Source organism: Nicotiana sylvestris, chromosome 6, assembly GCF_000393655.2.
Source record: "Nicotiana sylvestris chromosome 6, ASM39365v2, whole genome shotgun sequence".
NCBI classification, from domain to species: domain Eukaryota; kingdom Viridiplantae; phylum Streptophyta; class Magnoliopsida; order Solanales; family Solanaceae; genus Nicotiana; species Nicotiana sylvestris.
Genome location: NC_091062.1, coordinates 165,883,802 through 165,955,890, shown reverse-complemented (window position 1 = coordinate 165,955,890; position 72,089 = coordinate 165,883,802). Strand labels below are relative to the sequence as shown.

General features: G+C 41.0%; 2 protein-coding genes across 2 annotated transcripts; both read left to right on the top strand.

Moving 5' to 3' along the window:
- The first annotated feature begins 12,230 nt into the window (after positions 1-12,230).
- LOC104211090 (cytochrome P450 CYP72A616-like) lies at positions 12,231-25,213 on the top strand. The gene is made up of 5 exons (XM_009760088.2): positions 12,231-12,627; positions 23,341-23,558; positions 23,795-24,039; positions 24,140-24,518; positions 24,618-25,213. The coding sequence occupies exons 1-5, from the start codon at positions 12,453-12,455 to the stop codon at positions 25,002-25,004; spliced, it is 1,404 nt and encodes a 467-aa protein (XP_009758390.2). The 5' UTR covers positions 12,231-12,452; the 3' UTR covers positions 25,005-25,213.
- A 28,773-nt stretch (positions 25,214-53,986) lies between these two features.
- On the top strand, positions 53,987-54,625 carry LOC138871620 (uncharacterized). The gene has a single exon (XM_070149507.1). The coding sequence runs from the start codon at positions 53,987-53,989 to the stop codon at positions 54,623-54,625; it is 639 nt and encodes a 212-aa protein (XP_070005608.1).
- The last annotated feature ends 17,464 nt before the right edge of the window (positions 54,626-72,089 follow it).

The following is a 72,089-nucleotide window of genomic DNA, read 5'->3' as shown; positions in this document are numbered from 1 at the left end:
GTCAGGTTATGCAACGCGAACGCGTGGGCCAGGCCGCATTCGCGAAGAAGAAATAAAGCGGCAGAGGAAAGTTGGCATTACCCTTCGCGTATGCGTGGGGCCAATCGCGATCGCGTAAGTCAGAGGAACCACTGCATTGCGTTTGCGTGGGGAGTAACGTGGTCGCGTAAATTTAAATGTTGAGGCAGCTAAGTTGTTCTGCATGATCGCATGAGTGTTTCCGTGATCGCGATTAAGGAAACACTAGGGCACAATGTTTAAGTTCAAAAACGAGGGTTTTGGTCCATAATTTCAAAATTCATTAGAGAGCTCGGAAAAAGGCGATTTTGGAGGGGATTTTCAGAGGAGTGATTGGGGTAAGTGTTCTTCACTCAAATTTGGTTAAATTCCACGATTATGTCTTGATTTTTATCATTTACTTTGGGAATTTAGGGGTGAAAATTGGGAAAAATGGAAGAAATTTGGAGAGTTGATTTTGGGGATTTAGATGGCCATTTGATGTCGGATTTTGGTGAATTTGATATGAGTAGACTCGTAAGAGAATGGGTTTTCTAGTCTTGTGATTTTTATCGAATTCCGAGATGTGGGCCCGGGGGTCAGGTTTGGCCAATTTCGGGATTTTTGAGCTAATTTGATAATTTTTGCATGGGCTTTGTTCCTTTGACACGTATTGATGATATGATTCTGATTTTGAATAGATTCGGGATGATTTGAGGCCGAGTCGAGAGGTAAGGGCATCGCGGAGTAGATTTTTGCCCGGTTTGAGGTAAATAACTATTGTAAATCTAGACCTGAGGGTATGAAACCCCGGAATTTTACACTGTTTTGATAAATGAGGTGACACACATGCTAGGTGACGGCGTATGGGCGTACATACGTAGGGATTGTGACTTGGTCCGTCCCGTAGCAATCGTAGAGTTGCCTATTTTGATAAACTCTATTTGATATCTATGTGTTTTAGAAATGATTTTGGCAACTTGGGCTGAATGCCATATTTTGGGGCCTTGTGCCGTACTGTTGGACCCTCAGGGACATTTTACTGTTATCTTCACATTGTTTTTGATAGAAAGCATTATCCTCAGTAATGGTTTATTCATGTTTATTGTTAAATCTTGTTCCTCACTCTATTTTAATATTTATAAAAGTGTTTTGGGCTGAGTTCCCTGAGTTTGCACTGAGATGCCAAAGTGGCTTACTAAGTTGATGAGTGAGTGAGGCCGAGGGCCAGATTGTGAGGATAGTTATGGATCGGGCTGCACTATATATATATATATATATATATATATATATATATATATATATCGGGATCGGGATGCATGCCGCAGGGATATAGCGCTTGGGCTGTAGGAGCCCCTTCGGAGTCTGCACAATCCAAGTGAGCGCAGTCGTCTATATATATTTACGGATCGGGCTGCATGCTGCAACAATTGTTACTAGGAGATATCTATTGAGCGGGAGTGCTGAGTGCGAGCGATGATTGATGAGAGTTGAGTCCCGAGTGACTAAGAGGCTTGCCTGGAGGGTTATATATATGAGTGATACTTTGCCCAAGGGGCCTGTTTTATGAAATTGCTATTTTCACTATTCTCTTTTATACTAAGCCTTTATTGAAAAATATTGAACAAATGTTTTAAATAACTTTCATTGAAACAAGAGTTTTACGAGATGTTCGAAAATTGAATTACTGATTTGCCTTTATTATTTCCATTGAGATTCTATGCTAGACTATGTATGTCACTGCACTCAGCCATTATTTATAATTGTTACTTACTGAGTTGGCGTACTCACGTTACTCCCTGCACCTTGTGTGCAGATCCAGGCGCCAGGGCATCCGAGTGAGAGCTGATCTTTGCCTTCAGAGTATTTTTCCAGAGATAGCAAAGTAGTTGCACGGTGTTCGCAGCCCTGCCTTTCTCCTTCCTATCCTTAGTATTATATATTCCAGTTTTATCTTGTATTGAGTAGACAATATTGGACTGTATTTTAGTGGCTCATGACTAGTGACTCCAGGATCGGGCAGTGTTGATATATTTGCGTATTTGTTTTTCTGCGTATTTTGATATATTAAAATGAAAGATTTGTGATCATATTTGATTAGGAAATGAATTTACAAAAGACCTTTATGTTATTAGTATTGAATTGGCTGGCCTAGTACTCTGATAGGCACCATCACAACCGGGATGGTTTGGGATCGTGACGAGTTGGTAATAGAGCCTAGGTTACATAAATCTCACCAATCATGAGACGGTTTAGTAGAGTCTTGTGGATCAGTAAGAAGAAGTCTGTACTTATCTTCGAGAGGCTGCAGAACCTTTAGGAAAAACTTCACAATCTTGAATTCCTGTCGTGCGAATCTATTGATTCTGGTAACTAAACTTCTGTTATTCTATTCTCTCACAGATGGTGAGGACACGTGCTACCGGTTAAGACGGACGACCACCAGTACCACCAGTTGGGGCCACTAGAGGCCGAGGTCGTGGTCGAGGCCGTAGTAGGGGCAAAGGTGTAGCATGGAAAACATCTAGGGCAGCACATGCAGGTCCACCAGCCGCCTCAGTTCACGATCAGGTCCCAGTTGCGGACGCTCCAACTAGACCAACTCAGGCACCGGTTGTGCCAATTGTTATTCCAGGTCTTCAGGAGGCCCTAGCCCAGATTCTATCAGTGTGCACTAGCCTAGCTCAGGCGGTCTCAGTTACTACGGCCGCAGCTACTTCTCAAGCCAGAGGAGGCACTCAAACTCCCACTGCTAGCACACCTGAGTAGGTTGTGCAGGGACTTCAGACACCAGGGGCACCTCCAGCCCAGTCGGTTGCACCTACTTAGGATTATATGGTACCAGTTATGCTTGATGACGAGCAGCGTCGATTGGAGAGGTCTAGTAGACTTCAGCCTTCGACCTTTAGTGGTGCAGAGGGCGAGGATGCCTAGGGTTACTTGGACAAGTGTCAGAGAATGCTTCGGACCGTAGGTATTTTGGAGACCAGTGGGGTATCGTTCACTAACTTTCAGTTTTCTAAAGTTGCCTACACTTGGTGGGAAGTTGATGAGAGGCGTAGGCTTGTTGATGCATCGCCCCTTACCTGGTAGTAGTTCTTCCCTATCTATTTGGAGAAGTATGTGCCACAGTCACACAGGGAGGAGCTGTGCAGGCAGTTCGAGCAGTTACGTCAAGATGATATGACTGTGACGTAGTATGAGATGATATTTTAAAGCTAGCTCGTCATGCTCTTTGGTTGCTTCCTACAGACAGAGAGAGGATCAAGAGGTTCGTGAATGGCCTCACATATCAGCTTCGGATTCTCAGAACCGGAGAGAGGGTGTCAGCTGCTACTTTTAAGTAGGTGGTTGATATTGCCTGAGAGATTGAGTCAGTTCGTTGCCAAGAGCGAGATGAGAGGGAGGCCAAGAGGTCTCGGGGATCTAGTAGTTTTGGTGGTGCTCCTTCGAGAGGCCAGTTTCAGCACGGCAGAGGCCGTCCATTCAGACATGCTCAGTCAGCTTTCCCAATTCATCATGGGAATCATCGGGCCATGGTTCTCACAGTTCTCATCAGGGACATTCATTACTTAGTGCCCTTCTAGCCCAATGTTCGTCCCGTGCTCAATTAGTTCAAGGCTCTTCCATACCAGGTTCTTTTACTGGTCATCCTGGTGCTAGGGATTCCCTTCAGTCCCCTGCACCAGGGAGTTGTTGTGAGTGTGGAGAGTTTGGGAATATAAGGAGACAGTGTCCTCATCTTCTTGGGGGTCCATCTCATCAGAGGAGTTAGCCCTCGACTTAAGCTCCAATTACTTCACCACCTGCCCAGGCAGCTAGGGGTGGAGGTTATTCAGCCAAGGGTTACCCCAGAGGGGGAGGTTGATCAGGTGGTGGTCGGGCCCGTTTCTATGAACTCCCAGCCAGATCAGATAATATTGCTTTAGATACTATGATTATAGGTATTGTCTCAGTTTGCCACAGAGAAGTCTCTGTGTTATTTGATCCTAGTTCCACTTTTTCATAGGTGTCATCATATTTTGCTCGTTATTTGAATACGCCCTGCGAGTCTCTTATTTCATCTGTTCATGTATCTACTCCGGTGGGCGATACTATTATTATGGACCGCATATATCAGTCATGTATGGTGACTATTGGGGGTTTGGAGACCCGAGTAGACCTTTTGTTGCTTTGTATGGTGGATTTTGATGTGATATTTGGTATGGATTGGCTATCTCCGTGTCGTGATATTTTGGACTATCATGCTAAGACAGTGACGTTGGCTATGCTGGGTGTGCCACAAATTGAGTAGCGACGTTCGACTGATTTTATTCCCAATAGGGTGATTTCATTTCTGAAAGCCCAGCGGATGGTTGGGAAGGGTTGCCTTTCTTACTTAGCCTTTATGAGGAAGGATTTTATTCCCAGTAGTGAGGGACTTTTCCGGATGTGTTTCCTTCAAACCTGTCGGGCATACCACCGGACAGGGATATTGACTTTGGTATTGATTTGGTGCTGGGCACTCAGCCCATTTCTATTCCACCATAACGTATGGCACCGGCGGAGTTGAAGGAGCAGCTTTAAGAACTTTTTGATAAGGGGTTTATTCAGCCTAGTGTGTCACCTTGGGGTGCGCCTGTTCTATTTGTGAAAAGAATGATGGCACGATGAGGATGTGCATTGATTACAGGCAGTTGAACAAACTTACGATCAAGAACAAGTATCATTTGCCTCGTATTGATGATTTATTTGACCAGCTTCAGGGAGAGAGAGTGTTCTCCAAGATTGATCTCCGGTCGAGGTATCACCAGTTGAAGATCAGGGACTCAGATATTCTTAAGATGGCTTTTAGGACCCAATATGTTCATTATGAGTTCCTTATGATGTCTTTTGGGCTGACCAATGCTCCAACAACATTCATGCATTTGATGAACAGCGTGTTTCGGCCCTATCTCAATTCTTTCATTATTGTATTCATTGATGATATTTTGGTGTACCCGCGTAGTCAGGAGCAGCATGCAGAGCATTTGACAGTTGTATTGTAGCGGTTGAGGGAGGAGAAGCTTTATGAAAAGTTCTCCAAGTGTGAGTTTTGGCTAAATTCAGTGGCTTTCTTGGGGCACGTGGTGCCCAGTGAGGGTATTCAGGTTGATCCGAAGAAGATAGAGGCGGTTCAGAGTTGGCCCAGGCCGTCCTCAGCCACAAAGATTCGCAGCTTTCTTGGTTTGGTATGTTATTACTATCGGTTCGTTCAGGGATTTTCATCTATTGCATCACCCTTGACCAAATTGACTCAAAAGGGTGCTCTATTCAGGTGGTTGGATGAGTGTGAGGTGAGATTTCAGAAGCTCAAGACTACCTTGACCACAGCTCCAATGTTAGTGTTGTCATCAGCTTCAGGTTCATATACAGTATATTGTGATGCTTCGAGAGTTGGTATTGGGTGTGTGTTGATGCAGGAGGATAGAGTGATTGCTTATGCTTCCCGTCAATTGAAGCCCCATGAGAATAACTACTATGTTCATAATTTGGAGTTGGCTGCCATTGTTCACGCGTTGAAGATTTGGAGGCATTATCTTTATGGTGTGTCTTGTGAGGTGTTTACTGATCATCGTAGCCTCCAACACTTGTTCAAGTAGAAGGATCTCAATTTGAGGCAGCGGAGATGGTTGGAGCTGCTAAAGGATTATGATATCACTATCTTGTACCATCCGGGGAAGGCCAATGTAGTGGCCGATGCCTTGAGTTGGAAGGCGGTGAGTATGGGAAGTTTGGCGTATATTCTTGTTGGGGAGAGACCTCTTGCAGTTGATGTTCAAGCCTTGTCCAATCGGTTTGTGAGGTTGAATATTTTGGAGCCCAGTCGGGTCTTACCTTATGTGGTTTCTCGGTCTTTCTTGTTAGATCGCATCAGAGAGCGCCAGTATGATGATCCTCATTTGCTTGTCCTCAAGGATAGAGTTCAGCACGATGATTCCAGAGATGTGACTATTGGTGATGATGGAGTATTAAGGATGTAGGGCCGGATATGTGTGCCTAATGTATATGGGCTTCGGAAGTTGATTCTAGAGGAGGCCCACAGCTCGCGGTATTCCATCCATCCGGGTGCCGCGAAGATGTATCAGGATTTGAGACAACACTATTGGTGGAGGAGAATGAAGAAGGATATTGCGGGATTTATAGCTCGGTGTCTCAATCGTCAGCAGGTGAAATATGAGCATCAGAGACCGGGTGGCTTGCTTCAGCGGTTAGATATTCCATAGTGGAAGTGGGAGCAGATCACCATGGATTTTGTAAATTGACTCTTACGGACTTTGAGGAAGTTCGATGTTGTTTGGGTGATTATGGATCGGCTGACCAAGTTCGCGCACTTCATTCCTGTGTGTACTACCTATTCTTCAGAGCAGTTAGCAGAGATTTATATCCGAGAGATTGTTCACCTGTACGGTGTCCCAGTTTTCATCATTTCAGATAGAGGTACTCAGCTTACATCGCAACTTTGGAGGGTCGTGCAGCAAGAGTTGAGTACTCAGGTTGAGATGAGCACAACTTTTCACCCTCAGATGGACGGGCAGTCCGAGCGCACTATTCAGATATTAGAGGACATGTTGCACGCTTGTGTCATCGATTTTGGGGGTTCATGGGATAAGTTTCTACCGCTCGCAGAGTTTGCATATAACAATAGTGGTCAGTCGAGTATTCAGATGGCTCCATATGAGGCTTTATATGGGTGATGGTGTAGATCTCCAGTAGGATGGTTTGAGCCGGGCAAGGCCAGACTTTTGGGTACAGACTTAGTGCAGGATGCTTTGGACAAGGTGAAAGTGATTCAGGAGTGGCTTCATACAGCGCAGTCGGGACAAAAGATTTATGCTGACAGGAAGGTTCGTGATGTGTCTTACATGGTTAGGGAGAAGGTTCTTCTTAAAGTTTCACCCATGAAGGATGTTATGAGATTTGAGAAGAAGGGTAAATTGAGTCATCGGTTCATTGTGCCTTTTGAGGTACTTCGGAGGATTGGGGAGGTGGCTTATGAGCTTGCTTTACCACCTAGCTTGTTGAGTGTGCATCCAATATTTCATGTTTCTATGTTCCGGAAGTATATTGGCGATCCGTCTCATATTTTGGATTTCAGCACGATCAGTTAGACAGTGATTTGACTTATGATGTGGAGCTAGTGGCTATTTTAGAGCGACATGTCTGAAAGTTAAGCTCAAAGGATATAGCTTCAGTGAAAGTGCAGTGGAGAGGTCAGACCGTGGAGGAGGCTACCTAGGAGACCAAGAGGGAGATGCAGAGCAGATATTCTCACCTATTTGAGGTTTTAGGTATGTCTCTTGACTCGTTCGAGGGCGAACATTTGTTTAAGAGGGGGAAGATGTAACGACTCGGCCGGTTGTTCTATGAGATACAGTCATGTTCTCCCCCATTTCTGCTTCTTTATGTGTTGTTCAGCTGTATTTTATCATATCGTATTGGTTGTTCTGTGTTCGGAATGGTCATGGTGCGAAATGAGACACTTTGTCTCTTATTTGGAAGCTTAAGTTGGAAAAGTCAACCAGATGTTGACTTATGAGTAGAAGGTCTCGGATGTGAATTATGATTGTTTAGATAGCTTCGTTAGGATATTTTGGACTTAGGAGCGTGTTCGGAATGTAATTTGGAGGTCCGTGGTAGAATTAGGCTTGAATTGACGAAATTGGAAATTTGGAGTTTCCGGTCGGCGGTGGAAATTTTGATATTGGGGTTGGAATGGAATTTCAGAAATTAGAGTAGGTCCGTAGTATTATTTGTGATGTGTGTCCAAAATTTTAGGTCATTCGGAAGTGATTTGATAGGTTTCGGCGTTGTTTGTGGAATTTGAAAGTTTTCAAGTTCTTAGGCTTGAATCCGAGGTTGATTTGGTGTTTTGGTGTTGTTTTGAGTGATTCCAAGGTTCGACTAAGTTTGAATGATGTTGTGGGATGTGTTGGCATATTTGGTTGAGGTCCCGAGGGTTTCAGGTGTGTTACGGATGCTTAACGGGTCATTTTTGGACTTGAAAGGTTAGCAGATTTTGCTGGTATTTCTGTTGCAGAAGATCCTTCATCGCGATCGCGTGAGGAGTCTCGCGATCATGTAGAGCATTTTTGGAGACCAGTCAAGTTGTTCTTCGCGTTCGCGGAGCTAGGGATGCAATCGCCTAGGTCAATCAGGTTGTGCAACGCGAACGAGTGGGCCAGGCCGCATTCGCGAAGAAGAAATAAGGCGGCAGAGGAAAGCTGGCGTTACCCTTTGCTCGCGTTCGCATATGTCATAGGAACCATTGCATCGTGTTCGCGTAGGGAGTAACACGGTCGCGTAGAGTTAAATGTTGAGGCAGCTAACTTGTTCTTCGCGATTGCGTGAGTGATTCCGCGATCGCAATTAAGGAAGCACCTGGGCAGAATGTTTAAGTTAAAAAATAAGGGTTTTGGTTCATAATTTTAAAATTCATTAGCGAGCTCGGGAGAAGGCAATTTTGGAGGGGATTTTCAGAGGAGTGATTTGGGTAAGTATTCTTCACTCAAATTTGGTTAAATTCCATGATTATGTCTTGATTTTTTATCATTTAATTTGGGAATTTGGGGTGAAAATTGGGGAAAATGGAAGAAAATTTGGAGAGTTGATTTTGGGGATTTGGATGGCCATTTGATGTCGGATTTTGTTGAATTTGATATAGATAGACTTGTGAGCGAATGGGCTTTCTAGTCTTATAATTTTATCGGATTCCGAGATGTGGGCACAGGGGTCGGGTTTGGCCAATTTCGGGATTTTGAGCTAATTTGATAATTTTCGCATGGACTTTGTTCCTTTGGCACGTATTGATGATATGATTTTGATTTTGGATAGAGTCAGGACGATTTAAGGCCAAGTTGAGAGGCAAGGGCATCGCGGATAGATTTTCGCCTGGTTTGAGGTATGTAATTATTGTAAATCCAGCTCTGAGGGTATGAAACCCGAAATTTTATACTGTTTTGATAAATGAGGTGACACACATGCTAGGTGACGGGCGTGTGGGCGTGCACCCATAGGGATTGTGACTTAGTCCATCCCATAGCAACCGTAGAGTTGCCTATTTTGATAAACTTTATTTGATATCTATGTGTTTTAGAAATGATTCTGGCAACTTGGGCTGAATGCCATGTTTTGGGGCCTTGTGCCGTACTGTTGGACCCTCAGGGGCATTTTACTGTTATCTTCACATTGTTTTTGATAGAAAGCATTATCCTCAGTAATGGTTTATACTTGTTTATTGTTAAATCTTGTTCATAACTCTATTTTAATATTTATGAAAGTGTTTTGGGCTGAGTTCCCTGAGTTTACATTGAGATGCCCGAGTGGCTTGTGAGGTTGATGAGTGAGTGAGGCCGAGGGCCGGATTGTGAGGATATTTATGGATCGGGCTGCACGCCGCAGCGATATATATATATATATATATATATAGAGAGAGAGAGAGAGAGAGAGATAGATAGATCGGGCTGCACGTGTGCAGCGATATAGCGCTTGGGCTGTTGGAGCCCCTCCGGAGTCTGCACAATCCCAGTGAGCACAATCGACTATATATATTTACGGATCAGGTTGCACGTCGCAACGGTTATTACTATGAGATATCTATTGAGCGGGAGTGCTCCATCAGTTTGACACGTGCTCCATCTATTGAAAGGAATTTTGTCCAAAAAGATTAATCAATCAATCGATCCAAATACGAATTTGAAGCTGAGCCGAGCGAGCGAACGACGAAGACGGCGCAAGGCTTGCCTTCTTCTTAACTCTTTAAGAGCTAGAAGAAGAGAAATTATAAATATACCCACCAAAAGTCTTTTCTTCCTCCAATATGGGACAATGTCCCTTTACCAAGGAAGGAAACTTAGATATTTCACTTTTCCTCCATTTTTCATTCACCCTCTTTAAGCTAACCCAAGCTTAAAAAGCCCAACATATTTTTCTCAAAAGTGCTTTTGGAGAGAGACTATTTTTTTCTGCTTCTCCAAAATTGCTTCTGCTTCTACTTAAAAGTAATTGTTTTTCCTCTAAATGCTTGGCCAAACACTTCAACTTTGAAAAAAAGTATTTTTTTAAAGAAAATATACGTTTGGCTTGAAGAAACTTGGCCAAACAAACTATAAATCTTGTTCGTTACAAAAGAATGAAGAAGCTGATTCAAACTAAGTAGCTGAGAATCCTTGCAAACTAAAATTTTTATTTAATTTGAAACATTTACGGTGTGTTTGGGAGTAAGGAAACTTATTTTCCCTTCTTTGATTAGTGAGTGAAAAACTTTTTTCAAAAAGATATTTTCTAGTGTTTGGTTAAAGAGAATAAAATATTTTTAGGAAAATAATTTTTTATGCTACTCCTAAAATCCTCATGTTTCCTGTACTCCCCCCTCCCCCCTCTACTAACTTTTTTTTCTTCAAGAATTTAATTATTCTTTTCAAAATTCACACAAATCCAAAAGAACTAATATGTTTTTTTCACGCAAGAACAACGTTGAAATTTGAGCTCGATAACTGTTTCTTTTGTTGAAAAAGAATGTATCATTTTTACAGCATGAAAAAAATTACTCATTTCGTTGAATGAAAGAAAATATTTTTTCTACATCATAAAAAGAAAATACCTAATTTGTTTAAATGAAAGAAAATATTTCTTCTACATCATGAAAAAAATATTCGTTTTGTTGAAATAAAAAAATATACTTTTATACACCATGAAACGAAAGTACTCATTTTGTTAAAATAAGAAAAGAAAAATTACATCAGAAAAAGAAAATACTTAGTTTGTTGAAATGAAAAAAAATACTATTTCTACATCATGAAAAGAAAGTACTCGTTTTGTTGAAATGAACGAAAATACTTTTGTATATCATCCAAAGAAAGTACTTTTTTTGTTGGAAAAAAGTATTTTTTCTATATCAGGAAAAGAAAATACTTAGAGCCCATTTGGACATTAGAATATTTTCACGTTTTTTGAAAAATTTTACCTTTTTTTTTAGAAATCGATGTTTGGTCATAAAATTTCCAATTTTCACTTGAAGATGAATTTTGGAATTTTCGGAAAATTTAAAAAACTCCAAAAAGTTATTTTTCAAAATTTTCACTCAGATCACTCACAAAATTTCAAAAATAACCCAAAATTATATTCATGTCCAAATAGAACTCTAATTTTCAAATACCATTTTCATTTGATTTTTTTTTAATTTTATAATTCTGATGTCCAAACGCCCACTTAGTTTGTTGAAATGAAAGAAAATACTTTTTTTACATCATGAAAAAAAATACCCGTTTTGTTAAAATGATGGAAAATAATATTTCTACGATGAAAAGAATATATTCATTTTGTTAAAATATAAAAAATATTTTATTTACAACATGAAAAGAAAATACTCTTAGTAATATTTTTTTAGGATGGGTGGTGGGCGAGGTTCGGAAGAGTGGAGTGTGGTGGGGGTAGGGGTGGGTTTGTAGGGATGAATAATAGGTGGAGAAGATTGAAAAGAATTTTGGATAATGTTTTCCTTTCTTTTGATAGGGAAAAATATTTTCTCCAATCGGAAGAAAATGAATTCATGAGAAAAATATTTTTCAAATATTTAAGCCAATCAAATATAAAAAAAGTAAAAAGTATTTTCCAAAAAATATTATTCGTTCATACCAAACACCCTTAGTTGGATAAGCTACAAGTCTTGAATTACGGGATTCTAATAATTTCCGTTACTCACATACTAAACTAATTAGAAGAAGAAAGGGGACGGAAAACTCTAAAAATGTGAAAAGGAGTTGAGAAATGTGTATTTAGGGGCATGGGTTGATCTAGAATTATAAGAATATAGTTATATTACTAAAGAAAATATATATTTAGTATAAATTAATCCTTTCTTTTTTGGATAAATATCTCAATATTTAATTTAACGTAAAGACCGTAGGTTCGCGTACACAACAATATGAACCTATAATAGCTGAATTAGGATCAAAGAAATGTCTCTGGCAAAGAAGTTTGTGTTTTTCTTCACGATATATGTTTGTTGGAAATTTACTTTGTTGGAAATGACATTTCACTTGTCTCGGATAAGACAAAAGAGGAAAACTTCAAGGCAAATAGTAACAAACAAGTGCATTTAAGAAGCATATATTAAAAAGCTTAATTACCAAACATCTATTGATTTCATTGCAGTAGTTCCAACTTCCACGTGTCCCACTTAATAAATGTATACACAGAGTTCAAGTTCCATTAATTTCTTTGCTTTTTTTCAATCTGTGTTCCAAGGTATAAACTCTTCTCTCCCGTGTAATTTAGAAAGACATTCTTATCTTTGTTCTGCGCTCAAGAGAATAGTCTCACTATTCAGTTCATAAAAATCTGTGGCTGCTGCAACACTAATTGCTGCAACAGTTGGTATTTTGGTAGCCATTTTTTGTGCAAAATTGCTGTATACAATATGGTGGTGGCCAAAGATGATAGAGAAGAAGCTGAAAAAGGAAGGCATCTATGGCTATCCCTGCAAATTGCTGTTTGGGAACCTTAAAGAGATAATGAAAATGTCTAAAGAAGCCAAGAAACAACCCCTTTTAACTCATGATATCATACCCTGGGTTAATCCTTTTCTTCTGCATGTTGCTAACACTTATAGTAAGTCCAAATTCTTAACTCTCACCTTTCCCTATTATACATAGCCTACATTCTTTTGGCAGATTAACTTATATACATTGGCAGTAAAAAGAATATTTACATTCTTTAATGTTCTTGAACTCTATGTGTCATGATCCTAACCCCGAATCCGGTCGTGATGACGCCTCTCGTGAAGACAAGGCCAGCCAACTCAACCCAACTCAACTTTTAAAGCAGTTAATCAACATAAAAATAGTCTAAACATGATTTAAACAATACTAAATAGCGAAAATATCGATAACAATGCGGAAAGTCCAACCCGACACAACCCTAACTAGGCTGTCACAAGTCACGAGCATCTCTAAACCATAATACTAGTCTGCTAAAGTCTTAAACTACTACAAGTGTTTGAAAGGAAACAGAAATGATGGAGAAGTAGAGACACGGGGCTGCGGACGTCAACAACTACCTCGTAGTCTCCGAAAAATCGCCTGGAACTGGAGGAATCAGCACTCAGGAGCGGTACCAGCTACGCCTGAATCTGCACATAGGGTGCAGGGAGTAAAGTGAGTACTCCAACTCAGTGAGTCACAAATGTAAATAACGACTGAAAGTAAGAAAACACGTAAAACACAAGACATTCTATACTGAAGCAGTAAAAAATCACTTAAAACAGTAAAATAGTGAAGAGTCAAGTAAAATCCCTTTTCAACAAGTAAAACAAGTAATTGACAAGTAAGTAAATAAATAGAAGTTCGCCCCTCGGGCACAGTATCAACGAATCCGCCCCTCGGGCAACATCTTAGAACAGTACCAGCCCCTCGGGCTTAAACTTAGAACAATATCAGCCCCTCGGGCTCAATCTCACATCACAATGAGTACCCGCGCTCACTGGGGGTGTATAGACTCCGGGAGGGGCCCCTTACGGCCCAAGCGTAATATCAAGCCATCTCGTGGCATCAAATCTAGGCCCTCGGCCTCATATCAATCAAGCCACCTCGTGGCATATTTATGTATCCCAGGCCCTCGGCCTCATATCAATATCAATGTATCCTCACAACTAGGCCCTCGGCCTTACTCAATCCAAAAATCATCACAAGCCCCTCGGGCAATAGTAAAACAATATTTCTCAGCCCAAAATATCATTTAAAAATACTCCATCCGTTTCAATTTATGTGAACCCATTTGACTGGGCACAGAGTTTAAGAAAAGAGAGAAGACTTTTCAACTTGTGGTGTAAAATGAAGTACATATATTTTGTGTGGCTATAAATCAATGCATAAAGGTAAATTGTAAATAAGGAAAGAGGTCATTCTTTTTGGCACGGACTAAAAAGGAAATAAGTTCACATAAATTGAAACGGAGGGAGTATCATTTAAGTCTCAACACTGAGTAAAGATGGCTGAGTAGTAAAACAATGAAAATAACATGATTGAGTTCAAGTAATAAGTCAAAATAGTAATAAAAATCCCCGAAGGGTTCAAATAGTTGGCACAAAGCCCAAATATTGCAATCAGCCCAAATCATGATGATAACAAATAAGTTTCAGTCAAATACGTTATAAAATCATCAATCGGGACGGATCAAGTCACAATCCCCAATAGTGCACGACCCCACCCTCGTCATCGAGCGTATGTCTCACTTCAATATAGCACTACGATGTGAAAATCCGGGGTTTCAAAGCCTCAGAGCATTTACAATCATTACTCACCTCGAACCGGCTAAATCTCTAGCTTGCGACGCCTTTGCCCCTCGAATCGGCCTCCACGCGCGTCGAATTTATCTAAAATCAGAACGAATACACAATATGCTAAGGGAACAAAGCCCGAGCGAGAACAATCAACAAAGGGCAAGATTCCCGAATTACCAAAACATGAGCCTCGGGCCCACGTCTTGGAATCGGGTAAAATTTATATTTTCAGAATCCTCATACCCTCACGAGTCTAACCATACCAAAATTATCCAATTCCGGTACCATTTGGTCCTTCAAATCATCATTTTATATTTTTTGAAGATTCCACAACTTTTCTTCCCAAATTCTATACCAAATCACGAATAAAATGATGAATTCAATGATAGATTCATGTATTCTAGCCAAATCTGAGTTAGAATCACTTACCCCGATGAATTTCTTGAAAAACCTTCGAAAAATCGCCAAATATCCGAGCTCTCTAGGTCAAAATATTAAATAAAACCCAAAACCTCGTATTTATAGAGTACCTCACAGATTTCCACCTCTGCGGACAGCACAAAACCGACCGCGGTCCGCACAAAACCAGTGCGGTCCGCACAAAAACGACTGCGGCCGCACAAGTTTTCATCTGCAGTGACAGGCTTTAGTATTTTGGCCATAACTTTCGCTACATATGTCCAAATTGCGATATCTTTACCTGTCAGTAAACTAGACACGAATGGCTACAACTTTCATTTTTAAATCATCTCAAAATTCCTTGTAGATCAAAAGGTATGAGCTTACGAAGTAGGACCAGGGAAATGTTCCCCACCGCGGCCGCACTGCATTTTGTGCGGTCTGCACAACACCTACCGCGGCCGCACTGTATTTTGTGCGGTCCGCACAACACCTACTGTGGCCGTACTTCATTTTGTGCGGACCGCGCTGGTGGGTTCCGAGGCGTGCATCCCTTCTGGACCTGCTACAGCTATGATTTTCGACCTAAAACATCCCAGAACCTACCCGGAATCTATTCGGAACCCCCGAAACTTCAAATCAATTGTACCAACATATCTCATGACATCGTTCAAACTTGTTCAAAACTTCGGAACGCTCGCAACAACATCAAATCACCAATTTAACATAGGATTTAAGCCTAAGAACTCCAAGAACTCTTAAATTATGCTTTTGATCAAAAAGCCTATCAAATCTCGTCTGAATGACCTGAAATTTTGCACACACATCCCAAATGACATAACGAAGCTACTGCAACTATCGGAATTCCATTTTGACCCCTATATCAAAATCTCGCCTATCAACCAGAAATCGCCAAAATATCAACTTTGCCAATTCAAGCCTAAATCTTCTCTACAACTCCAAAACCCATTCCTATCGAACTCCAAAGTCACAAATCACCTTCCGAAGCTAACCGAACCATAAAAATTCCAATCCGAGATCAAATACAAACAAGTCAAATCTTGGTCAACCTTTCAAATTTTAAGCTTTCAACTGAGATTGTTCTTCCAAATTCATTTTGATTAACCTGAAACCCAATACCAACGATTTACATAAGTCATAATACACCACACGGGGCAAGTCATGCCCGAGAATTGGCGAGCGAAGTGCAAAAGCTCAAAACGACCGGTCGGATCGTTACATCCTCCCCCACTTAAACACATGTTCGTCCTCGGACGTGCCCAAAGTTATTCCAGAGCCAACCAATTGCTGAATAACTTTACCATGCATATACCCGGGGGTGATCCCACGTCACCCTATCTCATATAGGTTCGATAACTCAATGCAGCCAAAATTTCACAATCCAACCTAGCCCATAAACCTTAGAACCCCATTTCCACTTCTGAAATCATCCACAAGATCAGAATCTCACATATATATTCAGAATAAGCCCGAACCAACTGTAATAACCCATACCTGCAACCTCAGGTGCAATTACATGATAAACCACGTAACTCAAACGCTTGTAGCGATAACTTCTATTCACAGCAACTGCCCACAACAACCGAATACTGGTAAAAAATATCTTATCAACTAAAGTCTCATTCCAACACTTTCATATACTGCTAACGATAAATGAAACACGCAATAAACCATAACCATTTCTCAGATCAACCATTCATGAAGCCAATTCTCCTTTGGCAAATACCATAGCAAATTTTCGAGCCGAACCTCGATATTATCCTTCCAACATGCTGAAATCAAATTCGTTCGTATTCATTAATGATCCCAACGACCTCCTCTAATCCAACATACCACTCTGGTGACATGACATATCCATACAAGCCTAAGCCACAACTTGCACAATACACGCATCAATACGCAACAGTTTAAACATACTCAAATCATGAAAATGACTCAAATGAAAGAGCTGTACCTCAAGTTCAGCAGTACCACCACAACACAAGGCTGATAACCCGTCTCACATCATAGGAACATAACACACGAATATAACCCGCAACGTCATGAATCACCTCCACCTAACTTCGCTGCGATGTGCGATCCTATCCAACACTGCTCCACATGAATCACCTTAAGTCACATTGCTCGAAATCGACAACCATGCACAATTCGATGTCTGGAACCAAAGCAAATCATCATACCCACGGTAAAGCAAGTACATAACACCGCACAACCCGAAAGGGCATAACAGATGCGCCATCCGCCAAGCAATATCCGATACTCCTCCCGTTCGAATCCTGCTGAGAGACCCCAATAACACCGCACCACATGTGCCGATAACCAACAAATCCTAACGCCTCGCAACACGGAAAGGTAACTCATAGGCCTCCCCGGATTACTAATAAGCTCAATAACTGACAAATCAACACCTATCTCAATAATACAATTCGAAGCCAACCAAGCCGACTCAAGTTAGAATACGCATCCACATTGGCCTGCCAACGAACTCCTTATCAAGGTGAAGCTGCTTCTTCCACCCCTTTAACTCTGCCGGTGCCATACGATACGGTGTCCAACATCAAATCAATACCGAAATTAACAACCCTGCCCGACAACAAGAAACATATCTGAAAAGTCCCTCACCACCGGAACTGAATCAATGGTAGAAGCCTCTACACTGACATCCATCACGAAAGCCCAAATAAGAAAGACAATCATTCCCAACCGTCCGTTGGGTCTTCGAATTATAAAACTACTCCACTAGGGCATAATCCTACGGACTCGCCACTCAATCCGTGGCATTTTCGGCATAGCCAACAGTGCCGTGTTAGCGCAATAGTCCAGAATGACACAACACGGAGACAACCAGTCTGAACCCAATATCCCATTCAAAATCTAACATGCCAAGCATAAAAGATCCGCTTGGGTCTCCAAACCCCGATAGTCACTAAATAGTGCCGATACACACGACTCACAACCACAACATAACCTGAATGTGAGAACTTCCCCGTCTCTAAATCCATATGGCACATGAATCAACATACCTGATCCCAATTCCGCCATCCGAATGCATACCGCACCTCAAATACCCAATCATTCCACAAAAGATACTCTGAAATTCCCCCGTGTCACCAAGCAAACTCGAATATCATCAGTCGATTTAACAAGAAAGCGCCGTAATTCTATCGAAGTACCATCAACTTAATCACATTGCCTTTTCTGAAACATATACCCTCGTGAGATCACTCCTATTTAGCAATACCATTTCCTTAATCATCTGGAGATCATCCCCTAATCATCTGAAGCTCATTTCTCTAATCATCTGAAACTGCCCGTGCTGCCTAAGAATTTTTATGACTTTCCGTTCAAAACTGAACCGTAACCTTACACACGCAAATCTCAATCCTCCACAACATACAGCATATACCATACCATCTTAGGATAACATGAGAACTACATCTCCCTTTCGAGCCACAAACATCTACGTACTCCACTAGTCAAGAACTTTCCATTGATCCCATCTAGAAGGAAATCACTATGCATCCCATGCTCCTTATGCCCATAGAAAATATACATCTCCAACCGAGGTAGAAACCATCAAGAACTCTCCGAGTTCCCCTTGCACAAACCAGACCTGCCAGGCTTGAATCCTTCTAACTCGACTAAGCTACGCAAGCCATCAAAACCTAAGAGCATTGCTGCGAAATACCTGTAGGAACTCATTACCCCGTACACACCTAAGGAACTAATCATATCCTTACCATATCGATCCGGCCTACTACCCAGCTACCCCATTTATCCGAGTTTCCTGCTGATTTACCTTCAACTTGATATCCCCTCTTGCTGTAGCACCACAATTCCTCAACCCAGACTTACCACATGAGACCCAAGCATAAAACCACATTGTCTAAGGTTCATAAGCCGCTGAGTACTCTCTTAAGTGTTTCCAAAAGCACCACGTTTAAAATACCTACCCCGAAGGGACTTCCTGCAAATCTGGAACCATTACCTTCCTAATACTGATATATAGAATCTCATAGGAAATGTAGGAAGTACCACAAGTCTTTGACATTTTCCAAATGAAAACTCAGTTCCTAACCACATATACAACTTTAAAATACCCAATTGTTACATGTAGAATCTTGAACACATTAGAGCCATTCTCGAGAGTCATTCACTCTATTCAAACTGCAATTAGTCTGATCAAATGAACCGAACAACCCGTGCCTCATTGGCACTCCGACACCACAGAATGTAACCTCATCCCAATATAACCAAGCAACTTCCTACTCTATGCACTGAGCATTCTTGCCAATAACAACTCAAGACATCCTGTGATTCTCACACGCCTATGAAGCATAATATAATCTTCATCAAAATTTTCCTTTACCCGAGCCATCCTCGGTCTCAACCTCCGTAGGCCATAACTGATTCACCCGAACGTCTCAAATCGGAACCAACATAGCACATAACCGTGCAATCGCTTAATCAATAGCAGACTCCCCCACTTGGCTCGGAGCCGTAGACCAAAATACACACAATAACTCATAACGCATATACTCTATTGCTGCCACAATGCCATAGTGAGATTAAAATCAAACCTTCATAAGCTCGTGAAACACAGACCATCTAGTACCTTGAATCTTCTGCAAATCTCGCATTCATCCTTGCAACAGTCAAGTCCACTCTCTTAAGCGACTCAAAATTTAAATTTCAACACTTATATTTCACTTGTAAATGAGACCTTCTAAAAGACACATAAGGATCACACAACCTCGGAACACTTCGCAGGAGATAACCCACCTGCCTTGTCTTCAACTAACATTTCTGTATACCTTCCACCGTCACAAACATTATGTAGTCACTTAGCTTTCCTGAGTTTGAGCTCATACCGCAACATGAAATTTACTTCACTCCCAATTAGGACACATGAAAAGACTCTTCACACGCCCATAACTCGGGGCTCTACCTCGAATCAAGATGGAATTCAAGCACCTAATAGTTCTTCTATCCTCTAGCAGACCCTTCTCGTCGCCTCCAAACCATATGGATATATCTCGCAGTACTAGCATACTCATCACATAGTTATCCAACCGTCACTCCTACTAGTAGGGAAACTACCGAACATATGAGTTCAAAAACACTTGTTCACACAATCAGCACATCGGTGCTCAAGCTATAGGCAAAGATCCGGCCTCAAGTCCTCCAGACTGGCCCAACATCAACTCACAGTAATCACATCTCGCCTCTCGATCAGGGAATCACAAGCCATCAAGGCACATCTGATACTGAGCGCTCATGAGCGCATACGAACTCGTGGAAGGAATTCAAGAGTTACTTTTCAAGTTGAATCAAGGACGCACGATTAGAATTAAAGAATGTGAAGTTTTCCTAAGGGTTCTGCACCTCTTGAGGATAAATACAGACGTCTCTGTACCGATCCACAAGACTCTACTAAACCTGCTCATGACTCGTGAGACTTATGTAACCTAGGCTCTGATACCGACTTGTCACGACCCTAACCCGAAAACCGGTCGTGATGGTGCCTCTTGTGAAGACAAGGCCAGCCAGTTCAACCCAACTCAACTTTTAAATCATTTAATCAACATAAAAATGGTCTAAACATGATTTAAACAATACTAAATAGCAAAAATATCGATAACAGTGCGGAAAGTCCAACCCGACACAGCCCTAACCGGGGTGTCACAAGTCACGAGCATCTCTAAACCATAATACTAGTCTGCTAAAGTTTTAAACTACTACAGATGTTTGAAAGGAAACAGAAATGATGGAGAAGTAGAGACACCGGGCTGTGGACGTCAACAACTACCTCGTAGTCTCCGAAAAACCGTCTGGAACCTGAGGAATCAGCACTCAGGAGCGGTACCAGCTACGCCTGAATCTGCACACAAGGTGCAGGGAGTAAAGTGAGTACTCCAACTCAGTGAGTAACAAACGTAAATAACGACTGAAAGTAAGAAAACACGTAAAATGCAAGGCATTCTATACTGAAGCAGTAAAAGATCACTTAAAACAGTAAAACAGTGAAGAGTAAAGTAAAATACCTCTTCAACAAGTAAAACAAGTAATTGACAAGTAAGTAATTCGCCCCTCGGGCACAAAATCAACGAATACGCCTCTTGGGCAACATCTCAGAACAGTACCAGCCCCTCGGGCTTAAACTCAGAACAATATCAGCCCCTCGGGCTCAATCTCATATCACAATGGGTACCCATGCTCACTGGGGGTGTACAGACTCCGGGAGGGGCCCCTTACGGCCCAAGCGCAATATCAAGTCATCTCGTGGCATCAAATCTAGGCCCTCGGCCTCATATCAGTATCAATGTATCCTCACAACTAGGCCCTCGGCCTTACTCAGTCCAAAAATCATCACAAGCCCCTCGGGCAATAGTAAAACAGTATTTCTCAGCCCAAAACATCATTTATAAATATCATTTAAGTCTCAATAGTTAGTAAAGATGGCTGAGTAGTAAAACAGTAGATAATAACATGACTGAGTTCAAGTAATGAGTCAAAACAGTGAGGAAATAGTAATAAGAATCCCCGAAAGATTCAACTAGTTGGCACAAAGCCCAAATATTGCAATCAGCCCAAATCATGATGATAGCAAATAAGTTTCAGTCATATACGCGGTAAAATCATCAATCGGGACGGACCAAGTCACAATCCCCAATAGTGCACGACCCCACGCTCATCATCGAGCATGTGTCTCACCTCGATATAGCACTACGATGTGCAAATCCGGGGTTTCAAACCCTCAGAGCATCATTTACAATCATTACTCACCTCGAACCGGCTAAATCTCTAGCTCGCGATGCCTTCGCCCCTCGAATCGGCCTCCACGCGCGTCGAATCTATCCAAAATCAGAATGAATATGTCACAATATGCTAAGGGAACAAATCCCAAGCGAGAACAATCAACAAAAGGCACAATTCCCGAATTACCAAAACCCGAGCCCCGGGCGAACGTTTCGGAATTGGGTAAAATTTACATTTTCAGTATCCTCATACCCTCACGAGTCTAACCATACCAAAATTATCCAATTCCGATACCATTTGGTCCTTCAAATCATCATTTTATATTTTTTAAAGATTCCACAACTTTTCTTCCCAAATTCCATCCCAAATAACGAATTAAATGATGAATTTAATGATAGATTCATGTATTCTAGCCAAATCTGAGTTAGAATCACTTACCCCAATGAATTTCTTGAAAAACCTTTGAAAAATCGCCAAAATTCCGAGCTCTCTAAGTCAAAATATTAAATAAAACCCAAAACCTCGTATTTATAGATTACCCCACAGATTTGCACCTCTGCGGACCACACAAAAACGACCGCGGTCCGCACAAAACCAGTGCGTTCCGCACAAAAACGACTGTAGCCACACAGGTTTTCATCTACAGTGACAAGCTTTAGTATTTTGGACATAACTTTCTCTACAGATTTTCAAATTCCGATTTCTTTACCTTTCTGGAAACTAGACACGAAGGGCTACAATTTTCGTTTGGAATCATCTCAAAATTACTTGTAGATCAAAAGATATGAGCTTCCGAAATAGGACTAGTGAAATGTTCCCTACCGCGGTCGCACTGCATTTTGTGCGGTCCGCACAGCACCTACCACGGCCGCACTTCATTTTTTTGCGGACCGCACTGGTGGGTTCCGAGGCCTTCAACCCTTCTGGACCTGCTACAGCTATGATTTTCGGCCTAAAATATCCCGGAACCTACCTGGAACCCCCGGAACTTCAAACCAATTGTATCAACACATCCCATAACATCGTTCAAAATTGTTCAAAACTTCGGAACGCTCACAACAATATCACTCACCAATTTAACATAGGATTCAAGCCTAAGAACTCCAAGAACTCTTAAATTATGCTTTCGATCAAAAGGTCTAACAAATCTCGTCCGAATGACCTGAAATTTTTCACACACACCCCAAATGACACAACGAAGCTACTGCAACTCTCGGAATTCCATTCCGACCCCTATATCAAAATCTCGCCTATCAACCGGAAATCGCCCAAATATCAACTTCGCCAATTCAAGCCTAAATCTTCTCTACAACTCCAAAACCCATTCCGATCGCGCTCCTAAGTCACAAATCACCTCATGAAGCTAATCGAACCATAAAAATTCCAATCCTAAATCAAATACAAACAAGTCAAATCTTGATCAACCTTTCAAATTTTAAGCTTTCAACTGAGAATGTTCTTCCAAATTCATTTTGATTAACCTGAAACCCAACACCAACGATTTACATAAGTCATAATACACCACACGGGGCAAGTCATGCCCGAGAACTGTCGAGCGAAGTGCAAAAGCTCAAAACGCCTGGTCGAGTCGTTACACTATGTTGCTCAGACTCTTCGAAAATATTCAAAAGTAGTACATTTTTGGAGGATCCGACACGGGTACGACACTATTTTGGAGAGTCCACGCATCTTAGTTTGAACTGTTCTATCATGTTGCATGTCTTTATTTTCCAGATTACTAGTTCAACATATTGTGAATAGACAACTTAATAGTGTGACAATTCTTATATTACTGTCAGTGTATAGAAGCTAAACGCTTTCAAATACGAGTACCATGCATGCTAACCAATGAGAATGTGAAGCAGAGAAAATATTTGTACTGTGGTATGGACCGACACCTCGCGTGACAGTTACAGATCCAAAGCTAATTCGAGAATTGCTGAACAGATTTAATGAATTCCACAAGCCTGAAGCCAATGCTTTCATTCATTTGTTTGTTACTGGACTTACGAGTTATGACGGAGAAAAATGGGACACCCACAGAAAGTTACTCAACCCTGCCTTTCATGTAGAGAAGTTAAAGGTATTATTTACTAATTGTTAGTCTTAATTTCTTGGTTGAACTCTAAATTAGACAATGGTATTTCATGTTTTGGATTTAAGTTTACACTGTAGTTTAACCAGTGATAATAGAGGCTAGTTACTAATTTTACTGGTTATTGGTTAATGCTTATTATAGGAATTAACTTGGTGTAAATATTTTTTGAACCGTCAGGCGTATAACTTAAAATTCTTAATATTTATATGCTTGTCTTACAGAGGATGTTCCCAGCATTTGCTATGTGTTGTGATGAAATGTTAAATAGATGGGAGGAATTGGTTGGCAAAACAGGAAGTTGTGAGTTGGATGTGTTAAATGAGTTTCTAAACTTAGGTGGAGATGTTATATCAAGAGCTGCCTTTGGTAGCAATATTGAAGAAGGAAGGTCAATTTTCCTACTTCAAAAGGAGCAGTGCGAACTAATTTTGGCGTCTTCGTTCACCCTTTTCTTTCCCTCGCTAAGGTGTGTTTATAGTGAAATCGTATAGAATAACTAAGCAGAAGTACTTTTTTCGTTCAACATTTGGATCCTCAGTATTATAACTTGTTTCAATTTTATGCAGATTTCTTCCTACGGCTTCAAACAGAAAAGCAAAGTACATCCACAAGAAAGTTATATCTTTGATAAGAGGAATAATAGAGAAACGAGAAGATGCTGTGCGAAGAGGAATTTCAGACAATGATGATATTTTAGGCCTACTCCTAAAAGCAAGAAACGCAGATAACAAGTCTAAAGCAGGAGGACAAATAACGACCGAGGATGTGATTGAAGAATGTAAAGAATTCTACTTTGCAGGTCAAGATACAACCACTGCTTTGCTCTCTTGGACAATGGTGGTCTTGAGCATGCATCCTGAGTGGCAAGACAAAGCTAGGAAAGAAGTCTTTCAAGTCATTGGGAAAAATAAACCAAAGTTTGATGACTTAAATCAGCTAAAATTAGTAAGTAATAGCAATAATTAGTATACTATTTTCATGTCCTATATTTTAAAAGTTTCAAAATTCTGATGATTTCTTTATTTTGTAATGATCGATCACTAGATAAACATGATATTCCAAGAGGTGTTGAGATTATATCCAGCAATATTTCTTGTTCGAAGCATGTCTAAGAACACCAAATTGGGAGACATGACAATTCCAGCAGGAGTACAAGTGTGCGTGCCTACTCATTTGGTTCATCGCAATCCAGAAGTATGGGGAGACGATGCGTTAATGTTCAATCCAGAGAGGTTCTCTGAAGGGGTATCAAAAGCTGCAAAAGAGCAGATGTATTTTCCGTTTGGTTGGGGTCCTCGGATGTGCATTGGGATGAACTTTGGCATGTTAGAAGCCAAGCTGATTTTATCTCAAATTCTGCAGCGCTTTTGGTTTGAGCTCTCTCCTTCCTACACTCATGCCCCTCTGTTGACTCTGATTATGAGACCTTAGTATGGTGCTCAGACAATTGTCCACAAACTTTGACTAGAGGTTTTGTATGTGAGTCGTACTAGTACTAGTTTTTGAATAAAGGTTGAGATATACTCTGCTCCTACTTTATGCATTTCGGTATCCATTATTTTGTATGTGAAAACTTTGTTGTCATTAGCATTATGAATTTATTAACCCTTGAAAGAGTTTTAGTAGTATTTCTTAAGCAAGCATAGAGAAAAAAAGGTTGCAGCTTGTCTCGCACTAGCGTGGGAATGAATCGTCCTTGCATTTTACACAGCAAAACTTATTCAATCACAAGTATCTCTAAGAATGAGGCTATTGAGATTGACAGAGCTGGATCGAGGATTTGAGGTTTATGGGTTTCTATCGTAGTTTCAAATTAATATGCAATAATAAATGGGTTTACAATTAGATATTTACATATATTTAGTAAATTTTTTAATATAAATATAAGGTCTAAACAAGAGTTATTGAATTTCTGGGAACTCATATTCAATGCTCTAGGTCCGCCCGTGGAGATAGATATAAATACCTATCCCCCTCCCAAGGAAAGTAGAAAAGGATCTATACATGCGATATTCGAGAGAGAAGAAACTTGCATGTTTTTTTTGAGATGCAACCCCATGCGAGAAAAAGAAAAGTAGAAAAGGATCTATAGTATGTCTTTTTGCGAGAGAGAAAAAACTTCCATGTTATTTTTGAGATGCAGATTAGGTCGTCGATACAATAGAGTCTGATTCATCGAATCCAACATTGTAAGCTCCTAAATTTTAGTACTAGTAGCTTTGTTGAGATTACAAGATTGGTGAATGGGAAATGGATGGAACAAAGTGAAGGGAAAGTAAGTTCTTTTTTGCTTTGGAAAGACCAAAATGTCCCTCATTGATGGTGGAAAGAAAAGTAAATGTGCTATACTGAGAAAGCACTTTTCTTGTTAAATGAGTTAGAAGGAAAGTAAGCCTCGTGTCGTCGTCGTCGCTCGCTAGGCTTCGGTCAAAGATTGATTTATTAATCTTTTTGGACAAAATTTCTTTCAATTGTATAATTAATTAACGAAAATTCAACGCGGAATAATCCACGACACGACACGACCCGGTCCGTTTCTTTCCCAGAATATTTCAAACGTGAAATGTTCCCACCTGTTCCAACAACCATGGATATTTCTGAAAGGTTGCAAATCTCTTCAGAAACAGTACCAGAAAATGGTTATAAATAGAGTTTTTGGTACCAATACACTGGTGAGTTAAATTGTTCTATCTTGGGAGGATAATATTCCAGCACCTTAGGTATTTGAGGCGAATAATTTTCTTACGGACACAATGTGCATTCAGTGGGATCGATTTATTCCGAAATTATTTTTCAGATATTATTTCGACATTCTGTTGCTGCTAATTTTCTGTTTCTGATTCTGTTTCAGAAAGTTTACTATTTCATTATTCATTACAGTAATACAGATTGAATAACAATCTTAAGAAAATTACTTTTTTAAAATATAATTTGTATTCTATTTTTGGAGATTAAAACATATGTGGTTTTCTACTGCTTTTGAATTTTTCTATTCTGATTTAATGATATAAAAACTTTATCGGAGTATTAAAATTCAGAAACGATTTGAAGAACATAAAAACTTCATCGCTTTCTGTGAAATGGTATGTAAAAACTTTGGTTTTTATTTATTAAACGTATTGTCTATCATTAATTACAGTACTATTTAATGTACTATTTTTGTCATTAATTGAACTCTTCTCTTGTTGACTGTGAGAAATGACAATTGATAATGAAAATCCTTCTGCGACTGTTGCGGCAATGGCGATAGCCTCGTCAAGCTGAACTGTTGTGCCACCGACTGAGAAATCGGAAAATTTTCTGGAGCCAACTTTAATGGATAGCAGCAAAAGGTGTTTTTATGGATTACCACGCTTGGTATGTGTGACGACCCGAAGGGTCATCACCGTAGTTCTTCCTTGTTCCGCGCTTTCGAGGCCTTGAAAATCTCGCTTTTAGTTGCCTCGATTGGCATGCGCAGTTCGGGCGCGTAGCCGGAAAGTTTTTATGTTAGAATATGTGAATTATGTGAAACATTTGATGAATTTTGGTATTAATATGCATAATGTTGAATTCGGTCAACATTTTGGGTAAACGGACCCGGACCTGTAATTCGACAGTCCCGGAGGGTCCGTAGAAAAATATGGGACTTGGGCGTGTGCCCGGAATCAAATTCTGAGGTCCCAAGCCCGAGAAATGAATTTTTGAAGGAAATTATTTTTCTGAAATTTGATATGAAATTTGAAATGAAAAGGAGTTAGAAAATATAGGTATCGGGCTCGTATTTTGGTTCCGACGCCCGGTACAAGTCTTAAATATGTGTTAAGCACTATCTGTAAAGTTTGGCTAAAAACGGACGTCATATGACGTGTTTCGGACTAAAAATGGAGAATTTGAGTTATGAAAGTTGAAGAAAGAAAATCATGTGTTTGAGGCTTGATCCTATGTATATGATGTTATTTTGGCGATTTGATCGCACGAGTAAGTCCGTAAGATGTTTTTAAGGTTGTGTGCATGTTTGATTTGGAGCCCCGAGGGCTCGGGTGAGTTCTGAATGGGGCCCGGGAGGTCTTGGACTTAAGAAAATGCAGGTTCAGGTGTTGCAGACACCAGCGCGGCCGCGGTCATTTTGGCGCGGTCCGCGCTGGAGCCGCGCGACCGCGATACATTTTTGTGCGGTCCGCGTGGCTGAGTCTGAGGGCTAGGGTTTCAGGTCAACCAGCGCGGCCGCGCACCAAAACAGTACGGTCCGCGCTGGAAGGGTTCAGAGAAGCCCCAATTTTTCTCCCACTCGACGCGGCCGTAACACATTTTTGTGCGGTCCACGCCAGGTCCTCAGAAAGGTATACAAGTTCGGAAATCTCAGTCATTTTTCACTTTTCAAAAACCCAAAACCGAGGAGGCGATTTTCCAAACAACTTTTCTTCTCCAAAACGATTAGTAAGTGATTTCTAACTTAATTTCTTTATCCCTTAACATCTTTTAACATAATTTCAACTTCAAATCAAAGATTTTCATGGGGAAAATTGGGTGTTTTGGGTAGAACCTAGGTTTTCTACAAATTGAGAAGTTGGACCTCAATTTGGGGTCCGATTTAAAAACAAATCATATATTTGGATTCATGGGGGAATGGGTAACCGGGTTTTGGTCCGAACCTCGAGTTTCGACCACGTGGGTCCGGGGGTATTTTTGACCTTTTTGGGAAAAACCTTGAAAAATCTATTTTCATGCATTGGGGATGATTCATTTAGTAATTATTAATGTGATTAAGTAACTTATGACTAGATTCGAGCGGATTGGTGGTGGAATCAAGAGGTAAAGCTATACTAGAAGCGTGAGTTGAGTTTGGAGCATTCGAGGTAAGTGTTTGTTCTAACTTTGGCTTGAGGGATTAGGATTTGGATGTTATTTGCTACGTGTTAACTGTGGAGTACGGTGTATAGGCATGGTGACGGTTATCTATGCACCGGAGTCTAGCATGACCGTGAGTCGTAGTTGCTTTTAAATTCGAAAGATCTGAAACGGTTGAGCTAATTACTTGCTAATATAATTATGAAGTGATAGTTGAGAAGCAGATGAGTTAAAGAAGGAAGTGTGGTATTTTTCCCTTGCCGGGATATTTAATCTTGTTGTATATTCCCTTTCCCTATTGGTTGTGACTGATGATTGGGTGAGGAAGAGCGATTATGCACGAAGGGTCTTTCCGTGCCATGTTTTGATAATTATGCACGAAGGGTCTTTCCGTGCCTTGATGTGAGAGTTAGGTGAGGAAAAACACGAAGGGTGATGCCGTGCACTATATTTGACAGTTTTGGTGAGAATTGAGAGTAAAAGAACGAAGGTTGGTGCCGTGCAGTTGTTGATTCACTTGCTCTCTTTCATAGATGCTAATTATTCAGTTTCCATCTCTCTGTTCGTTGGTCTTATATCTAAATTTTTACACCGCACAGCATGTCCCCTCTCTAATATCTATTTAAATTATGTATATCTTTCCGTGGTTGCACATATATCTGTATAAGTTAATTGTGGTAGGTTCGGTCTAGCCTCGTCACTACCTCGCCGGGGTTAGGCCAGGCACTTACCAGCACATGGGGTCGGTTGTGCTGATGCTACACTTTTGTGCCCTTTTTGTGCACAGATTCGGGAGTAGCTTATGGACCGCAATAGCAGTAGATTGGGAGCATGCCTTCAGTCCAGAGACTCCTAGGTAGTTCGCTGGCGTGCGTGGGCCCTGAGTCTCATCTATTTCATTTCTGTTTGTTTTCATTGTATCGAAGCAGACTCCTTATGTATTTTCTTTCAAACTCTTATTTGTAGTATCTTATAGTAGTCCGTGAGTATTGTGACACTAAATCTTGGGTAGAGGATGATGTTAATTTTTCCGCATTTTCGTTCATTTAATATTAAATTAAGGCTTCCGCTTGAATTTATTGTTTTTATTATTATCTTGTTGAAAATTAGTTGAAAAGGTATGTTAAGGTTGGCTTGCCTAGCTCCGACAGTAGGTGCCATCACGGCTCCCGATGGTGGGGAATTCGGGCCGTGACAAGTTGGTATCAGAGCACTAGGTTACTTAGGTCTCACAACTCACGGACAAGCTCAGTAGAGTCTGAGGGATCAGTACAGAGACGTCTGTATTTATCCCGCAGAGGCTACTGAGTTAGGAAAACTTCACCTTGTTTATTCTTATCGTGCGATTCTATTTCTCAAGTACTGATTGTCTTTCCACTCTGTTCTTTCGCAGATGGCGAGAACACGTGCTTCCTCTTCTACCGTGCAGCAGCCCGAGCCCCCAGCAGCAGCTTCTATTAGGGGCAGAGGGCGAGGCCGTGCCAGAGGCAGAGGCCGGGGCAGAGCTCAGCCCCGAGCGGTAGTCCCAGAGGTGGAGCCTCATATTGACTACGACGAAGGGGTTCCAGCTCTAGCAGCTCCGGTGGGCCCAGCTCAGGTCCTAGAGGGTTTCATAGCCACTCTAGTGCTTCAGGATGCTTTTGTCCGACTGGTAGGCTTTATGGAGGGCATTTCTAGAGCGGGTTTGCTTCCCGTAGCTCCAGCCACATCTCAGGCTAGGGGAGGAATTTAGACTCCCGATACTCGTACTCCAGAGCCGGTAGTTCCTCAGGCTCAGGTTCCAGCAGTTCAGCCAGTCGTGGCAGTTCAGCCAGCTGTGGCAGCCCAGCCAGGTATTGCGGCTCAGTCCAGTGATGGTGCGGCTATGTACGCGAATGCTTTGTGAAGGCTTGATCGTTTCACCAAGCTCTTCACTACTACATATAGTGGCACTCCCTCAGAGGATGCTCAGAATTTCATATTCAGTTGTCATGAGGTTCTACGGACTATGGGCATTGTAGAGACCAATGGGGTCGACTTCGCCACTTTCCGCCTGGCAGGATCCGCCAAGACTTGGTGGTGGGATTTCTGTTTAGCCAGGCCAGCAGGGTCGCCATCATTGACCTGGGATTAGTTTTCAGAGTTATTTCTGGGGAAGTTCCTTCCAGTTACTCAGCGAGATGCTCTTCGCAGGCATTTTGAGCGTCTCCAGCAGGGTCCTATGACGGTCACCCAGTATGAGACCCGGTTCATTGATCTCGCTCGTCATGCCATTGTGATACTCCCCACCGAGAGAGAGAGAGGGTGCGGAGGTTTGTTGATGGGTTGGCCCAGCCGATCCATGTTCAGATGGCCATGAGTGCCGGTGGTGAGATTTCATTTCAGGAGGCGGCAGATGGTGCCCGCCGGATAGAGATGGCACTTGCTCAAGGAGGTGGTCATGGGTCTGATAAGAGGCCCCGTTATTCCGGTAGATTTAGTGGTACCTCGTCTGGATGTAGGGATTCATATGACAGAGGCCACTCTTAGAGGCCCTTCTAGTCGGCACTTCAGGTTTCTCATGGTACTCCAGGCGATGGTGGTCCTCAGCAGTATTATTCGGGTCAGTAGACCTTCAGCGCACCACCAGCCCCCATTAGTGCACCGCCACTTCAGAGCTTCAGGGGAGGACATACAGGTCGACAGGGCCAGTAGTCCCAGTAGCCGAGGGCATGTTATGGTTGTGGTGACCCGAGTCACATTGTCAGGTTTTGCCCCCGAGCCTCGAGTAGTTCTCAGCAGCAGGGTCCTCGCCCTACGATTCAGGCAGTAGGTGATCCACAGGCCGCCCAGCCAGCTAGAGGCGGGGGTAGGGATCATAGGGGTGGAGGGAGAGACCGTAGAGGTGGAGCTCGGACCGCCAGAGGCAGGGGTCAGCCAGCAGCCGATCGCCCCAGAGACACAGTTCAGGGTTGTGGGGGTCAGCCCCGTTGTTATGCTTTGCCGGCTAGGCCAGAGGCCGAGTCATCAGATGCTGTGATTACAGGTACTATTCTGGTCTGTGGTAGGGGTGCTTCTATGTTATTTGACCAAGGATCTATGTATTCTTATGTCTCATCCTATTTTGCACCCTATTTGATCATGCCTAGTGAGGCTTTGGGTATTCCTGTATATGTGTCCACACCGGTTGGTGAATCTATAGTGGTCGACCGAGTGCATCGTTCATGTGTGGTGGTATTTGACGGTCTTGAGACCCGTGTCGACTTATTACTTTTAGATATGGTGGACTTTGACGTTATATTCGGGATGGACTGGTTGTCCCCGTATCATGCTATTCTGGATTGTCACGCCAAGACCGTGACCTTGGCCTTGCCAGATTTGCCCCAACTTGAGTGGAGAGGGACCCCAGGCCATGCCACCCGCAGTGTTATTTCGTATGTCAAGGCTCGACGTATGGTCGAGAAGGGGTGTCTAGCATATCTAGCGTATGTTCGCGACTCTAGCGCAGAGGTTCCATCAATTGACTCTGTTCCTATTGTTCGGGAGTTCCCCGAGGTTTTCCCTTCAGACCTGCCGGGTATGCCGCCCGACAGGGATATTGATTTATGTATTGATCTGGCTTCGGGCACTCAGCCTATTTCCATTCCACCATATCGCATGGCCCCGCCAGAGTTGAAAGAGTTGAAAGAGCAGCTTCACGACTTGCTTGATAAGGGTTTCATTAGACCCAGTGTATCACCTTGGGGTGCACCAATGTTGTTCGTGAAGAAAAAGGATGGGTCGATGAGGATGTGCATTGATTACCGGCGGTTGAACAAGGTGACGATAAAGAATAAGTATCCACTGCCACGGATTGACGATTTGTTCGACCAGCTTCAGGGTAGGAGGGTGTTTTCAAAGATAAATTTGAGATCTGGCTACCACCAGCTGAGGATTAGGGCGTCTGATGTCCCTAAGACAACATTTCGCACTCGGTATGGGCACTATGAGTTTTTGCTCATGTCATTCGGATTGACTAATGCCCCAGCAGCGTTCATGGAGTTGATGAACCGAGTGTTCAGACCTTATTTGGACTTGTTCGTGATAGTCTTCATTGACAATATTCTTATATACTCCCGCAGTCAGGAGGAGCATGAGCAGCACCTCAAAGTGGTCCTTCAGACCCTAAATGATAGTCAGTTGTATGCTAAGCTCTCAAAGTGCGAGTTTTGGTTGAGTTCGGTCGCATTCCTAGGTCATGTCGTATCAGCAGCAGGTATTCAGGTAGACCCGAAGAAGATAGAGGCAGTCATGAACTGGCCTCGACCAGCTTCAGCTACGGATATTCGGAGTTTCCTGGGGTTAGCAGGTTACTACCGTCGGTTCGTAGAGGGGTTTTCATCCATTGCAGCCCCTATGACCAGATTAACCCAGAAGGGTGTCCAGTTCAGGTGGTCGAACGAGTGTGAGGCGAGCTTTCAGAAGCTCAAGACGGCTCTGACTACGACACCGATATTGGTTTTTCCCACAGGTTCAGGGCCATATACGGTCTATTGTGATGCGTCTCGTATTGGGCTTGGTGCAGTGTTGATGCAGGAAGGCAAAGTCATTGCTTATGCTTCGAGGCAGTTGAAGATCCACGAGAAGAAATATCCGGTTCATGATCTCGAGTTGGCAGCCATTGTTCATGCCTTGAAGATCTGGAGGCATTACTTATATGGCGTGATGTGTGAGGTTTACACTGATCACAAGAGTCTTCAGTATCTGTTCAAGCAGAAAGAGTTGAATTTGAGGCAGAGGAGGTGGTTAGAGTTGCTAAAGGATTATGATGTTACTATCTTATACCACCCGGGGAAGGCCAATGTGGTGGCCGATGCATTGAGCAGGAAGTCCGCCAGCATGGGTAGTCTTGCTTATATTCCAGTCAGCCAGAGATCGCTTGCTTTGGATGTTCAGGCCTTGGCCAATCGTCTTGTGAGGTTGGATATTTCTGAGCCTAGCAGAGTGTTAGCTTGCACGGTTGCTCGTTCCTCACTATTAGAGCGTATCCGCGAGCGGCAGTTTGAGGATCCCCATTTGTGTGTCTTGAGAGACACGGTGCAACGTGGAGGTGCCAAGAAAGTAACCTTAGATGATGATGGTGTATTGAGATTGCAGGGGCGAGTTTGTGTGCCCAATGTTGATGGGATTCGAGAGTTGATCTTAGCGGAGGCCCACAGTTCTCGGTATTCTATTCACCCGGGCGCCGCGAAGATGTATCAGGATCTGAGGCAGCACTATTGGTGGCGTAAGATGAAGAAAGACATCGTTGTGCATGTGGCTCGGTGTTTGAATTGTCAGCAGGTTAAGTACGAGCATCAAAGACCTGGTGGTCTATTTCAGAGGATTGCACTTCCCGAGTGGAAGTGGGAGAGGATTACGATGGATTTCGTTACTGGACTTCCGATGACTCGGAAAAAGTTTGATGCAGTTTGGGTCATTGTTGATAGGCTGACCAAGTCAGCGCATTTTGTTCCTGTTGCAGCCACCTATTCGTCCGAAAGGTTAGCCGAGATTTATATCAGGGAGATTGTTCGCCTTCATGGGATGCCACTATCTATCATTTCGGATCGGGGTACGCAGTTTACCTCGCATTTCTGTAGAGCGGTTTAGTGAGAGTTGGGCACCCAAGTTGAGTTGAGTACAACATTTCATCCCCAGACGGACGGTCAATCCGAGAGGACTATTCAGATTCTTGAGGACATGCTCCGAGCCTGTGTCATTGATTTTGGAGGCTCGTGGGACCAATTTTTGCCTTTAGCATAGTTCGCCTACAACAACAGCTACCAGTCCAGCATTCAGATGGCTCCGTATGAGGCATTGTATGGTAGGCGATGTCGGTCTCCAGTTGGATGGTTTGAGCCGGGAGAGGCTCGATTATTGGGTACAGATCTGGTTCAGGAAGCCTTGGACAAGGTCAGGATTATTCAGGATAGACTTCATACAGCTCAGTCCAGACAGAAGAGTTATGCAGACCGCAAGGTCAGAGATGTTGCTTTCATGGTTGGTGAGCGGGTATTGCTCCGTGTATCGCCTATGAAGGGCGTGATGAGATTTGGGAAGAAGGGCAAGCTCAGCCCTAGGTTCATCGGTCCATTTGAGATTCTTGATCGTGTGGGAGAGGTGGCTTATAGACTTGCCTTGCCACCTAGCTTGTCAGCTGTGCATCCCGTGTTTCATGTATCTATGCTCCGGAAGTATCGCGGAGATCCATCGCACGTGTTAGATTTCAGCACTGTCCAATTGGACAAGGATATGTCATATGAGGAGGAGCCGGTGGCTATTCTAGACCGGCAGGTTCGACAGTTGAGGTCGAAGAGTTTTCCTTCGGTGCGTGTTCAGAGGAGAGGTCAGCCTCCTGAGGCATCGACCTGGGAGTCCGAGTCCGATATGCGGAGCCGTTATCCTCATTTATTTCCCGACTCAGGTACTTCTTTCTTTTGTCCGTTCGAGGACGAACGGTTGTTTTAGAGGTGGAGAATGTGACGACCCGAAGGGTCATCACCGTAGTTCTTCCTTGTTCCGTGCTTTCGAGGCCTTGAAAACCTCGCTTTTAGTTGCCTCGATTGGCGTGCGCAGTTCGGGCGCGTAGCCAGAAAGTTTTTATGTTAGAATATGTGAATTATGTGAAACATTAGATGAATTTTGGTATAAATATATATAATGTTGACTTCGGTCAACATTTTGGGTAAACGAACCCGGACCTGTGATTCGACAGTCCCGGAGGGTCCGTAGAAAAATATGGGACTTGGGCGTGTGCCCGGAATCAAAATTTGAGGTCCCAAGCCCGAGAAATGAATTTTTGAAGGAAATTATTTTTCTAAAATTTGATATGAAATTTGAAATGAAAAGGAGTTAGAAAATATAGGTATCGGGCTTGTATTTTGGTTTCGACGCCCGGTACAAGTCTTAAATATGTGTTAAACACTATCTGTAAAGTTTGGCTAAAAACGGACGTCATATGACGTGTTTCAGACTAAAAATGGAGAATTTGAGTTATGAAAGTTGAAGAAAGAAAATCATGTGTTTGAGGCTTGATCCTATGTATATGATGTTATTTTGGCGATTTGATCGCACGAGTAAGTCCGTAAGATGTTTTGAAGGTTGTGTGCATGTTTGGTTTGGAGCCCCGAGGGCTCGGGTGAGTTCTGAATGGGGCCCGGGAGGTCTTGGACTTAAGAAAATGCAAGTTCAGGTGTTGCAGACACCAACGCGGCCGCGGTCATTTCGGTGCGGTCCGCGCTGGAGCCGCGCGGCCGCGATACATTTTTGTGCGGTCCGCGTGGCTGAGTCTGAGGGCTAGGGTTTCAGGTCAACCAGTGCGGCCACGCACCACAATAGTGCGGTCCGCGCTGGAAGGGTTCAGAGAAGCCCCAATTTTTCTCCCACTCGGCGCGGCCGCAACACATTTTTGTGCGGTCCGCGCCAGGTCCTCAGAAAGGTATACAAGTTCGGAAAATCTCAGTCATTTTTCACTTTTCAAAAACCCAAAACCTAAGAGGCGATTTTCCAAACAACTTTTCTTCTCCAAAACGATTGGTAAGTGATTTCTAACTTAATTTCTTTATTCCTTAACATCTTTTAACATAATTTCAACTTCAAATCAAAGATTTTCATGGGGAAAATTGGGTGTTTTGGGTAGAACCTAGGTTTTCTACAAATTGAGAAGTTGGACCTCAATTTGGGGTCCGATTTAAAAACAAATCATATATTTGGATTCATGGGGGAATGGGTAACCGGGTTTTGGTCCGAACCTCGAGTTTCGACCACGTGGGTCCGGGGGTATTTTTGACCTTTTTGGGAAAAACCTTGAAAAATCTATTTTCATGCATTGGGGATGATTCATTTAGTAATTATTAATGTGATTAAGTAACTTATGACTAGATTCGAGCGGATTGGTGGTGGAATCAAGAGGTAAAGCTATACTAGAAGCGTGAGTTGAGTTTGGAGCATTCGAGGTAAGTGTTTGTTCTAACTTTGGCTTGAGGGATTAGGATTTGGATGTTATTTGCTACGTGTTAACTGTGGAGTACGGTGTATAGGCCATGGTGACGGTTATCTATGCACCGGAGTCTAGCATGACCGTGAGTCGTAGTTGCTTTTAAATTCGAAAGATGTGAAACAGTTGAGCTAATTACTTGCTAATATAATTATGAAGTGATAGTTGAGAAGCAGATGAGTTAAAGAAGGAAGTGTGGTATTTTCCCCTTGCCGGGACTTATTGTTGATTTGTTCTCTCTTGCCGGGATGTTTAATCTTGTTGTATATTCCCTTCCCTGATTGGTTGTGACTGATGATTGGGTGAGGAAGAGCGATTATGCACGAAGGGTCTTTCCGTGCCATGTTTTGATAATTATGTACGAAGGGTCTTTCCGTGCCTTGATGTGAGAGTTAGGTGAGGAAAAGCACGAAGGGTGATGCCGTGCACTATATTTGACAGTTTTGGTGAGAATTGAGAGTAAAAGCACGAAGATTGGTGCCGTGCAGTTGTTGATTCACTTGCTCTCTTTCATAGATGCTAATTATTAAGTTTCCATCTCTCTGTTCGTTGGTCTTATATCTAAATTGTTACACCCCACAGCATGTCCCCTCTCTAATATCTATTTAAATTCTGTATATCTTTCCGTGGTTGCACATATATCTGTACAGGTTAATTGTGGTAGGTCCGGTCTAGCCTCGTCACTACCTCGCCGGGGTTAGGCCAGGCACTTACCAGCACATGGGGTCGGTTGTGCTGATGCTACACTTCTGTGCCCTTTTTGTGCACAGATTCGGGAGTAGCTTACGGACCGCAATAGCAGTAGATTGGGAGCATGCCTTCAGTCCAGAGACTCTTAGGTAGTTCGCTGGCATGCGTGGGCCCTGAGTCTCATCTATTTCATTTTTGTTTGTTTTCATTGTATCGAAGCAGACTCATTATGTATTTTCTTTCAAACTCTTATTTGTAGTATCTTATAGTAGTCCGTGAGTATTGTGACACTAAATCTTGGGTAGAGGATGATGTTAATTTTTCTGCATTTTTGTTCATTTAATATTAAATTAAGGCTTCCGCTTGAATTTATTGTTTTTATTATTATCTTGTTGAAAATTAGTTGAAAAGGTATGTTAAGGTTGGCTTGCCTAGCTCCGATAGTAGGCGCCATCACGACTCCCGATGGTGGGGAATTCGGGTCGTGACAGTATGCAGAAGTTCACCAGTGAAGACCCTCTAGTGCCTGCCACCGACATGCCGGACATTGAGAAGTTTATGATTGTTGAGGCGTGGAAACAGGCAGCTTTTCTTTGCAAAGGCTACATCCTAAGTGCTTTGGAGGATGACTTGTATAATGTCTACTGTGCTATGAAAACTTCGAAAGAATTAGGGGACGCACTTGAGAAGAAGTACAAGACTAAAGATGCATGCTTGAAGAAGTTTGTGGCTGCCAAGTTTCTAGACTATAAAATTATAGACAACAAAAATGTTGGAACCTAAGTTCAAGAGCTGCTTGTTTTTCACGATCTTAATGCTGAATGTATGGTAGTGAATGAAGCATTTCAAGTGGCTGCAATGATTGAAAAATTATCTCCTTCGTGGAGAGATTTCAAAAACTATCTTAAGCACAAGCACAAAGAAATGAAATTGGAAGATCTTGTGATTCGTATCAAGATTGAGGAAGACAACAAAACAGCAGAGAAGAAGTCTTGTGGAAATTCAACAATTATGGGAGCTAATATCGTTGAGGAGACTGCTCCAAAAAGTAAGAAGAGGAAGAGGTCTTCTGGACAAACTAAGGAGCAGAACAAGAAGAAATTCAAGGGCAACTACTACAATTATGGAAAAGCTGGTCACAAAGCCCCTGATTGTCGTCTCCCGAAAAGGATAAGAAAAAGGGACAGGCCAACATAGTGGAGAAGAATGATGACATTGATGATCTGTGCGCAGTGCTTTTGGAATGCAACCTACTTGAAAATCTGAAGGACTGGTGGATTGACTCTGGAGCCACTCGACATGTTTGTGCTATCAAAGAAGCATTTGCGACTTACTCTACTGCTGGTCCCAAAGAAGAGCTTTCCATGGGAAATACTGCAACAACCAAGATTGAGGGTTATGGGAAGATATTTCTGAAGATGACTTCCGGCAAGGTGTTAACGCTCAACAACGTTCTTCATGTTCCTACTATTAGGTAGAATTTAGTTCAACTACTTTACTTGTTAAGAATGGATTCAAATGTGTATTTGTATCTGACAAAGTTATTGTAAGTAATAATGAAATGTATGTTGTAAAGGGCTACCTCACAGAGGGCCTTCAAACTCAATGTAATGGTTGTTGACAGTATTAATAAAATTTCAGCTTCTTCTTATTGATTGAAGTCAAACAATTTATGGCATATTCGTTTAGGACATGTCAATTACTAAACCTTGCGGAAGTTAATTAATTTAGAATTATTACCTAAATTCGAGCATAATAAATTAAAATATCAAATATGTGTTGAATCTAAGTTTGTAAAACATCCTTACAAGTCTATTGAAAGGAATTCAAATCTTTTAGACTTAATTCATACTGATAATTGTGATATGAAGTCGACACCATCTCGAGGTGAAAAAAAGTATTTTATAAATTTTATTGACGATTGTACTCGATATTGTTATGTTTATTTGCTTAATAGTAATAATGAAGCAATTGAAGCATTTAAACAATACAAGAATGAAGTGGAGAATCAATTGAATAAAAAGATCAAAATGATTAGAAGTGATAGAGGTGGAGAATATGAATCTCCGTTTGCAGAAATATGTTCAGAATATGGAATTATCCATCAAACTACCGCCCCCTACACAACTCAATCGAATGGAATTGCGAAAAGAAAAAATCAGACATTAAAGAAAATAATGAATTCTTTATTAATATGTTCTGGATTACCGGAGAATTTGTGGGGGGAAGCTATCCTTACAGCTAACCGAATACTCATAGAGTACCCCAAAACAAAACACAATCTATTCCATATGAAAAATTTAAAGAAAGAAAATCCAAGTTGAAATATTTCAAAGTACGGGTGTCACGACCCAAACCGAAGGGCCACGACGGGCACCAATATAACATATCTTTCTTATAATACTATCATTGTTAAATGGTCTAAAAGGGCCGTCATGGTCTAACCAATATAAACATAAGGGAATACTCAATATAAGATGACCCAACCTGATATAAAAATTTATACATGTGACATACGGGCCTATAAGGCCGGTATGATCATTTGTAAACTCAAAACAAAGGCCAATAAGGCCATACAAGTATCCATACTCATGACATCTGTCTACAAGCCTCTAAGATTACATAAATGTCATAAAGGTTGGGACAGGACCCCGTCATACCAATCAATACATGACAAAATCATGCTGACCAAATAAGCAACTCCGAAATAAATGGAGCGTACCAACACCTTCCGTTGAGCTGATAGCCTACTTAGAGGACTCTCAACCTATCTATCGAGATCTGCGGGCATGAAATGCAGTGTGCCCAAGAAAAAGGGACATCAGTACAGATAATGCACCGAGTATGTAAGGAATGAAAATCAGTAAATAAAAGGCATGAGAGAAACATGAAGTAAAAGACTCAACATGTATGTCTGAATAGCTTTGCGAATCATTTAATATTGTAATGTCATGCATATGCGTATAAATGTCATACCGTGTATAGGTATATGCATTCATAACATCATCAAGCCTCTGAGGGCATCCCATCATATCATCTCGGCCACTATGGGCAAAATCATCAACGTATACCAGCTGAACAGGTGGTGGTGCATATATAATGTCGTAACTTTTTTTCATATCCCATATACATATAATATACTCATATATAACGCCATCTGGTCATGGATCAATGTACATGTATAAATGTATGAAATGCATACGAAGTACGTTAATATGATTTCTCGGAATGTCATAAGATCAATTACACCTTTGATTAATATCATGAAATAAACTTTATCAACTTACCTATTTCGGAGACCCATGAATAGACGATAGAATAATAGGACATATGGGGAATCAAGAACATAGACACACCTAGTACTTCTAAGAATAGAGTCATTTATGAAAGTTGTACATTTGCTCGTTTCGTTTGTATCATATGGATCATGCCAAAAATAAAGAAGGGATAGCCTTAACATACCTGAACCGATTCTCTTGACAATTCTTCTAACACACGTCTTTTGTGAAAACACATAACGACGGATCGAAGTAGGAAAAATCCGTATGATATTCTTGAGAAAGATTGCACCATACTCCCTTAGAATCACAAATCTCACTCTTTATCGTATTATGAAGTTTCAAATGAGCTATTTGAGCTTCATCCGTTAGCAAGCTTAGCATCCAACGTTGCTGGTCTAATTCTAAAGTGGCAAGCATGCCATAACTTATTCTTATTCTCCAAGTTACATTACCAAATAAGAAACCCAACCAAGGTAATTATCCAAGAATTCTTACGTGTAAACAAGACATCTTATGTCTTATGACTCATCATGCATATTGGTGCCACTTTGGCTTAGCTTGATTCCATGTGGCAGCCCCAAAAAAGATCCTTATCCACTTAATCCTATTTAATACCATAATTATTCACATAATTAAGAATTATCTCAAATTACTTAAAATACTACTCACCTTTAATGCACTTTATATACCTTACTATCATGGTCATGTGGTACAGAGGCCGATCTAGGATTTAAAGCTTATGGGTTCCTATAACGACCTTAAGTAAATATACAATAAGTAACTGGGTTCACAATCAAATATTTATGGATATTTAGTGAGTTTTTAATACATATACAGGGTATATGCAAAAGCTACTAGGTTCACGAGAACCCACCTTCAATAGGCTGGATCCACCCCTAATGTGGTACTTTGTATGGCACTACTCCATAAATACCAGATATTTTAGCTCGGGCCGTGTTTATTCAAAATTGACAACCTTCAACGAAATTCATTTTTTTCGATTCGCTTACCCTTTAACCTTCACAAATTTACTTATCACTTGTTTGAAATAGCGTAATACTTATAATTTCAAAATAATTTTATTCCCGAGCTTACGTTGATTAACTAACGATGAAACTTTAACGTACAAAAATATGGGATGTAACATCTAATTTTCGAGCTTTCATCAATTAACTTATGGTATACATTCACGTACGAAAACATGGGGTGTAAAAGTGAGGGTGTTTATCAAGGTTCAAGTACTTTTACCCGAAAGGATAAAAATCGGACCAAAAATTGTGGATTGTATTTTCATTGGATATGCTACAAACAGTAAAGCATGTCGGTTTTTGGTTCATAATTAAATCTGATAATACCGAAATTCATATTAATACGGTAATTGAATCAGATACTACTGAATTCTTTGAAAGCATCTATTGGTATAAAACTGAATACGAGTCGTTAAGTGAAAGACCTAAACAACCACAGGAAGAACCAAAGAAAAAAGCTCCAAGTGAAAAATATCCAAGGCGTAGCAAACGTCAAAGAACATTTACTTCCTTTGGACCAGATTTTGTGATATTCTTTCTTGAAAATGAGCCTCAAACTTTCAAAGTAGCTATGTCATCTTCTGATTCAGCATTTTGGAAAGAGGTAGCCAATAGTGAGATTCAATCACTTTTGGATAACCATACATGGGAATTGGTTGATCTTCCTCCAGGAAATAAAACTTTAGGTTCAAAATGGATCTTTAAACGAAGAATGAAAGTTGATGGCACTATTGACAAATATAAGGCAAGACTTGTTGTCAAAGGTTATAGACAAAAGGAAGGCCTTGACTACTTTGACACTTACTCGCCAGTAACAAGGATAACATCTAGTAGGGTGCTAGTGGCACTAGCGGCAGTGTATGGTCTTAAAATCCATCAAATGAATGTTAAAATAGCTTTCTTAAATGGAGAATTAGTGGAAGAGATTTACATGAAACAACTTGAGGGTTTTGTGGTTCCGAGTAAAAAAAATAAAGTGTGCAAACTTGTTAAGTTGCTTTATAGACTTAAACAAGCACCCAAACAATGGCATGCCAAATTTAACCAAACAATGTTGGCAAGTGGGTTTGAAATCAACGAGTGTGACAAATGTGTTTATATTAAAAACACTCCATGTCATGAAGTCATTGTTTGTTTATATGTTGATGACATGTTGATAATGAGCAAAAATATGGCAGATATAAATGCAATTAAGCGCATGTTGGCTAGAAAATTCGACATAAAAGATTTAGGAGTTGCTGATGTGATCTTAAGAATCAGAATTCACAAGACTCCACAAGGTCTAGCATTATCACAGTCTCACTAAATTGAAAAGGTACTTGACAAGTTCAAGTTTTTGGATTTTAAAATTGCGAAGACTCCAATTGACGTGAGTTATGCACTTCAAAAGAATGAAGGTGAAAGTGACTCACAACTGAACTATGCAAGAGTATTGGGAAGTTTAATGTATATTATAAATTGTACGCGACCAGATATAACATGTGCTATTAGCAAACTGATTCAGTTTACAAGTAATCTCAATCAAATATATTGGATGGCAATGAAACAAGTTTTGAGGTATCTGAAACATACCCAAAATTATACTCTACATTATAACAAATATCCCTCAGTGATCGAGGGATATAGTGATGCAAATTGGATCAGCGGATCATCTGAAGTTAAATCCACAAGTGGATATATTTTCACAATTGAAGGTGGAGCAGTATCTTGGAAATCATCCAAACAAATGTGCATCGCCCGTTCTACAATGGAATTTGAATTTATAGCTTTAGACAAGGCCCGTAAAGCAGCTGAATGGCTCCGAAATTTCTTGAAAGATATTCCATTTTGGCCCAAACCTTTGGCACCTATATGTATATATTGTGATAGTAAAGCGACAATAGGCAGGGAAGGGAGCGTTATGTATAACGAAAAACCTAGTCACATACGATGGAGACACAATACTGTTAGAGAACTACTCTCTAGTAGTGTTATCACTATTGACTATGTAAAGTCAAGAGATAACATATCAGATCTGTAACAACCCGACCGGTCGTTTTGAGCTCTAGCGTGTCGTTCAACAATTTGAGGCCATGAGCAGCTTCACTTAAGGTATTATTACCTGAGCACACGGTCGGAATTGAATTTCGGAAAGTTAGGAGTTGATTTGGAAAGAGAATTCTCATTTCGGAAGCTTTAAGTTGAAGAATTAGCTAAGATTGGATTTTTGAGTACACGACTTCGGAATTGGGATTCGAAGGTTCTAGCAGGTTCGTATGATGATTTTGGACTTGGGCATATGTCCGGAACGGGTTTTGGAAGACCCAAGGAGCGTTTTGGCGCCTATTGTGGAAGTTAGCATTTTGGAAGAAATTTCATAAGTTTGGGCTGAAGTGCATTTCAGTGTTATTGATTTCCGTTTAGGATTCCGAGTCTGGAAGTAGCTTTGTATGGTTCTGGACTTGGGAGCGTGATCGGAAGTGAATTCGGAGGTCCGTAGGTCATTTTGGAGTCATTTGGCTAAAGATAGAAATTTTAAGGTTTTTGAGAAGTTTGACCGAGAGTTGACTTTTTGATATTTGGGTCGGACTCCAATTCCAAAGGTTGGAGTAGGTCCGAAATGTCGAATATGACTTGAATGCAAAATTTGAGGTCAATCGGACGTAATTTGATAGGTTTAAACATTGAAAGTAGAAGTTTGAAATTCTAAAGTTCATAAAGCTTGGATTGGAGGTCAATTCATGGTTTTAGCGATGTTTGATGTGATTTGAGACCTCGAACAAGTCCGTAATGTGTTATGGGGCTGGTTGGTATGATTGGACAGGGTCTCGGGGGCCTCAGATGGATTTCGGGTCGTTAACGGATCGAAACAGAATTTTTGGGAAAGGCTGAAGCTGTTGGTTGCTGTCATAACCGCACCTGCTGTTGGTAAACCGCAGGTGCGAGACCGCAGAAACGGTCCACCTATCGCAAAAACGACCCAAGGCCAGGTAGCCCAAGACCGCAAATGCGGCCCAAAATTAGCAGAAACGGTGGGCTTGTCTGCAGAAGCGTCCCAGACCGCAGAAGCGGTGGTCGCAGGTGCGACCCAAGACCGCACATGCGGAAATCGTAGAAGGCAGTGGCCTTCATTTATTCGGGCTCTAGGCCATTTTTGCTCATTTTCACTCATTTCTTGTTTGGATCTCTTGAGAAGGGATTTCCGCATAGCATTGTGAGGTAAGTTCATCCCCCTTATTTTTAAGTTTAACACTCGAGTTTTGGGTAGATTAACACCTAAAGATTTGGAGAAATCAAGGTGTTAGAGCTAGACTTAGGGTTTTAATAAAACTTAGATTTTACCACGAAATTGGTTATAAAATGGATTAGAAATCATATATTATTGATCCTTAGGTTATAGAGAACAACTTCCTTCGAAAAGTTTTTGGAATCCGGGCACGTGGGCCCGAGGAAGAATTTTAGGAACCTTGCATTTAGGGTTGGGAAATTGGTTTAATAATTAGAATACGAACTTTTGAGCATGTATTGACTAGTTCTTACCCTATTTGAATAGTTTTGGATCGTTCGGCTCCAAATTGGAGGTTTGAGTGCATTCTTGAATCGGGATATAGGTTTCGGAGCAAGGTGAGTTTCCTTTCTAACCTTGTAAGAGGGAATTGTCCCCATAGGTGATATAATTGGTTATGTGCTTCTATTTGTGGGGGCTACGTACGCACGAGGTGACAAAAGTCTGTGTGTAGCTACTATTATGTTTATATCCGGGTAGTTTAGGACCCTAAAAGCATGCTATACTTGGACTATTTGTAATCTTATTGACAGCTTGAATTGCTTAAATCACATCGAATTAGTAAATGAATTTCTAAAAAAAAAGATTTAAACTTCAGTTTCTTAAATTGTTAAAAGAGAATTGGCTTTTCTTTGGATAATTGTTCTATGTTGACTTCTTGATTGACTGTCTGTGTGTGTTTATTTTTGGAACGTGCCGAACGTCTCAGTAGATTAAATAAATGCATCTATGGTTTGTGTCGTTCGACCCTCGACAGTGCACAGTGTAAATATTGTTGGATCAGGTCGTACGACCTCGGCATGATATGCGCATGCTTGTATTGCTTGCCTGAGAATGTTACGTGATAATACTTGCCTTCCCTGGTCAGACATAGTTGATAAGCAAAATGAAAAGTAAACCTTGGAAATCCGCATTTATTTGAGATGCTATTTACCTGCTATCTGGTTTTACGAGTTTATAATTGTTTTATAAAAATCCATGATTTCCTCACATTTTCAGTTTATTATTATTGGACCACTAGTAAATGTCAAAGTCGACCTCTCATCTCTACTTCTTCGAGATTAGACGGGATACTCATTGGGTACACGTTGTTTTTGTACTCATACTACACTTGTTGTGCATTTTTGTTGCACAGGCACATGCATCTCTAGTGGCCTAGTGGGCATAGCAGCACGGTTGATACGGAGACTTAGGTGAACTGTACTTCCCGAGATGACCCGCAGCCAGCAGTGTCTTTTTCAAATTACTGTATTTACTTTCTATCCAATATTGTATTCCGGACAGTTGTTGTACTACATTATTTCCTAGAAATTGCTTATGTACTTGTGATACCGGGTTCTGGGGTGATCACAGGGTTTTTCAGTGGTTAAATTTTGTAAAGACATCCTCGTTTATCAAGCAGAGTTTATTATTTATTATTTATTTGTTTAAAGGAAATGATTTCAAAATAATTAAAATGAGAAATTGCTAGTAAATTATGGTTGGCTTGCCTGACAGTGGTGTTCGGCGCCATCACGACCCTTAGTGGATTTTGGGTTGTGACAACATGGTATCAGAGCACTAGGTTCCCTTAGGTCTCACGAGTCATGAACAAGTCTAGAAGAGTCTCGTGGATTTGTACAGATATGTCTATACTTATCTTCGAGAGGCTACGAGGCTGCTAGGATTACTTCCCTTCTTGATTCCTCATCGTGCGATTTGATTCCTCGAGGATTATGCCCTTGCTCCTTCCTACTCAATCTTATGCGACGTGAACTGCTGGTTATAAATCGAGAATTGAAGAGTTGTAATGGCACTACGAATCTAGTGCGGGGTGTTACTCCCTGCGGGGTTTCCTGAGCTATTATCCTCGCCTTGTGGAAGGATATTCTGTCGTTTCAGCTCAGTAGCGGTACTTTTGAGAGCTTTGAGGCTAGGCACAATTTGCCATGATGCTATGAACGATTGTTCCATAGTAATTATATGATGGTAGGATGTTGCCTACGTGTCCGGGGCAGTGAATGACTTGAAGGGAGGTTTACTCAATGCATGATATATAGATTCGGTATTTTATTCTCGGCAGGGGAAAGGCAATCGGACTAAGAATGTTTAGATTTGGGTGGATAAAGTAACGAGACTTGGTATTTGCGAGCGTGGTAGAATTTTTATCCGCGATGTAGTGTTGCCATCCTTGATTGTATGTGTTAAGTTCGCCGGTGTTATGGTCTTCTGCAATTCGCCCTTGGGGTAGGATATTGTGAAATAATATTGGAGAAACGACTGTTGGATATCGCGGGGTGCAGTGGTTCAGGATTGAGTCGGTGTTTCTAATGTCGATGGCTCGAGAAAGATGATCCCCGGAAAGGTTTAAAGTAGTAGTGATTTGTAGGTTCAAGTGCTACGAAGGTAGATTGTATTAAGGCAACAACCAAGCAGCAAAGGATGAGGAAGGACATGTGGAAAGTGTCAGGTGATGGTTAAAATTTCTAGAAGGCCAGATATAAGAAGCGAAGGTCGAGTAGTTGATTAAAGAAGTGAGTTCCACCAAAGTGGGAGAGTGGCGGAGTTGCGTATGGGTTTTGTGATAGGATGACAACACACCTTAAGGAAAAGTTTTGAATGATTTGGGATTTTAGCGGTCGATGATTGGGTAAACGGATTTAATTTGAAGCATGGGCTACTATGCGGCAAGAGATTTGATATAACGGAAAAGAGCTTTTTGAAATGAAGAAGGATACAATATAACTTTGAATTAGAAGGATGTTTCCGCACATCTAATTGGTGTCGACGAGGGGTGAATGGACTTATGCAGCTAGAGAGTGAGCCCGGACTCAAGATGGGTTATTGATGTCATAGTAATTGTACCCCGTGCAGCAGCGTTGGAAGATGTCGGGAAGTGATTTCCATAGGTGGGTTATTCCTTGTAAGCAGGTTAGCGGTCGCGTGGTTGGCGAGTCTTCTGCCAAGAATTCTATGGGTTATACAACAAAGAGATCGGTCGTGCGGATGTGGTTGATGATTCAGAGTATAAAAGGGGTTTTATGGAAAGTTTCCGAGAATTTTGACGGTTGATTGCGCAAGGTTATATTAATAAGATATAAAGAATCCTGGTAAATTCCAGAGTTGTGTAATAGTGGGTTCAAGCTAAGTGGGAGAGTCCCACCGCCTATGATTGGGTTGCATGGTTAACTACTTGCGAGGTTTCTGGTTATTAGCATATTGATGGGCTATTTCAGCTATGGGAAAAGAACATAAGTGGTAAATTGACAAAGGAATTATTAAAGGTGTGCTATGGTTGGCCTTATTGACTCACGTTCAGACTTGGGGAAGGATTCAGGATTTATGCCTTGTATAGATGCGGGTTTCAAGGGAAGTGATTCTGCCGGGTGCTTCGTCGAGAGGGTATTCATGTGCTAGAAGATTCATGGATTTGATTATATTTGGGGCCAAGTCAGAGCGGGTGACTCTCAACTACGGTCCTAGTCGATTCAAAAGTTAAGATGTGGTGCCTAATGATTTCAAAGCTATAAGTATGGTTAATAATCGAACTTTTGTAGAAGATTATGATAAAAGGCTCGGAGTGTTCTATGATATTTTCATCTTGCAGTGTAGCATTGGGAGGAAACAATGAGAAAAAGACTCCAGATTTGTAGAGAAATTATCAGAATGGGTGTACCAATTGAAAATGCGAATGTGCATGCAAGGAGGGTATGAACCGGTTCATGGGCTTGGAGACAATGTGGTCTCGAGGAATGGAGTCACTCAAGATGAGTGCATATTCAGGTCAGTGATATTAGGAATGGAGCTATTATTATATCTAAGGCAGTTAATGGTAAATTAAAAGAGGTTGAATTTCATTAGCCATGGTTTAAATTGGCATAATGGTGGTGGAGATCAGTTTCTTCAGAGTGATTAAGTTATGCACGTGATTTGTGGCGGTACGTGTGAGGCTTGTCGGCCGCCATAATTGATTTATTCAGACGTATTCTACTGTTATGGCCTGTTATGTGTGGGTGAATCTCGGAAGGGCTATGGTGGCTCAGACCACTACTTGAAGATTTGCATATTCTACGGTCATGAGAATGCACCTGTGTGTTGCTATTGTTCACCTGAGATGAGTTAAGTGAAAAGTTTCTATATGATGAAGTATTAATCTATTAGTGGTTCCGGAGTCATGAGGAAAATCTTGTTCTATCGTATATTGGCACGTTGGGTGCAGTAAGCGGTGTAAAGTTTGAAAGTGAAGATCATGGTTGCGGTTCGGTGTTGGCAAGAATGTCGTGAGCTCGGATGAGCAAGAAATGAGTTTGGATGTTTAAGGTAAGTTGGTATTGTCTTCAGCGTCACCTGAGATCGGTGTGTTATGAAAAAGGCTTTGTATCCTGGTTGAGGATTCTTGATCGCTTTTCAACGTTAGTACGACTGGTGGTTTGGATGCACAGATCGGTTATCTTTTATAGGAGGTTGTGGGAGCGTGCCCCACGGGAAGGTTGTATAAGTGTGGCAGGTAGCCACTTGATTGATTGAAGAGTTAAACCAAGTATGAGACTAAAGTGATGTCATTAAATTGAGAATTGATGCTTGGAGGGCACTCGGTTTATTGGGTTGTGGACCGTGGAGGATTACTCCAGTTATGATGGTTGTTCCTGTGTGTTCTGAGGAAAAGGGGAGTTATTATGGACTTTTGAAAGGTTATTAGCCTGGTTCAGTGCGGTCGGAATCAACTTGAGGTCTGTGGATGGATTAATGTGAATATGGGCTCTATATCAGGCCAGATGTGTTCATTTCAGCAATGCTCTCCTTATGGAAAAGTAGTTGGGGTGTTATTTTGTCGTCAGCTATTTCATGTAATGATGCATTGTGCCGTATAAGTTATGAGACGGCTTGGTGAATTTCTTATGTGTTGAGATTTCGCGTAGAGATGATGTTATATGAGCAGGATGTCTCTCGATATTTAGATCGTATATCGCACCTCGGTTATGCTTGAGTTTTGTAGCTTAATGAACTATATGTCTCCCCAGGGATGGTATTATGCACTTAGCGTGCTTGTGACCGATAATCGGTAATTTGTTGTAATGAGCAATTTAGCTTGATGTATATCTCCTAATGTGATTTTTATGTGTGGATCAGGTGGCGCGACGCCATGGGTATGTTATTTGGATCGGGTTGCGCACCGCAATAGTGTGATGTTGAATGCAATTTTGATACTTCTTCTTATGTGTGTTTGTTTCCCATTTTCTGAGGAAAGTTCATATTAGTTGCGCGAGTTCAGTAGTTCCTTCTAGAGTTCGTTTCCCTTTGTATCTCGTTCGAATTGGTGGCCTATTGGCACATTGTGGCATCATATGAGACTTTTGATCATGTCCGGTGTGAGGCCCCGTGAAAATTTCCACTCAAAACCCGAATCTCGTGGTGTTAAGTTAGGAACATGTGTTAGACTGATCTACGAACAAGCTCGCCGCAGTTCAGACCTTTTTGGACTTATCTATGCACAAAAAAAGTCAAGAAATAATGTTTTACAGAAAAGTGAAATTCAGCGGTCGAGAATGCGGTCGCATAACAGGTATGCGGGCCGCATAGTCGCCACAAAATGAGTTAGTGTGTTGGTCAAATTTGAGGCCGACTATGAGATCGCATAACCAATATGCGGAGCACATAGTCGTCGCATATTTCCCCTTGAGATTTTGTAAGGGGCAGTTCTGCGGTGCATTATGCGACCGCAGAACGGGTATGCGGACCGCATTTCTGCCGCATACCCAGAGAGTGTGTTCAGGTTTTGGGGAGCATTTTTGCGGTCCATTAAGCTGGCCGCATGTTAGCTTTGCGATCACAAATGCGATCGCAGATCTGACTCGGGGCTCCAATTTTCTAAATTTTAAACCCAACCCCCTATCGTTATATTCAGTCTAATAGCTCATTTTGAGCCCAATTCCTGACATTTTTAGAGATAAAGAGAAGGGTCTAAGAGAGGGGAAGTGCTTCCCATCAAATTACTCCATGAATCCTTGGTAAATCATTGAAGATAATCAAGTGAGGGACCTAAACCCTCATCCTAAGAGGTAAGGCTTCATCACCTCAACTGTCATTTTTACACATAGCTACAAAGGGTCATTAGTGAGGTAATTCATGGGGGTAAGGGGGTTTGCATTGCATGCATGTGTTCTTGAAGAGTATGAGGAATTATAAAAGAAGAGGCATGGGTAATGGGCTAGTGTAATCTTGCATAAAAGAACCATAAGGCCTTAATGAACACTAATTGCTCGGTAAAATGCTCAAGAGAGCTTAGATTATGATATTTTCTTGATTATGTGTTAAATTGTGCTATATTGCTTAAATAGATTGAGGTGTGAACATTCCGGAACGTTATAGGATTAAGGAAAGCTCGGTTGAGGTATGTATGGCTAAAACCCCGTCTTTTAGAGATTGAGCTTCATCGGTGATTGTGTGGGCATGGCAAGATTAAAGTTGAATTGTTGCGTTGCTTGTTATTTTACATGAGTTTGTGCTGTAACCTTATGTGTGTGAAAAATGTGTCCCAACATAATCAACGTGCTATCTCGACAGCTTGAAAGGGGCAAAGGTATGAATTATGTATTGGATGTTTAGACCTTAAATTGAGATTGCAGCTGAATATATTGTGCTATCTACGTGAAATCTTATCTATGTTTAAAATTTAAATTGCTCTTGTGGGCACCTACTGTCCTAACTGGCAAAGCTAATATTAAAAATTGGGAACGATGTAAAATGCGGCCTAGTGCCAAGAATAATTTGATAAGTCGTGGCCCTAAGTGCCTATGAAATTATATATGTGAAATGAATTGATTTATGAGAAGGGAACAATGCCTTGATGAGGAGACCTAGCTGATCGGGTTGAGATCGGACCCCGCTCAAGATAGCGGTGGTATTGGAAAGGTATTGTGAATGAATTCCGGAAAAGAAGGAAAATGAGATTGTGATTGAATCATATATCTCAAATGACGTAACCTAGCCAATCGGGTCGATATCGGACTCCGCCCAAGCGGTGGTATTGTGAACAAATAATGAATAGTGTGAAATACCCCAAACTAAAAGCTATGGGAAAATGATGTGAAAGTTGTATGATTCTTTTATTTTATAATGTGGTGATCGTTTAAAGTTTTGAGTTATACTTGTGACTTATTATTCTTGTATGAAAGTTCTTTCTAAGTAGATGGTGTTTAGTTATAAATACTAGTACTATTACATGGTACTAACGTCCCTTTTGTCGGGGGCGCTATATTTTTTAAATAAATGTAGGTGGCTCCATTGCGGATAGTGCCGATCGTGTGTAGCGGAGCATCCTTCTTCTCAAGAACTTGGTGAGCCCCTTCCTCCTTCAAGGGGCTATATTGCACATCTTTTTATTGTGGACCTTCACTTTTGAGGTATAGCCGGGGCCTTGTTGCCGGTGTTGTCACATTTATCTTTTGTATCTTTAGAGGCTCCGTAAACATATGTTTGGGTTATGTACGGGCGTTGGATGGGTCTACAAACTATGATGTAATTCAAATTCTCATTTTGCTAAAGAGTATTTGTATGTAATCTTAGGAACTTAATTAGGGATTAATGTTGTGATTTAAAATGAACTAACCTTGTAGAATGCACTATCTTTCCTCGTCTAAACAAATGAATGAAAGCATGGTTTCCTTATTCGTATCGAGTTGGGTAGGAAGTGTTTGATAAGGCTTGCTCAGTTGGATTTACTCAATTGAGCACCGGTCGCGCCTCCCGAGGTTGAGGCGTGACAAACTTGGTATTAGAGCCTAAGGTTTTGAAGTATCCTAGGATGTCACAGAGCCGTGTCTAGTAGAGTCCTTCTTATCGGTGTGTAGTCGACCACATCTATAAGTTGGAGGCTACTTGGGCATTTAGGAATAACACCCTTCTTTGGTATTCTGGATCGTGCGGTGAAACTGTTCCCTCTCTAATTAGTGCGTTGTTCTATCTTTCAGTAAATGGCACCTAAGAATAAAGCGAGAATTGGCCAAAGAGCCAATGCCACCTCAGGAGTGACTGGTGAATCATTGCTTGACACTACGGTTCATGGTAGTTGCCCTGCTATCACCCTGCCTGGTGCTCCTATTCCAGAACCGACTACCCCAGTTCCTGCACCTGCGGGGGATACTACTATCCCTCCCATTGATACTTCTACCCCGCCTCCAGCCCCAACTTCCGGTTCTGGTATTTCTGATGGGGATCTTAGGGGAGCCATTCAGATGTTGACCTAGCTAGTGGCTTCTCAGGCTCAGAGGTCAAATGTTGCACCCAGTTCATCCAGCCAGCAAGTGGATTCTACTAGTTCCAGGGTGAACAGGTTTCTTCAGTTAGACCCTCTAGTGTTTATTGGTGCCAATCCAGAAGAAGACCCTTACGATTTTATTGATGAGATGCACAAGACCCTCAGGGTTATGCGTGCGACTGAGACAGAGGGGGTAGAGTTGGATGCCTACCATCTGAAAGAGGTGGCATATTAATGGTTTGAGTTGTGGGAGGATTCCCGAGAGGAGGGGCGCCCTCCGGCGAGGTGGAGCGAGTTTGTTGATGCCTTCATTAATCATTTCCTACCCGCTGAGACAAGGGCAGCCCGTGCAGCAGAGTTTGAAAATTTGAGGCAAGGTAACGGAAGTGTGTGGGATTACCACATAGAGTTTGATCGCTTGTCCAAGTATGCCATTCATATGTTGCCCACAATGGAGGCTAGGGTGCGTCGATTTGTTTAGGGCCTTAATCCTTTGACTATTAATGAGGCTTCTACAACTGCCTTGAATTCTGACATGAATTATGGGAAGATGGTGGCGTTTGCTCAGGCCACAGAGAACCGCAAACTAAAGAACAGAATGGAGAGAGAGGGTAACAGAAAGGCCTGGTCTGCGGGCAACATGGGAGAGTCACTAAGTGGGGGAAGAACAGCTTTTAGGGGAGGATCATCAGGGCCTTCCCAGTCTATTGCACAGTCTTCAGTCAGTGCACCACCATTAGGGCCCAGCCAGCAGCAGTGAAGTCGTTTCAGGCCCGGTCAGGGCAACAAGGGATCCCATCAGCGGGGTCGGTCAGGAGAGAGATCTCAGCAGCAGCAGAGGTCCTCGTGCCCCAGGTGCGGGAAGATGCACTCAGAGATTTGCTATCTGGAGTTAACTATATGCTATGGATGTGGGATGATGGATCATATTCAGAGACATTATCGTGTATCCCGCCAGGGAGCGGGTAGGGGCATAGCTCAGTCGTCCAGTCCAGCAGCTGCTACATTTTCAGCCCCCTCTCCAGCTCGAGGTATCCCAGCACCCGCAGGGCGAGGTGCAGTTAGGGGTGGTGCGTAGAGTTCAGGAGGACCCAGCCGGTTCTATGCTATGAGTGGCCGCCAGACTGCAGAGGCTTCTCAAGATGTTGTTACAGGTATTCTGAATGTTCAATCTCATGATGTGTATGCACTTATTGACCCCGCTTCCACCTTGTCCTATGTTACCCCTTTTGTTGCTATGGAATTCGGGAAAGAACTAGAACAGCTTCATGAACCATTCTCGGTGTCTACTCCAGTTGGTGGGTCCATTTTGGCTACTCGAATTTATAGAAGATGTGTTGTCACGGTGTGCGGTAGGGATACTAGGGCCGATCTTATTGAATTGGGAATGGTAGATTTTTATGTAATAATGGGAATGGATTGGCTTTATTCATGTTTTGCCAAGCTTGATTGTCGGACTAGAACCATGAGGCTTGAATTTCCCAATGAATCCGTTGTTGAATGGAAGGGAGATAATGTAGTGCCTAGAAGTCGGTTTATTTCCTACCTTAAGGCCGCAAAGATGATCAAGAAGGGGTGTATCTATCATTTAGTTCGGGTTATGGACACCGATGCCGAGGCGCTTAGCCTTGAGTCTGTACCGATTGTGAATGAATTTCCAGATGTCTTTCCAGATGAGCTCCCTGGGATTCCCCCGGACAGGGAGATTAATTTTGGGATCGATATGATGCCAGGCACGCAGCCTTAATCAATTCCACCTTACCGAATGGCACCGGCAGAATTGAAAGAGTAATATTGTCATCTTTTGATCTACCATTTCCATCCATGTATCACATCTTACTCATAATGCTTTATGAACTCTTTTCTTATTTCCCGCTAACATTTATGCCTATCATTTTATTCTGAAAACCTGAACAAGACATTCTTTTGCTCTTAGCTTCCCTTTGCTCTATCCAATGCCTCTTCAAGTTGCTTAACGTTCTCGCTTTACTAGGGACGTGAGCCATACTAAGGTAATATTTATCCCTTCAAGGCTTATAGTACATGTCTTTGTAGTATTCATATCTGGCTGCACTATTTCAGAGTGCACCATCTGGTGTCTCATAAAGAGATCTATTATCATATTTGCAATATCCTACGGAAATGTCAACTGACGCAATCAATTCATCCATCATATCTTCTTATACTACTTTTATTAACCCTATAGGACATATTTGGAAAGGGTGTGACCAATTGTATATACCTCTGCTACTATTAAATATAACTCAAGAAGCTTATATTCCTCTACCTTAATTTTAAACGCTGTTAACCTTCATTAACTAGGTACCTCGTACCCTTTTTCACCTTGCTCCTTTTACTTGCCGAAACTTGTACTTATCCACTTAATCTCTCATTGTCCTTCACCATAAAGATGGATAGGCATTCTTGCCTTAAGGCTTCTTATCAGAAAGCTTACCCATTTCAGTACACCTATGATCTGCTAAAGACCTCATATTTACTTATCGTAGGCATCATACAAAATTCAATTCCTCTGACTCAATTCTTCCAACACTATCTCTCTTTCCAACCTTCTTTCAGGAAGTAGACATCGTCTTATTACGAATAAAATAGAATTTTAGAACTTGGATTCTTATAAGTGAACTCTACCACACGATCTAGAGTAAGAAGAAAGAGTGACAATCCTAAAAGCCCTATAGCCTCCTGCTTATAAGTGTGGTGCACGACACACCCATAAACAAGACTCTACTAGACACGGCTTGTAGACTCCCTAGGACAGAACTGCTCTGATACCACTTTTGTCACGACCCAAATCGATGGAACGTGATAGGAACCCAGTACCTTACTCAACCGAGTACCAACTTAACATATCTTTATTATTACATCATCAAATATACGTGACATATGGGCCTAATAGGCCAACATAATCATTTATAAACTCAAAACATAGGCCGACAAGGCCGTCCAATCTTTCACATACAAGACATATGTCTACAAGCCTCTAAGAATTCATAAATGTCATAAAGGTTGGGACAGAGTCCCGTATTACCAACAATACACATCTAAATCATACTAACCAACGAGCAACTCCGAAGCAAATGGAGTGCACCAACATCTTCTGCTGAGTTGATAGCCTACTTGGAGGGCTCTCGACCTGTCTATCGGGACCTGCAGGCATGAAACGCAGCGTCCCCAGGCAAAAGGAACATCAGTACGAATTATGTACCGAGTATGTAAGGCACATAAATAAATACATAAGAGACATGGAAGACATATAGAGTACATGACTCAACCTGATAGTCTGAATAACTTTGTAAATCATAAATTACTTTTAGCGTCATGCATATGCGTATGAATATCATGTCGTGCATAGGTACATGTTTCATAATATCATCAGCCTCTGAGGGCATTCCATTATATCATACCGGCCACTGTGGGCAAAATCATCATCGTATACCAGCTGATCAGGTGGTGGTGCGTATATAACGCTATAACCTTTCCCATATCCCATGTACATATATATATATACATACATATATACGCATATATAACGTCGTTTGAATACATACATATATATACGTATATAACACCATTTGAATACATACATATATACGCGTATATGACGCCGTTTGAATCATATTTCAGCCACTGTGGGCAACATCATCATCATATACCAGCTAATCAGGTGGTGGTGCGTATATAACGCCGTAACCTTTTACCATATCCCATATACATATATATACATATATACGTATATATAACATTGTCTGAGTCATGGTCATTGTACATGTATAAATGCATGAAATGTATATGAAATACGATAACAAAATCTCTCGGTACGTCATAAGACCATTATACCTCTGATTAATATCATAAAATCATTTTACGTATTTTCTGAGACCCATGAACAGACGATGGAATAATAAGACATATGGAAATTCAAGAACATAGGCACTTCTAATACTTCTATGAATAGGGTCATATATGGAATTTGTGCACTTGCACGTTTCGTTCATATCGTATGGATCATGACAAAAGAAAGAAGGGATAACCTTAACATACCTGAACCGATTCTCTTTACAATCATCTAACACACGTTAATTGCAACAAAACATGGAACAAATCATATGAAGAGCTTGAAACAATTACGTTGTTATGCAAAGAAATTCTTAGCCGAAGCCTTTCCTTAAGAACATAGTAGTAACGTTGCATATGTAAGGAGTGAATTAAGGTTGGGGCTTGAATTGAAAGGTTTTTATGTAAAGCTTTGATTGTAAGGTTTCTATGTAAATCTTGGATTGTAAATTTTCTGTGTAGCATTAGTAAATGAATTGTAAAGAGCTTAAAATGAATCTCTATCCTTAAATGAGTAAGGTGACTCATGTTCAAGACTTTCCCACATATCTAAATCTTGCCACATTAACAAATGACATTATGAGTCATTTAATGTATTATTAAGGGCTGCCACGTTTTAACTTTGATACTTATCCAAAGTTTACAATTAATTTAATTAGGTAATTTCCCGCTACCCGATAATTAACTAATTACCCAAATAATTAAGAATTGTCTCAAATTACTTAAAGTTCTACTTATTTTTAATACACTTTATACATCCCATTATCATGGTCACAAGGTACCTTGTATGACACTAGTCCATAAATACCGAGTATATTAGCTCGGGCCATATTTTATACCAACATGTCAAACTTGGACAAAAATTCATTTTCTTTGACTTGCTTCCCCTATTACCTTCACGAACTTACTCATCACTTGTTTGAAATAACATAATCCTTATAATCTCCAAATAATCTTTACCTTGAACTAATGTCTATTACCTTACGACAAACTCAATGTACAATACTACAGGGTGCAACACTATCGTAACTTATTACTGCGAAGCGTAACATCTCCGTAATGTAATAATGCAGGATGTAACATCATCGTAATATATTACTGCAGAGCATAGCATTGTCGTAATATAATACTGGGGGACGTAATATTGACGTAATATTGTGGGGTGTAACATCATTCCCCCCTTTGGAACATTCGTCCTCGAATGTTGACTGATGCTCTTATCATTTTCGTAAGTTATAGATCTTGTGAATACATTAATACTCTTGTTTCCATTCAAGCAGTTGCTCTTTGAATAAATCTAAAGTCTAGGGTATTCCCCCCTTTAGTCTTTTTGCTCATATCATGACCTGTGGTCGAAGTCTTCCTAATCTTGCAACTTTTGTTACCTCTTGTCATGCGGCCTGTATGACCCTGGCTTTGTAGGTGCACTCATGCAATTCATCTTTCCTTTTTCCTTTTACCTTTCGCTCAATATGTAGGCCTTACTTTGTATATACAAGGCTTAATAGGATGCCTCTCCGAGCCTCTATAGGTATACTGAAGTCCTTTGCTCGATACTTTGTAGACCTTGCGAATATGGCCATATCTTATTCATAGATCTGATTATTCATTCGTATGACTTTACTGTAACTACATGGGTTATACTATACCATAATTTTCACTTCAATTTATCGTTACTGAGGTATGCTTACCAAGCTCCCAGTTACTTTTGTTACCTATCCTTTAGGTATAAATCTTAGTCCTTTAATGCTCCTTCATTACTGTTCGTCTTAAGAATGATGGTCTAATCTCATGTCATACTTTGTAACTTGTATTTGTCCATTATTGATTCACCTCAATATTGATCTGTGATCCTCTACTTGAATACTTGAAACTTCTTACGTAATACATTATCGCTAGGGCTTACGTTGCATTGAGGAATATTTGAAGTGATTTTCATAATCGTATTTCATAGTTTCTCAGTGTGATTCACCTTATGGGTGTACCCTAATTTCGTGCCGCCAGCGAAACCTTTTCTCCTTATCTTCTTCTTTTTCTTGTCAAATCATTATTCAAACTAAGGCCCAAACGTCATTCTTTATCTGTCACAATTATACCCTCATTTTATTACTAGGTCAGCATTTCATTCTTTCTAAATGCTATTAAGCTTAGACTCCTTTGAGTTCATTTAGGCTATACTGAACTTTCAATAACTTAGAGAAACCATTATCTCTCTTGTTTCCATAGAATTAATCCTGAGGACTTATCCATTCTCTTCACCTTTTTCACTTACCTTTCCTCATCCTTACTCATGTTTTCTTAAAATTTTGTCGCTCTACCATACTTTAGCTTGCAATATCCATTTATAATACTCGCAATTTTCCTTCAACTTACTTGCACCATAGATTTCCTTATGTTATTCTGGAACGTCAAGCGATACATCACATCGTCTCTAACTCTGCTCAACTCTCTTAACTAGATCTCTTAGTACTCAAAAACCATAGGTTAGGAGACATGCCGCTAATGATGCCGCTATCATTCCTGGTTATTGGATACCATTATAGCCTTCTATCCAAAGTATGGACTATTCACAACTTTCTGCATTTGAGTATCTCGTACGTTATTCACCTTTACCTTACTTACTTAAAATCTCGCATCGTATCTTCTATCTCTTTCGTGACCTCCCTTTCACCTAGGTGTAATTCACATCCATAACTTGAAGCTATATTATAATACTCGCACCTCTGGTACATACACAATCTGGTGGGAGCTTCGTATTGGCTTCTTATGAGGCTGGTACTTCTTCTAACTGGCTTCCTTATAGAGGCATTATAGATTATGGTTGTTGTGTTATTTCTCTTGAACATTTGATATTAAGAGTAATTCTGCCATTTTCTCCAGCACAACTTCTATAATTTTTCTAGGTCCAATAATCAGATTCCCGATTTACTTCGGTGATGTAATTCTTTAGTTTCCTTTTCCTTCTGAGCAGCCTTTATGTAGGCTTAAGCTATCTTCCGATCTGTGGCTCATGGTGTCAGTTATTACCTTAGCCTTTTATGGGCGTTATGGAATATCCATGACACAATCCTTTGTCTATGCCCTGGGCTTAATTTTTTCTTTTAACTTATACCAGAGTCTTCTATGGCTGTATGATTGTCAACAAATATGGTGCCTGGATAATGCTCCAAAATCTTGAGTGTATCCATAACGTACTAACTCTGGATCATTGATCAAATAATTCTTTTGTTCCATATTAGCTTTTCAACATGAGCTATTACTTTTCCTGGTCTTTCTGCCCCCTTGTTGCATCCATACTTAGCTTATCTTAGTGGCCACACTTGCCAGAGCTTTTATACAACTCATATGATCTCGAATATTACTTTTAACTCTTACTTTCCGTTCATTAGCCACGGTAGGTGCCACTTTCCTTTGGAATGCTTACAATGTTGTTGCGAGATTGTTGTTACATGACAAATTCCTCTTTAGGTCGTTGTACTAAGGTTGAAGCCTTCTTCCTTATTTCCTCAGCTAGTCTTTCGTCGTAGTACTTAGGGAAGACCCTTTGACTCTTGTAAAGACGCGAGCTTATTATACCGTATTCCTAATAGAATTTTTGATGCTCGTGATTACTTGTAATTATCCTTAGTTACTTACCTCCATACTCATCTACTCGTACGACTGCTTCTGAACTGAAGTTTTGACTGTCTTCCCAGTGGAACTATCTTTTATTTCCGTAACACTTATACGGTACCTTTAACTACCCCAACTCCTATTTGAATATTTCTCAAGTATTACAATATCATAACTGTGGGGTAAATTCACTATATTGGGTTTTACTATCTTTATCTTGCACGACCTGCTGTCTTATTCTGTATCCTCTTGACTAGCCATAGCTAGGCTCTTTCTGAATGAACTACTAACTACTCGTTGGCCCATCCTCATGTCAATATTCCGCGAAATCTTTCTTGGGTTATTTCCTTGGTCTTAACTTACGTTTCGCACTGGCTCCTTAATTATCAATAACTTCTCGGGCAGGAACCCTTACTTCTTCTCCTTGACGTCGCGTTTGCATAATGTTCTGGAATCGTATCATATATGTAGCATTTGGATAAGTGCAATATCACCCCTTTCTCATTTTTATTGCATTCTTTCTTTTATCATTCTATATTCCCCCTTTAGGGGAGTACTAAGAGTTGAAGCTACGACGACCTGCCTATAGATGTTTTACCTTTTCATCTTTGGCATCCTTTCACATCATCGATGACTCTTACTCGCCTTGCGGTAATCCTTCCGTACCAAGGATACAAAATCCTTTACTCACGAGGGTGAAATTTAGTATAACTGGCACATACAGTCCCGTAAGCTGAACTTTGCTCACATTGCTTATTGTAGGGAAGCGTCTTCCTAAATGATCATTCTCAAAAAATTTCATGAATATTCTTTTGTTGTCCATTCTATTATTAGCGGAACAAAATCTAAAGTTCTTATGATGGTGACTATCACCAGTCACTCAGTCCCTAATTCATGTTTAGTTTATCTTGTTCACCAATCCCTACAAGTCCTATTACTCTGGGGTCTAACTTTTCCTCTTGATAATCACGCCAGAGTTGCGAATTTATTTCTTGAAATGAGGACATGATTTTATGGCCTATACGTTTTTTTGTTGTCCTAAGGCCTATCACTTCTCGTTTCTCCCTTCACTCGACTATAGATTTTGTAATATTGTAATCTTTTGATCTACCATTTCCATCCATGTATCACATCTTACTCATAATGCTTTATTAACTCTTTTCTTATTTTCCGCTAACATTTATGCCTATCATTTTATTCTGAAAACTTGAACAAGACATTCTTTTGCTCTTAGCTTCCTTTAGCTCTATCCAATGCCTCTTCAAGTTGCTTAACATTCTCACTTTACTAGAGACGCGAGCCACACTAAGGTAATATTTATCCCTTCAAGGCTTATAGTGCATGTCTTTGTAGTACTCATATCTAGATGCACTATTTCAGAGTGCACCATCTGGTGTCTCATAAAGAGATCTATTAGCATATTTGCAATATCCTACAGAAATGTCAGCTGACTCAATCAATTCATCCATCATATCTCCTTATACTACTTTTGTTAACCCCTATAGGACATATCTGAAAAGGGTGTGACCAATTGTATATACCTCTATTATTATTAAGTATAACTCAAGAAGCTTATGTTCCTTTGCCTCAATTATAAACGCTGTTAACCTTCGTTAACTAGGTACCTCGTATCCTTTTTCACCTTGCTCCTTTTATTTGCCGAAACTTGTACTTATTTTCTTAATCTCTCATTGTCCTTCACCATAAAGATGGATAGGCATTCTTGCCTTAAGGCTTCTTATCAGGAAGATTACCCATTTCAGTACACCCATGATCTGCTAAAGACCTCATATTTACTTATCGTAGGCATCATACAAAATTCAATTCCTCTGACTCAGTTCTTCCACAACTATCTCTCTTTCCAACCTTCTTTCGGGAAGTAGGCATCGTCTTATTACGAATAAAATAAAATTTCAGAACTTGGATTCTTATAAGTGAACTCTACCACACGATCTAGAGTAAGAAGAAAGAGTGACAATCCTAAAAGCCCTATAGCCTCCTGCTTATAAGTGTGGTGCACGACACACCCATAAACAAGACTCTACTAGACACAGCTTGTAGACTCCCTAGGACAGAACTGCTCTGATACCACTTTTGTCACGACCCAAATCGATGGGACGTGATGGGAACCTAGTACCTTACTCAACCGAGTACCAACATAACGTATCTTTCTTATTACATCATCAAATATACGTGACATACGGGCCTAATAGGACAACATAATCATTTATAAAATCAAAATATAGGCCAACAAGGCTGTACAATCTTTCACATACAAGACATATGTCTACAAGCCTCTAAGAATACATATATGTTATAAAGGTCTGGACAGAGTCCCGCCTTACCAAACAATACACATCTAAATCATACTAACCAAACGAGCAACTCCGAAGCAAATAGAGAGCACCAACATCTTCTACTGAGTTGATAGCCTATTTGGAGGGCTCTCGACCTATCTATCGGGACCTGCGGGCATGAAATACAGCCTCCCCAAGCAAAAGGGATGTCAGTACGAATAATATATCGAGTATGTAAGGCACATAAATAAATACATAAGAGACATGGAAGACATATAGAGTACATGACTCAACCTGATAGTCTGAATAACTTTGTAAATCATAAATTACTTTTAGCATCATGCATATGTGTATGAATGTCATGTCGTGCATAGGTACATGTTTCATAACATCATCAGTCTCTGAGGGCATTCCATTATATCATACCGGCCACAGTGGGCAAAATCATCATCGTATACCAGCTGATCAGGTGGTGGTGCGTATATAACGCCATAACCTTTCCCATATCCCATGTACATATATATATATACATACATATATATATATACATGCATATATACGCATATATAACGCCGTTTGAATACATACATATATATGCGTATATAACGCCATTTGAATACATACATATATACGCGTATATGATGCCGTTTGAATCATATTTCAGCCACTGTGGGCAACATCATCATCATATACCAGCTGATCAGGTGGTGGTGCGTATATAACGCTGTAACCTTTTCCCATATCACACACATATATATATACACGCATATATAACACCGTCTGAGTCATGGGTCTGTGTACATGTATAAATGCATGAAATGTATATGAAATACGATAAAAAAATCTCTTGGTACGTCATAAGACCATTATACCTCTAATTAATATCATAAAATCATTTTACGTATTTTCTGAGACCCATGAACAAACGATGGAATAATAAGACATATGAAAAACATAGGCACTTCTAATACTTATATGAATAGGGTCATATATGGAATTTGTGCATTTGCGCGTTTCGTTCGTATCGTATGGATCATGCCAAAAGAAAGAAGGGATAGCCTTAACATACCTGAACCGATTTTCTTGACAATCATCTAACACCCGTTAATTGCAACAAAACATGGAACAAATCATATGAAGAGCTTGAAACAATTACGTTGTTATGCCAAGAAATTCTTAGCCGAAGCTTTTCCTTAAGAACATAGTAGTAACGTTGCATATGTAAGGAGTGAATTAAGGTTGGGGATTGAATTGAAAGGTTTTTATGTAAAGCTTTGACTGTAAGGTTTCTATGTAAATCTTGGATTGTAAAGTTTCAGTGTAGCGTTGGTAAATAAATTGTAAAGAGCTTAAAATGAATCTCTATCCTTAAATGAGTAAGGTGACTCATGGTCAAGACTTTCCCACATATCTAAATCTTGCCACATTAATAAATGACATTATGAGTCATTTAATGTATTATGAAGGGCTGCCACGTTTTAACTTTGATACTTATCCAAAGTTTAAAATTAATTTAATTAGGTAATTTACCGCTACCCGGTAATTAACCGATTACCCGCATAATTAAGAATTGTCTCAAATTACTTAAAATTCTACTTATTTTTAATACACTTTATACATACCACTATCATGGTCACATGGTACCTTGTATGACACTATTCCATAAATACCGAGTATATTAGCTCGGGCCGTATTTTATCCTAACATGTCAAACTTGGACAAAAAATCATTTTCTTTGACTTGCTTCCCCTCTTACCTTTACGAACTTACTAATCACTTGTTTGAAATAACATAATCCTTATAATCTCCAAAAAATCTTTACCTTGGACTAATGTCAATTACCTTACGATAAACTCAATGTATAATACTACAGGGTGCAACACTATCGTAACTTATTACTACGAAGCGTAACATCTCCGTAATGTAATACTGCAGGACATAACATCATCGTAATATATTACTGCACAGCATAACATTGTTGTAATATAATACTAGGGGACGTAATATTGACGTAATATTGTGGGGTGTAACACAAATGCCCCGACAGCTTTCATGGATCTTATGAATCGAGTCTTCAAGCCTTTTTTAGGCTCCTTTGTGATAGTATTCATTGGCGATATTCTTGTGTATTCCCGAAGTCAGGAGGACCATGCTGACCATCTCAAAGCAGTTTTGCAGACTCTTCAGCAACATCGATTGTATGCAAAATTTTCAAAATGTGAATTTTGGCTTGAATCTGTCGCATCCCCGGGTCATGTCGTCTCCAGGGAAAGAATTATGGCTGATCCTCAAAAGGTTGCAGAAGTAAATAATTGGCCGAGACCTACTACTCCAACCGAGATTCGCAGTTTCTTAGGTTTGGCTGGGTACTACAGGAGGTTTGTGGAGGGGTTTTCTACTCTTGCCTCTCCATTGACTAAATTGACGCAGAAAGTAGTTAAATTCCAATGGTCTGATGCTTGTGAAAAGAGTTTCCAAGAATTGAAATCAAGGTTGACGACAACACCGGTATTAGCCCTGCCAGAGGGTACAGAGGGATATGTGGTATATTGCGATTCTTCGAGAGTTGGGCTCGGGTATGTGTTAATGCAACACGGCAAGGTTATAGCCTATGCTTCTAGGCAACTCAAGAATCATGAAAAGAACTATCCAACTCATGACTTAGAGCTGGCGGCAGTAGTGTTGGCGCTAAAGATTTGGCAACATTATTTGTATGGAGTCCATGTGGATGTGTTTATGAATCATAAGAGCCTTCAATATATTTTCAAGCAGAAGGAGTTGAATATGAGGCAAAGAAGATGTATAGAGTTACTCAAGGACTACGACATTGATATTCTCTATCACCCGGGAAATGCTAATGTTGTGGCAGACGCTCTTAGTCGAAAATGAGAAGTTTGGCTCATTTGGAGGCATGTTAGAGGCCGTTAGCCAGGGAGGTTTACCAGATGGATTGTTTGGGAGTTCGCCTTGCGGACTCTACTAAAGGAGGGATAATTGTATAGAACAGGGCTAAATCATTGCTTGTGGCAGAGGTGAAAGAAAAGCAATACAATGATCCATTGATAGCACAACTGAGAGAGGGGATTCACAAACGCAAGACCATAGCTTTTTCCCTATGGTACCAAGACCGCCTATGTATTCCTGATATTAACGGTCTTCGGGAAAGGATAATGGCAGAAGCTCACACTTCTAGGTATTCCGTGCACCTAGGTTCTACGAAAATGTATCATGATTTCAAGGAAATTTATTGGTGGAACAACATGAAGAAGGATATGGCAGACTTTGTGGCAAAATGTCTGAATTGTTAGCAAGTGAAGGCCAAACATCAAAGGCCCGGTGGATTGGCTCAAAGCATAGAAATTCCAATATGGAAATGGGAGATGATTAACATGGATTTTGTGATAGGATTGCCACGCACTCCGCACAAGTTTGACTCAATTTGGGCGATCATGGATCGACTCACAAAATCAGCACGCATTTTCCCAGTGAAATCTACCGACACAGCGGAAAAATATGCTCAGTTATATATCAAAGAAATAGTCAGGTTGCATGGCACTCCAGTCTCAATCATTTCAGATCGATGGGCTCAGTTTACTGCCAATTTCTAGAAGAAATTTTAGCAAAGTTTGGGTGCGCAGATAAATCTTAGCACAGCCTTCCACCCTCAGACTGACGGGCAAGCAGAGCGGACTATTCAGACGCTTGAGGACATGTCGCATGCTTGCACTCTTGATTTCAAAGGTAGTTGGGATGACCATTTTCCACTCACAGAGTTTACTTACAACAACAGCTTCCACGCTAGTATTCAAATCGCACCATTTAAGGCATTGTATGGTAGGAGATGTAGGTCCCTCATTGGGTGGTTCGAGGTTTGAGAAGCATAATTGATAGGGCTGGACCTCGTGCATTAGGCCATGGATAAAGTCAAGATTATTAAGGCAAGGTTGAAAACTGCTCAGAGTCGCCAAAAGTCTTATTCGGACATCCGTCGTAAGGACTTGGAGTTCAAAGAAGATGATTGGGCATTCTTGAAGGTTTCCCCCATGAAGGGTATCGTGCAATTTGGGAAGAAAGGAAAATTGAGTTCGAGGTATGTCGGACCATATAAAATCATCCAGAGGATTGGTCAGGTGGCATACAAGCTCGAGCTACCCTCCGAGCTGTCATTGGTACATCCGACCTTCCATGTGTCTATGTTGAGAAAGGTAGTGGGAGATCCATCCACCATTATGCCAGTTGAGACTATTGAGGTTAACGAAGAGCTGTCATATGAAGAAGTTCCAGTTGCCATTCTTGATAGGCAAGTTCGGAAATTGAGAAATAAAGAAATTGCCTCCGTAAAAGTGTTATGGCGGAACCAGCAAGTCGAGCAAGCCACTTGGGAAGCCGAGCAAGAAATGAAAAAGAAGTACCCACATTTGTTTGAATAGTCATGTAATAGCTTTTGTGTATTTAGCACCTATGAACTATCATCTTCTGGCTTGATATATGTAAAGCAGTCCTTTTTTGGTAATATGTTGCCTAAACGACCATGGTTGATGTTGTGCAAGTTATATTATATCTATGGAATATGTTTATGCTGTTAGGATATGTTTCTGGGGCTCTCTGACAGGTGGATAGGCCTAAAATACAAAGGAAACTCTGGCGAAATTTCGGAAATTTAGGGAGTTAGCTAAATTTGGGGTCTATGAATATGTTTCAGGTTGCAAAGAGCAGAAGACTATACAAAGACTCCTAATAAGTGAACCTTGATCCTCATACGAGGACGAATGATCTTAAATGGGGAAGGATGCGAGGCCCTGTGAAAATTTCCACTCAAAACCCGAATCTCGTGGTGTTAAGTTAGAAACATGTGTTAGACTGATCTACGAACAAGCTCGCCACGGTTCGAACATTTTTGGACTGATCTATGCACAAAACAAGTCAAGAAATAGTGTTTTCCAGAAAAGTGCGATTCTGCGGTCGAGAATGCGGTCACATAACAGGTATGCGGGCCGCTAGTCGCCGTAAAATGAGTCAGTGTGTTGGTCAAATTTGAGATCGACTATGCAGTCGAGTATACGATCACATAACCAATATGCGGACCGCATAACCAATATGCGGACCACATAGTCATTGCATATTTTCCCTTGAGATTTTGTAAGGGGCAGTTCTGCGGTGCATTATACAACCGCAGAACGGGTATGTGGATCACATTTCTGCCGCATACCCAAACAGTGTGTTTAGGTTTTGCGGAGCATTTTTACGGTCCATTATGTGGGTCGCATGTCAGCTTTGTGATCGCAGATCAGACTCGGGGCTCCAATTTTCTAAATTTTAAACTCAACCCCCTATCGTTATATTCGGTGTAATAGCTCATTTTTAGCCCGTTTCCTAACATTTTTAGAGATAAGGAGAAGGGTCTAAGAGAGGGGAAGTGCTTCCCATCAAATTACTTCATGAATCCTTGGTAAATCATTGAAGATAATCAAGTGAGGGACCTAAACCCTCATCCCAAGAGGTAAGGCTTCATCACCTCAGCTCTCATTTTTACACATAGCTACAAAGGGTCATTAATGAGGTAATTCATAGGTGTAAGGGGGTTTGCATTGCATGCATGTGTTCTTGAAGAGTATGAGGAATTATAAAAGAGGAGGCATGGGTAATGGGCTAGTGTAATCTTGCATAAAAGAACCATAAGGCCTTAATGAACACTAATTGCTCGGTAAAATGCTCAGGAGATCTTAGACTATGATCTTTTCTTGATTATGAGTTAAATTGTGCTATATTGCTTAAATAGATTGAGGTGCAAACATTCCGGAACGTTATAGGATTAAGGAAAGTTCGGTTGAGGTATGTATAGCTAAAACCCCGTCTTTTAGAAATTGAGCTTCATCGGTGATTGTGTGGGCATGGCAAGATTAAAGTTGAATTGTTGTGTTGCTTGTTGTTTTACATGAGTTGGTGTTGTAACCTTATGTGTGTGAAAAATGTGTCCCAACATAATCAACGTGCTATCTTGACAGCTTGAAAGGGGCAAAGGTATGAATTATGTATTATAAATGTTTAGACCTTAAATTGAGATTGCAGTAGAATATATTGTGCTATCTACGTGAAATCTTATCTATGTTTAGAATTTAAATTGCTCTTGTGTGCACCTACTATCCTAACTGGCAAAGCTAATATTGAAAATTGGGAACGATGTAAAATGCGGCCTAGTGCCAAGAATGATTCGATAAGTCGTGGCCCCAAGTGCCTATGAAATCATATATGTGAAATGAATTGATTTATGAGAAGGGAACAATGCCTTGATGAGGCGACCTAGCCGATCGGGTCGATATCGGACCCTGCTCAAGATAGCGGTGGTATTGGAAAGGTATTGTGAATGAATTCCGGAAAAGAAGGAAAAAGAGATTGTGATTGAAGCATATGTCTCAAATGAGGCAACCTAGCCGATCGGGTCGAGATCGGACTCCGCTCAAGATAGTGGTGGTATTGTGAACAAATAATGAATAGTGTAAAATGCCCCAAACTAAAAGCTATGGGAAAATAATGTGAAAGTTGTATGATTCTTTTATTTGATAATGTGGTGATCGTTTGAAGTTTTGAGTTATACTTGTGATTTCTTATTCTTGTATGAAAGTTCTTTCTAAGTAGATGGTGTTTAGTTATACATACTAGTACTATTCCATGGTACTAACGTCCCTTTTGCCGGGGACGCTACATTTTTTAAATGAATGTAGGTGGCTCTATTGCGGATAGTGTCGATCGTGTGTAGCTGAGCATCCTTCTTCTCAAGAACTTGGTGAGCCCCTTCCTCCTTCAAGGGGCTATATTGCACATCTTTTTATTGTGGACCTTCACTTTTGAGGTATAGCCGGGGCCTTGTTGTCGGCGTTGTCACATTTATCTTTTGTATCCTTAGAGGCTCCGTAGACATATGTGTGGGTTATGTACGAGCGTTGGATGGTTCTACGAACTATGATGCAATTCAAATTCTTGTTTTGCTAAAGAGTAATTGTATGTAATCTTGGGAACTTAATTACGGATTAATGTTGTGATTTAAAATGAACTAACCTTGTAGAATGCACTATCTTTCCTCGTCTAAACAAATAAATGAAAGCATGGTTTCCTTATTCGTATCGAGTTGGGTAGGAAGTGTTTGATAAGGCTTGCTTAGTTGGGTTTACTCGATTGAGCACCGGTCGCGCCTCCCGAGGTTGGGGCCTGACATCCGGGGTGGCTTATTGCCTGAGCTGTTCGTATTGGGTGAGACGAGATCATTGGATTTAGAATCAGTGCAACCTGATTATATGAAGTATATTAAGGATCAAAGACCATTACTTGGTTCAGAATGAGGTGAGGGTTCTTATTAGGAGTATAGACCCAATGATTTATTGATTCGGCAGTAGGTTATGAATTTCTACATATCTCTTCCCTCGTGGCGGTATTGTAAGAGTTAGAGCAAGACCTATGTATGTCATGAGATGCAATGAGAGCATCAGATTTGTGGAATTTCGACTATTATGCCCAGAGAAAGTTATTGTGGTTCTGTGAATAAAGCGGTGCAAGGTGTGAATTCAGCAATGGTATGCAGTCATGTCCTGGTACATCGTGTGGTGATTGATACGGTGTTCGTATGTTGGAAACAGGCCTGGAAGTGAATTCTGGATATTGGAATTACGCTCTAAGGCTTATTCGCTTATGTGAAAAAGGGTATCTTCAGATTGATCGAGCTAGGGTGCCCAGCTGAGTTGTGGTAGCACGGGTAGGTGCTCGAGGTGTTAAATATTGATTTCTGGCAATCCCAGCGTAGTTCATAGCACATTCGAGGACGAACGTATGTTTAAGTGGGAGAGAATGTAACGACCCGACCGGTCGTTTTGAGCTCTAGCGCGTCGTTCAACAGTTTGAGGCCATGAGCAGTTTCACTTTAGGTATTATGACTTGAGCGCACAGTCGGAATTAAATTTCGGGAAGTTTGGAGTTGATTTAGAAAGAGAATTCTCATTTCGGAAGCTTTAAGTTGAAAGAATTAGCTAAGATTGGTTTCTTGAGTAAAAGACCTCGGAATCAGGATTCGAAGGTTCCAGCTGGTTTGTGTGATAATTTTGGACTTGGGCGTATGTCCGAATCGTGTTTTGGAAGACCCGACGAGCGTTTTGGTGCCTATTGTGGAAGTTACAATTTTGGAAGAAATTTCATAAGTTTGGGTTGAAGTGCATTTTAGTATTACCGATGTCCGTTTAGGATTCCGAGTCTGGGAGTAGCTCCGTATGGTGATTCTGAAGTTGGGAGCGCGATCGAAAGTGAATTCGGAGGTCCGTAGGTCATTTTGGAGTCATTTGGCTAAAGATAGAAATTTTAAGGTTTTTGAGAAGTTTGACCAGGAGTTGACTTTTTGAAATCGGGGTCGGATTCTGAAAGTTGGAGTAGGTCTGCAATGTTGAATATGACTTGCGTGCAAAATTTGAGGTCCATCGGACGTGATTTGATAGGTTTAAACATCGAAAGTAGATGTTTGAAATTCTAAAGTTCATAAAGCTTGGATTGGAGGTCAATTCGTGGTTTTAGCGATGTTTGATACGATTTGAGACCTCGAGCAAGTCCGTAATGTGTTATGGGAGTGGTTGGTATGATTGGACGGGGTCCCGAGGGCCTCGGGTGGATTTCGGGTGGTTAACGGAACGAAATGGAATTTTTGGAAAAGGCTGAAGTTGCTGGTTGCTGTCATAACCGCACCTGCGGTCCACCTATTGCAGAAGCGACCCAAGGCCAGGTAGCCCAAGACTGCAAATGCAGCCCTAAATCCGCAGAAGCGTTGGGCCTATCCGCAGAAGCGTCCCAGACCGCAGAAGTGGTCTTCCTTTCGCAGAAGCGGTGGTCGCAGGTGCGTTCCAGGACCGCACATGCGGAAATCGCAGAAGGCAGTGGCCTTCATTTATTCGGGCTCTAGGCCATTTTTGCTCATTTTCACTCATTTCTTGGGCGATTTTGGAGCTCTTGAGAAGGGATTTCCACATAGAATCGTGAGGTAAGTTCATCCCCCTTATTTTTAAGTTTAACACTCGAGTTTTGGGTAGATTAACACCTAAAGATTTGGAGAAATCAAGGGGTTAGAGCTAGACCTAGGATTTTAATAAAACTTAGATTTTACCATGAAATTGGTTATGAAATGGATTAGAATTCATATATTATTGATCCTTAGGTTATGGAGAACAACTTCCTTCGAAATATTTTGGAATCTGGGCACGTGGGCCCGGGGATGAATTTTAGGAACCTTGCATTTAGGATGGGGAAATTAGTTTAATAATTAGAATATGAACTTTTGAGCTTGTACTGACTAGTTCTTACCCTATTTGAATAGTTTTGGATCGTTCGGCTCCAAATTAGAGGTTTGAGCGCGTTCTTGAATCGGGATATAGGCTTCAGAGCGAGGTGAGTCTCCTTTCTAACCTTGTAAGAGGTAAT

What these genes read in the sequence shown, in the direction of transcription:
- LOC104211090 (XM_009760088.2), top strand. Translation starts at nt 12,453, where the DNA reads ATGATAGAGAAGAAGCTGAAAAAGGAAGGCATCTATGGCTATCCCTGC. An exon ending in GCATGTTGCTAACACTTATA is followed by an intron (nt 12,628 to 23,340) that starts GTAAGTCCAAAT and finishes AATGTGAAGCAG; the next exon opens with AGAAAATATTTGTACTGTGG. An exon ending in TTCATGTAGAGAAGTTAAAG is followed by an intron (nt 23,559 to 23,794) that starts GTATTATTTACT and finishes CTTGTCTTACAG; the next exon opens with AGGATGTTCCCAGCATTTGC.
- LOC138871620 (XM_070149507.1), top strand. Translation starts at nt 53,987, where the DNA reads ATGAGTGGCCGCCAGACTGCAGAGGCTTCTCAAGATGTTGTTACAGGT.